Raw genomic sequence first — 72089 nt, forward strand, 5'->3', positions numbered from 1 at the left:
GAGTGTATTTCAGAACTGGCCTCTTTCAGGCACAAACAATACATCCAGACTTCCGTCAGTAGCTGAAGCCATCCAATGCCTGTTGCTTGTTACTGGCATTTATTTCTCTTGTTTCTTTAACTGGAGCGGACCCCAGGGCACCCCTTGGAATTGGAGCCTGCCATTTGGCTTGACAGAAATGGCAGCTTCTCAAGAGGGGATAAACAACACCTTAAGAGGGTGAGAGACGCTAGAAAGTTAGGTACAAATAATCAGTGCATCTTATTGGTAGCTGGCCTCTGTATGGTCAAGGATCTGATTTTCTCTGATCTTCTGCAGCCTCTTTGGGATCAGGGGACACAGGTGGTGCTGTGGTCTAAACCACTGAGCCTAGGGCTTGCCAATCAGAAGGTCGGTGGTTTGAATCCCTGCGATGGGGTGAGCTCCCGTTGCTCAGTCCCTGCTCCTGCCAACCTAGCAGTTCGAAAGCATGCCAAAGTGCAAGTAGATAAATAGGTACCACTCCGGTGGGAAGGTAAACAGCGTTTCCATGCGCTGCTCTAGTTTCGCCAGAAGCAACTTAGTCATGCAGGCCACATGACCCGGAAAAACTGTCTGCGGACAAACATCAGCTCCCTCAGCCAGTAAAGCGAGATGAGCACCCAGCCCCAGAGTCGTTTGGGACTGGACTTAACTGTCCTTTACCTTACTTTTAAAGTGGGAGCAGGAAAGAACCTCAGGCTCAGGGCCAAATGCTGTCAGCTTCCAGCATCAGTCAAAACACTCACACAACACCCAGGCTATTGTTCTCCTACCTTACAAGAAGATATCACTTCCAACTGGGAGGGGAGGTTACTCCAATTTGTTTCTATGACAACAGGGCAACCTCTTTCTAATGTAAACGACAGTACTTAACTAGCTAGCTTAGTTCCCTATCTTAACAAAGGAAGTGATTTGGTTCCTTTCCCAGTTATTGATTCTACCTCAGCTGCACAGGTTTGGAAGGTATCATCCAGACTGACACACACACCCCAACCTACAACACTATATTAGTAAACGTAATATAGCAAAAAGCAGCTTATGAAGGGAAATTGCTGCTCAAAAATGTAGTGAGAATACAGGCAGATATCTCACTGGACCAACAAACTTATGCAGGTAAAAACATACACATACTCTTGCTGGCTGGGGAGAGCAGACTAGGCAGGGGTCAGGATTGTGCCAACCAGCTCCTCCCTGCTTATTTCTCTGTAGGTCTGCTCCCCAGTTTTTACTTCCTTAGACCTATGGGTACTGGTTACCCACAGGCTATTTTAATTCTGTCTTTGTTGCTATCTCTCCTGATAAGCCTGCTAGGCAGCTGGGCAAGGGAGGGGAGAAACCACTGGGTACCATTTATCTCTGGAGAAAGATGAGGACCTGAGTTCTCTCTATATTGCATACCAGGGGGAAGTCTGCGTGTACTTATATACAGAAATATATATACCCTTCTTGCACCAGCGATTAATAGGAAGGGAAAAGAAAACTGACTGTGATTTGTAAGGCCTGGCTTTCGAACCGTGAGCATTCCCTGCCTTTTCCTTCCCTTCGTTGTTTTTGTTTTGTTTTGTTTTGAAGGCCTCTTCTCATATTTTATTGTGTTAGCAGAGCAAAGCCAAACAGCACACAGTAAGACCCACAACTTACAAAGTGAGCCTATGCCAAATCCATCAATCACCCTGAGAAATCAAAAGGGTAATAACAAATCATCTCTTAAAAGTAAATTGCTTTTGAGGGGTAGCACATCCTTTCCTTTGCTTGCTAGCTTTTTTTTTTTTTTTTGGCTAATCAATTTATGTTGAGATTTCCCCATTCATTGGCTGCCTGACCTTTATAGAGCACGGCTCCAAGGGGTAGTAAGATGAACAACCTCTTGAAATGTGGGACTTGCCAATATATTCAGGTAACGCTTCTTCTAATCTCTGTTCAATGGGGCTCCCCTCCCCCTCCTTACAATGCCACAGAATAAAGTGATGCAAAGAGCAAGGACATGGAATACTTGGGCCTGGTGTGTTTTTTCAGCCGGAGCGCAGTTCTGGCACCTCTCAGGTGGGTGCCGTTGTGGGCCTTTGCTCTCCCCACCTGCTTCCTGCCTTTACGTACTTCTGAGCTGCCCAAAATGAACTTTTCAAGTCAAAACGGCAGCTAGCCAGCGTGCTCCTGTCTACACTTTCTTTTAGAGCTATGACTCCACTTAGCTTATAGCTGCTCCTAGTTGTGATTGGTCAATCTATGGGGCAAGGGCAATTTGTATTTCCTTTTCTTCATTCCATCTCCCCCGTAGTGGTGGCAGGTTTTAAGCTTTCAAGTCAGGCCTCTCCCATTGCATGTGAATGTGTTTGAGCAAAAGCAGTCCTAGCCATCCATTGAATCTAAGAGAATGAGGGAGGTGGGGGCCCAATTTTTTGACCTGCACCAGAACCAGGAATGACCCCCAAACCAGCTAGGGAGACAGCTTGCTTTAGTTTTCAGTGAGAGGTGAACATGGCTGTTGTCAAACCAGAATCTGTTCGGGGCTGCCCTGAGTCTCCCAACAGTTTACTGTAGCAACTTCATGATGATTTCCGGCACGTATTTTTCTGGAAAAGCAGCACTGCTTGGGTCTCAAATCTGGGTGGGCACAAGGGAGGAGGAGCTTCCATTGAAGGAGGGATGCAGGATGAGGCCCCATGGCACTCTAGAAGCTGCTGGACCCCAACTCCCAGCACCCCCACCTTCTGGCTTCAAACTTGTGCTGTGAATCTTGACTGCCCCCCTAAATCTAAATGAGTCCCCCCCCACTACTCTGAAATGGGACAGAGGAAGATAGAAGGAAGGAATTTAGAAGGAATAGTGTGATTTAAAAGTTTAAGGAACCTGCATTTTGTGGAAGTTCCTTCCCTCCCCACTTTGAATGTAATTAGAACAAATCAGCAAGCAATTCCTTTGTGTAGTCTAGTCTAGACCTTTAGCTGCTTGTGCATGATGTTTGCCTGCAGATCTCCCCTGTCACTGCAAGGTCACTTCGCCTTGGTCCACGTGAGACTATCTTCCGGCAGCAGACTTGTTCTTTGCCATCTGCGGCACTTGGTCCCAGTTTATTCATGTGGGGCGCAGCCAGTTCTCATCATTGAAATGCACATAAAGAAGTTGACTCCGAGCCTCTTTGCGCGACATTCTGCCTCTCTAAACAAAAGGCACTGTGATAAGGGACAAAACTGAGTTTCCATTTGTGAACGACTTTCTTTTTTGGCTGCTGTCATTTCTGAAGCAGCTATCAAGAGTCTGCTAGCCAGCCCTGGCCAATCGCGAATCACTTCAGATAGCCAGCCCCCAAACCTTCAAATTACGTCTCTCCAAAGTAGCCCTAATCTCCACAAATTGCTTTCAAGGATGGCAAGTGCAAAGCCAGGCTTCTCTTCTTGATGCTTGCTATAACAGCTGTGACAAAGGAGTGTGGGTTGACGCAGAAATATTGGGAAAGAGCATTCAACTTTTAGGGGACACTTTTGAGGACTAGTTCAATGTCATAGAATCATAGAGTTGTAGAGTTGGAAGGGACCCTGAGGGTCTTCTAGTTCAACCCCCTGCAATGCAGGAATCTCAGCTAAAGCATCCATGACAGGTGGCCATTCAAGCTCTGCTTAGAAACCTCAAATGAAAGAAGTCCCATCACCTTCCAAGGGAGACTGTTCCATTGTCAAACAGCTCTTACTGTCAGAAGGATTGTCTACATGTTTCCAGAGAAGGTGCCATCTTAGTCTTGGGCAGCAAAAGGAACTAAGAACCAACCATTTGATCATGTATTATAGACAAGGTTTGGTGGGCTTGAGCCCCAGTCCTCAGGTGCATGAAGTGTTATAGCAATCCATGTGGTCGGGTGATGGGGGCTGTCAAAAGTAAAATGCAGAAAATTGCAGGCACCGAGGACTACATGCATAACACAAAACAGTTTTTGAGGAAAGCTTACATGTCAGCATTGGTAAGCCTATTGACACAGATAAGGTGCTAAAAATCCTTTGTTAGGTTCACTCCAGAAGTGATAGCTTCAAAACTCTTGATGTATTGTAATTCGGCACTTTCATGGTGCAGTCTCCCTTTGAAGTATCTTGGCTCCAGGGTGTCCTGGAAGGCTGAACTGTTCTGCCACTGTCTAAGAATGTGAATTGTGAGCCAAGAAGTTCAAACCCAGGCTTTACTTATTCATTTTGTATACCCTGCCTTTCAACTGAAACGGTTTTCAGTGTGGCTTACAATACAGCAGGTTGTAATAATGGGATGAGGGGAAGGAATTCTCTCTCTCTCTCTCTCTCTCTCTCTCTCTCACACACACACACACACACACACACACACACACACAGAGAGAGAGAGAGAGAGAGAGAGAGAGAGAGAGCTTGCAGCCTTTAGTCCTTTGATGGATGGGGTCAAAACATAAGAGGAGTCAGCAGTCTCTTCTGATGTTCATAACATGCTTCCCTTTAGTTCCGCAGTCCCAGGGCAACTAGCTGTCGGATCAGCGAAACACAGGAAGCTGCTTTATACCAAGGCAGGTTATTGGCCTGTTTAGCTCAGTATTGTCTACACTGACTGGCAGCATCTCTCAAAGTTCTCAGACAGAGTTGTCTCCCAGCCCCACCTGGAGATGTTGGGGATTGATCCTGGGATTTTCTGCATGCAAAGCAGGTGTTCCACCACTGAGCTGTGGCAACTCTCAGCTCTCAACATCCTTAACTTCAGGATTCTTTGGGGAAAGAAGCCACGGGTGTCTAAAATGGTATGGCATGGCTTTAAATCTGTACAGTGCAGACAGGGCCTCTTCAAGTCACTTTCTGATGTTCCAAGGAAGCTGTATCATCCCTGTTACAAGGGACATAGGTGGCACATTAGTCTAAACCACTGAGCCTCTTGGGCTTGCTAGTCAGAAGGTCGGCGGTTCAAATCCCCACAACAGGGTGTGCTGCTGTTGCTCTGGTCCAGCTCTTGCTAACCTAGCAGTTCAAAAGCACGCCAGTGCAAGTAGATAAATAGGTACTGCTGTGGCAGAAAGGTAAACAGCATTTCCATGCGCTCTGGCTTCCATCACGGTGTTCCGTTGCACCAGAAGCAGTTTAGTCATGCTGGCCACATGACCCAGGAAGCTGTCTGTGGACAAACGCTGGCTCCCTTGGCCTGAAGCGAAATTAGCACTGCAACCCCATAGTCACATTTGACTGGACTTCACCGTCCAGGGGTCCTTTACCTTTTTTTACCTATCATCCCTGTTGCAGCTCTGGTCTCTGCAGTTAAAAACAAAAAAAGCAGTGCAACCTGCTTCCCATTTACTTGTACAAAGTTGCAAGCAAAATTCACCAGACCATGTCCTGCAAAAGGAAACAAAACAATCTCCTCTTCTGCCTTCAGGGTGAGCACAGAGAACTCAAGAACCTTTTAGTATTCAGTATCAGCAGGATACTTCCTTTGTCTGGAAGAGCAATATTTCCAGCAGGGATACTCCTGTTGATGGATTACCCAATCTTGTTGTCCAAACCATATATATATATATATATATATATATATATATATATATATATATCGTTCCTCCTCCTCTCCTATGTAATTTAGAGGTGTCCCTGACACCCCCAGATACAGGGCAAAAGTGGCTGATGAAGCAATCAAGTTGCTGCAGAGAGGGGTGAGCAGGTGGAATTTTAAGCTACAGGATAAGGCAGCAGCAAGCTTGTGCTGTTGTTGTCGTCGTCCCCCGTCGTAGGGATGGTGATGTCAGACCAGTGCAGCATAGCCAAAATTACCACTCAGGAGAGGGGATCACTTCTTTGCTGAAAAGGAAGTTGGGGTTGGAATTGGGGCTGGGGGAGCACTGTTCGCCTGCTCTGATCATCTGCAAATCCTCCTGTTAGGGAAGAGAGAGGTCAGGCAATGACAGGTTTCTGCTGGTCATTAGATTGCAGAGCATGCAAAATGAGCCAAGCATGAAACAGCCTGTTGTAGGAAGCCAGGACGGATTGGGAAATGACCTCTCTTCTTGGAGCAATGATTCGTACAACCCTACTGGGTCTACTTTCTATGGATTTCCTCTCTGCTTAGGCGTGCATCTCTGTCACCTGCAGAGAAGCAACAAGAAAGTTGTATGCGCATAACATGGACCGTGATGAAACCTGTCCCTCAGCATCTTGAAAGTGTTCCTCTGCCCGTGAAAGAGGCTTGTTTTTTCCACCTCATTCTCAGGATGCTTTAAACAAGAACGAGGAAACTGTTTCGACCTTCCCTCTTCTGGGAGCCACATTCCGGTGGTGGGCGGGGCCAGGGAGGAAGTGTGTGGAGCAATGAAAGTGATTTACAGGGTGGTGCTGTGGTCTAAACCACAGAGCCTAGGGCTAGCCAATCTGAAGGTTGGCGGTTCGAATCCGCACGAGGGGGGGGGGAGCTCCTGTTGCTTGGTTCCTGCTCCTGCCTACCTAGCAGTTCGAAAGCATGTCAAAGTGCAAGTAGATAAATAGGTACCGCTCCGGCGGGAAGGTAAACGGCGTTTCTGTGTGCTGCTCTGGTTCGCCAGAAGCGACTTAGTCATGCTGGCCACATGACCCGGAAGCTGTATGCCAGCTCCCTCGGCCAATAAAGCGAGGTGAACAAGGAACCCCAGAGTCGACTGCGACTGGACCCAACGGTCAGGGGTCCCTTTACCTTTACCTTTCAAATACACAAAATATGGGAAAGTATTCTATACAGATACATACCTCTCTCTGTCCAGGCAAGCCAGAGGTACTATCAAAGTTTCCTGCCAGCCAGGGCAACACACTGGAAGAGTATGTATAACAGGGGCAGTTAGGGAGATGGCTGTGGCCTGTGGATGTCCTTGTTTGCCAGGATTGGACTCTCGCCCTCCCTTCCAATCTGAACAAAGGAGAGACACAAAGAGCTTTCCTTAGTGAGTGATTGAGCTGGTGGCTAATTTAGGCTCCTTCCCCACCATCACCAATGACTGGGGTGGCTCTTAGGGAGAGGCATGCTGACACCATTTCTTGGTCCTCTGTTTCTGCTCTTGATCATTGTATTTATAGCCCACCTGAAATATACTCGGAGTCAAGTGTGAATTTCATGCTCTTTATTCAGCTCGCAGTAGCAATGAATGAAACTTTCCCCAAAACATCTAGCTATATATACATTATTTACACAATGGGCCCCACGTGATTGGCTAATTCCGGGCTGCTCCTGTAGGCCAATCAGGTTGTGGATTCACTTCCTCCAGAAGCCTGATTGGCTGCTCTTGCAGGCCAATCAGGTCGCTGATTCACTTCCAGGAACTGGATTGGGTGGCTTCTGCGGACCAATCAGACTACTGCATTCTGGATCCTATTGTTCTAGGATTCAGCTCAGTACATAACACCACCGATTCTCCAAGGAGTTCAAGGTGGGGCACATGGTTCTCCATCTCTCTGTTCGATCCTGCAAGAGCCCTGTGAGGCTGTAACTGGCCCATGGTCTCCCAGTGAGCTTTATGGGGATTTGAGTGAGGATTTGAACCCTGGTCTCTCTGGTCCTAGTCTGGCGCTCTAACCACTACACCACAATGTGCAGCCTAAATCTTGAAGCTAGAAAAGAAGAAGTGCTTGCCAAGTTTCTTACCAAATTATTGGGCTGCTGTGCGAAAAAGCAAGGCTGTGCAGGTGGAGATTGGCTGGGAGGGTGGGACAAGAAGCAGGCCCGAGGTGGAACGAATGGTATGTGGGCCAGTGTTGCTTGTTTCCTGCTGAGAACACCAAGTCCCACTTCCAACACAGGGGAATAGACCGAGGCAGAAAGTCAGATGAAAGAATGCCAAGGGAGTTGGACCTTCATCTATTTCCTTCTCCAACATTCATCCCCTTCCGTCTCATTAAACAACCTCTCTCATTAAGCCTTAATTTTATTTACAAACTGTGATCTCCAAAGCAGCATCCCATTAGCATTCATTTTATCATTAAGCAGCTATTTACTCACACATGCATTGATTCCTGGCATGAGGTATCTGCTTTCCCTGTTGTTTGTGAACTACTCTGGTGTCAGGGAGCGGGGGGAGTAAAATTTTCCAGCTAGCAAAACATTCCTGGAAGAGCTACAGCTAAAGCTATGGAAAAATCAGAAGTGGAGCATTGGAAACCAAGGTTCTGTGCACAACAAGAACAACCTTTTATTGCATTTATTTAGTTACACTACAGCTTGGATACTGTTAGTTACACTACAGCTTGGATCCTAACAAACTCTCTGTGAATCGGAGGGCCACCTTCCATTCATGAGGAGAAGTGGGATCTAGGGGGTGGTCTTGCTGGAGTGCAAGAGTGGGGTGGGTTCCCCCCGCCTGCAGCCCCCTATGCTGCTCTGGAGGGTCCTCCAACTCTCCAGAGAAGATTTTTTTTTAATTAAAGATTTTCTTGATTTACAAAAGTGTGTGTAATGTCTCTCTCTCATATTATTATTATTATTATTATTTCCATGTAACATTTTTACAAATCAGTTTCATTTGTTGAGAGGGAAAGAGGTGGAGGGGGGAAAGATGGGTGGGGTCAGGTGGTGATGTTTCTATTTTACTTAATATATGTAGGGTTTGGTGCCAGCGCCGCTTGTGCAGGGTCTCTGTTGTTCACTTGTGTTCCTTTGGTGGTGAGAGAGGTTGGAGTTGGCTTAGGGTGTGGTTGTTCATTTGTGGTTGGCTGTGGTGGTCTTTGTTTTTGTGTGTGAGTGGGGTGGGTGGGTGTTATGGATCAGGTTAGCCATATTGATTTGTATGCTGTTGGTGGATTTTTGTTGTTGTCTTGTTTGGCGGTGTGTGTGATAAAGGGGAGCCATACCAGGGTGAAGGTGTCTTCTTCTATTTGTCCCCATGTCAGTTTCAGTTTATTGGTTAATTTTTCTCGTAAGTCTGTTTCCCATACTATTTGGTACCATTGGTCCATGCTTACTCCTGACAGGTCTCTACAGTGTCTGGCTGTGATGCTTCTAGCTGCTGAAAGTAGGTGGGTTATGAGTTCTTTGTGGTGTAAATGGGCCTTATTGTCTTGGAAGACAGAGAAGATTTTTTTTGAGGAGGGAAAAGGTAGCAAGGGAAGGGGAAACTAGTAAAAAACAAACCCAAACCCAAATGCTTTGTTACCCCATCCACTTATGGACGTATCCCATGAGTGGAACTCCTCTGACACGAATCTTCCACTAGTGGAACCACAGGATGATAGGTAACTTTAAGACTAGACATTGACATGTCTCTGCAGACAATGATTTAGGTTGCAATCCTAACCCTACTAACCTGGGAACAAGCTCCTTGGTATTGTATAAAACACTTCATGTATCTACCTGCTTAGTGAGACTTTCCTTTTCTATCCTCTCTCTGCCCTCCAATCTGCTCCATAGGAGATGTGTAAGGTGTGTAATTGGCTCAGTGGACGACCATCCCATCTCACCACCTGAGGCCTAAGAGGAAGATGCCACCCCCTGCCTGCTGACTGGTCCCAGGGCTGTCTTTAGCATATGTGGCATTGGGGTGCAAAGATCCGCACAGTGCCCCCACATTTTTTTTTTTGGGGGGGGGAGTCAAAGCTTTTGAGCTTTTTTTTAGAGGGGCAGCTCAAAGTTGTTGGGCTTTTAAGGAGGAGAGCAGCAAACATGAAAAAATAAAAAGCAGCAATCATGTGAAAATGAAAGACACCACTGGGGATGTCGCCGCTCGATACGTTGATTCTGCAGCTCTTCCGCAAAAGAGAACGGAAACTATCCACCCACCGCAATCACCTGGGAATCGCGGTTAAGAGCTTTGGCGGCTTCAGCGGCAGGTGCTCCCCAGTATTTGGCACCTGGGTGCACCACATCCCTTGTACCCCATGGGTAAAGACGGCCCTGGCTGGTCCACCACTTCTGCCACCGCAGTGCCCCCTCTCACTGAAATTCAGTGAGAGAGGAGTGCTTCACAAGGCCTTGTCTCTTGTCTTTTCCAACCCAGGGGAGGGCGCTATCACCAGGAGACATCTGAAAAACACCACCCGATTCTGTCAATTTCAGTTTCCCTTAGTTTCTCATTTTTCGAAACTTTTGGTTGTTTGTGACACTTCCACAACAGCTTGCAACTTTTAAAAAGTCTTCACAAAAATTCACCAGCATTTTCGTGTGCCTTCCTCCTACCATACGTATCTTTTGCAAGCAATTTCTACCAACGTACACAGTTTTGCAAGCATTTTTTTTTGGCGTTTTTAAAGCGTTTTTGCATGTTTTTGTAATAATATATGTGTTTATGCATGTGTCTCCTGATATACTCATTTTTGCACACATGTTTTGTTTGGAAAACTGTGTCACAAAATTTGGAAAGGTGTAGATTTTAAAGGATAGCTCTGTCTCAGTTCGCGTCTGGTTTCAGAAAATGCAAATTAGGCAGGTTCGCCTGAAAATGGGAACTGAACTAAATTTATGCCCCATTCTTTTTTTAAAAAAACCGAGATGAACTTGAAAGACCAAACCGTTCTGTCTGTCTGTCATCACTCTGTGTCTGCTAAATGCTGCTGCTGCTACCACACTTTCAGCAGTGTTCCAAGATGACATTTCCTGCAGCAAGATGATGTGTTGAAAGATGCCACTAAAATCTCGTGCGATGTGAGGCAGGCATTAAAAAATGAACAGACGAAAACAGGCAGCTCAAAGCTGCAGCCAAAGCTTTCCAAAGCCACACATTCCAGAACTTGATTTTAAAATAAAAATAAAAATAAAAATGTTTACATTAGTATTTAACTGGTACATTTCAAAACCTCAAGTGTGAGAGAAATTAATGTGTTAAAGCCGAATGAAAAATATTGTTCACTTAAATGATAATATGAAACTGTGGGGTTTTTCTTTCTTTTTTAATTAAAGTTCTCGAGCATAAGCTCATTTGTCTGTCCGTCTCTCTCGAGTAGCAGCACAAACAGCCTCTCAAGTGCAGTTGTCACATTATAGTAAACTAGTTAAAGTCCTTTGGTGCAGAACCTGCCTGGCAGTGTAAACCGAAGTTCATTAGCAAGGGCACTGTAGTGGAGAGGGCTAGGGCTCCTCAGTTTTCCATTTCCATACATACTTTTTCTGTTGATTGCTATATATGAATAGAAGAGTTAAATAGATAACTTTTCAGTGTGACAGAACCTGCAAATCTTCCTTCCTTCCTTCCTTTCTTCCTTTCCTTTTTATAGCAGCTTAATTGTTATCAATTCAATATCACTAGAGCTTTATGATTTCCCCCTCTCCAGCCTGCCCCCTCCTGTAAACACACAAAATATTAGCACTGTATGGATGCATCATTTGGCCATACAGCAATCATTTTGCTATAATGAACTTCAGCGCTTATATTAAAGGCTGATCTGGGTCTGTGAGCTGAGACGGAGCAGAAGATGGCAAAACCCTTTGGTGGAAAGGCTTATTGCAATCAGAATTTAAAGCTGATCTTGGGAGGGGAGGGAGCTAGTGGGTACTACAGTACTATAGGAATATAGGAACATACTGAGTCGGGCAAGTGGTCCACCTAATTCAATATTGTCTACATCAGAGATGGAGAACCTGTGGCCCCCAGAGATTGTTGTGCTCTAATGTGCTGACTGTGATCCATCCATTGGTAACCTCTAGACTTGACCACTGCAATGTGCTTCATGTGGGACTGCCCTTGAACTTGATCTGGAAGATGAAGTGGTACCGGTGGGAGATTCCGGCGGCATGGTTGATCTCCTGGGGCCATCTATCAGCAACAGGAGACTGCTCTGTTTGAAAGTGGCTGCCAGTGGCTGCTACCAAGCTGGATACAGTGGTACCTCAGGTTAAGTACTTAATTCGTTCCGGAGGTCCGTTCTTAACCTGAAACTGTTCTTAACCTGAAGCACCACTTTAGCTAATGGGGCCTCCCGCTGCCGCCGCACCGCCAGAACACGATTTCTGTTCTCATCCTGAAGCAAAGTTCTTAACCTGAAGCACTATTTCTGGGTTAGCAGAGTCTGTAACCTGAAGCGTATGTAACCTGAAGCGTATGTAACCTGAGGTACCACTGTATAAGGTTTTTACTACTGGTATCATAAAGCCCTGTATGGTTCTGGGCCAGGGTTTCTGCGAAGTCACCTCTCCTTCTATATCCCACCACTGTGGATGAAGATTTGTCGACCTGTGCTAAAGCATGCTGTGAACTGAGCCTGTGTTTTCAGCATTGTGGCACCAGTTCTCCGGAATTGTGTCTGCATAGAAGTGAAGTGAGTCTCAGCTTAGTTACGTTTTTGACATACTTTTCCTCCCTCCCAAGCCTTTCCAAATCAGTCTGTTTTATTTCAATTCTTGTTGGTTTCTATACTATTTCAACATCTGCATTGTGTCATATATTCTGTTTCCATACCCTACCTTTTAGGCTGATTCATTGTTTAGCTGTTCCACATTCTGTCATTTTATATGCATGTTTTCACCAATGATTATCAGCTGCTTTGTGGAGGAATGCGAGAACGATAGAGCCCTGCTGGATCTAGCCAATGGTACTTCTTCCTGCAGCGCATAATCAAACTATGGAACTCAGGAGGTGGCCGCCAACTTGGATGGCTTTAAAAGAGAATTAGACAAATTCATGGAGGAGAGAGCTTTCCATGGCTCCTAGCCACGGGGGCTAGGCTCTGCCTGCAAGGCAGCAAAGCTTCTGAATACCAGCTGGTTGGAAACACAGGATAAGAGAGTGCTCAAATGCTCCTTGTGGATTTTCCCCAGGCCACTGGTTGGCCACTGTGAGAAGAAGGATGCTAAATTAGATGGGCCATTGGCCTGATGCAGCAGAACCTTCCTATTTTGGCTGAATGCTGCATTAACTCAGGGGCAACCTGAAGAAGAAGAGTTTGGATTTGATATCCCGCTTTATCACTACCCGAAGGAGTCTCAAAGTGGCTAACATTCTCCTTTCCCTTCCTCCCCCACAACAAACACTCTGTGAGGTGAGTGGGACTGAGAGACTTCAGAGAAGTGTGACTAGCCCAAGGTCACCCAGCAGCTGCATGTGGAGGAGCGGGGAAGCGAACCCAGTTCACCAGATTATGAGTCTACCGCTCTTAACCACTACACCACACTGGCTCTTTGTGGTAGGTGGGACCAGAGCCCAAAGAAGGCACTGCTACTCTATTTTCTCTGTTTCTGATATCCCTTTCTCTCTTTTCCTCCCCACCCAATTGGCTGCAAGGGGAGGGACAGTTGGCTCAAACTGATCGACTTCTCTCCTGCAGGGCCTGTAAGACAGAGCTATTCCACCCGGCCTTCAGTCTGAATTAGCCTGAACCTCTATTCTCTTTCCCCTTTCCTCTTCTATGAAGAAACCCTTTCTGGGACCCCACATTTAAATTCTTCCCTGGTCTCCTTGCTGGCCCTAGTAGGACCAACTTGGCCAGTTTAGCCCTGGTGATCATTTGATGTCTAATGACTGGGTCCCCCCCCCCCGAAATGATCCCTGAATTTTTGAATTTTGTTGATATTGATGCTGCATTTTATGTTGCATTTTATGCTGTTTTTAAGTCGCATTTTAATCAGTGTTTTATATTTGCTGTTAGCCGCCCTGAGCCCGGTTTTTAAACCGGGAAGGGTGGGGTATAAATAATTTTTTAAATTATTATTATTAATTGTTCCATCTGGTTTTTTGCTCCCCCTTTCTCCCCTCTGGGCTACCCCCACTTGCATAAAATTAGTTCAAGGGCCATGGGTTGCCTACCCCTGAGGTAAGTTGCATTAACTTTTTTCACATTTCCATAACACATTTCACAGTTAAATGACATCCCTGTGACTGTAATCTTACATGCTTGCTTGAGAGCATTGAACTCAGTGGGGTTTACTTTTGAGTAAACCCAGAGGACCGGACTGAGCACAGATCTGCCACTGGAAATTACATTAAGAACAGCTCTGTCAGTGCTCCCCCCACCCCTGCCGGACGACTTGAAAATCGCTGAGCGTCTTGGCAGACTGCTTAATTATTTTTCCGCCTGTTGTAGCCATTGTAATGCACTGTGCTAGATGCTGCATCATTTTAAATTTTTAATCTATTGCTTTCTTTTATTTCATATTTTACTGTACTGCAGTTTGAATTCATACTGTAATGCAACAGAAATGCAATATACGAAACAAAAGGGGGCAAACAAATTAAAATCAAAAATCAATTTGACCTATGCGATGAAGATGCTATCTCCTATCTTCAACCACAAATCCACAGGCCCAGCATGGGCCACATGTAGACCACTGGTGATGTGCAGACCACATTTTGGGAACCCTGGAGCATTGTGCTTGTACCCGAAAGGAAAGAAAAAAGTTGAGTTGCTCAGATTTGTATCATTAAATTGACTGGATTAAATTCACATCCAGCAGCTGTGATGGTTAACCACACACACACACGTATAAAGATGAAGTCAGAGAGGAAAAACAGACTAGCCATGCAGAGAAAGAGCTGTCAAGCTTTGTGACACATTGTGCATAACCTTTCGGTGCTCGGGAGAATTTCCTCGGAAGAAGATCTAACATTGTTTTCCTCTGCACTCTCTATTTCAAGCTTTGCTGAATTCTTTCTAGATGGTATTTGCTCATCCTTTAAGCCACAACTCTCTGAAGCTAAGAACCACCAAGTTGTGTGTGGTTGTTGGTTTTTTTTAGGTGGTGGTTTTCTGCCTAAATGACCATGAAATTATTAATTGGTTCTCACCGCTGCTCCTGGGAAAAATGCCATCTGGAAATTTACATTCTGTCACATAGCTGTCCTCTGCAGAAGAGACACTCAGCCCACAGCAGCCACCTCAGAATTTATAGGGACCTCCCAATTTCTGCGTCAAAACTGGTTCTTCGGAAAGTTTTCAAGAAATGAATTCCATGACTGGTGCTCATGCATTCAGGGATGTGCATGAACTAAAGTACAGTCGTACCTTGGATTCCGAATACCCTGGAACTTGGACATTTTGGCTCCCAAATGCTGCAAACTCAGAAGTGATTGTTCCGGTTTGCGAATGTTCTTTTGGAACCCAAATGCCCAACAGGGCTTCTGCAGCTTCTGATTGGCTGCAGGAGCTTCCTGCAGCCAATCAGAAGCCACAATTTGGTTTTCAAATGCTTTGGAAGTCAAACGGACTTCCAGAATGGATTCCGTTCAACTTCCAGGGTACGACTGTACTCCATAGTTTGAAAAGCAATGAGGATTGCTTATGTTATAAGAATTTCAAGGTCAAAGTGGGAAACCTCCCCATTGTCTCTTTCCTCACAAATCCTGTCCTCACAAATCCTGTCTTAAGGGCACAGTCAAGATATGGACAGCGTGTGGGCTTGTGACCCACTGTGACCTAGATTCAGGAATTAAGTAGTTATAATAACAAAAGAGTGGCCAAAACCCAGATAATGCAATCAGATAACTTGCCAGACAGGAGATAAAACAACGCACTCAGATTTATGTTGTAGATCGCCTTTTCTGTGATGTAGGTATGATGCATCTGGGGGGTGATCTTGGGCTACACCCCTTCTGTGATGTATGTATGATGTTTCTGGGGGTGGTCTTGGACTCCAGGGCGGGCAATTTAAAATGGCTATATAAGGGCTTGCACGCATGGCTCAGGGTCCTCCTCCTGCGTGTGGTTGCGTGTGGCTGCGTGTGGCTGTGAGCACCCTGTTGCAACAGTTAATAAAAATCAGGCTTACGAGCTGCTTTGCTTCTCAATATTCTCTGGTTGGTTTCTGTTATTTTCTCCTACTGGTAGAGAACCTACAAAAGGACTCTATATGGGTTCTTGGGTACCCCATATAGGAAAAGGAGCAGTTCTTTTTACTTACCGGTATATAACTTAGCATCTAAACATCAAAGACTCACTTAAGAATAAAGGTAAAGGTAAAGGGACCCCTGACTATTAGGTCCAGTCGTGGCCAACTCTGGGGTTGCGGCGCTCATCTCGCTTTATTGGCCGAGGGAACCGGCGTACAGCTTCTGGGTCATGTGGCCAGCATGACTAAGCTGCTTCTGGCGAACCATAGCAGCACACAGAAACGCCGTTTACCTTCCCGCCGGAGCAGTACCTACTTATCTACTTGCACTTTGACGTGCTTTTGAACTGCTAGGTTGGCAGTGTTGAATTTGCAGTGTCCCAAGCACAGCGGAATGATGAGGAGTACGTGCCACATACTCTATATTACTTTATTTACACTTCAAAGCTGGTAGATTACAGAAAAACATCTTGCCTCTGCCGGAGCAGAGAAAGCATCCTCTCTCCTCTGATGCACGGAGAGAACTGTGTGAAAAACAGGAAACCAGTGTACGTCACATCCAGTCTCCTTTCCCGTGGGAAAACCCAACAGCACAGACTGTGGAATGTAAACACCTGTCTCGTGACAAGCACTTCGCTGCACAGTGAAGAGAGCAGAAACCAACAGGCAGGAGCATGGACTGAGCAACGGGAGCTCACCCCGTCACGGGGTTTCAAACCACCGACCTTCTGATCGGCAAGTCCTAGGCTCTGTGGTTTAACCCACAGCGCCACCCTCGTCCCCACTTAAGAATATAACAAGAGGCTATTGAATCAGGCCAATGGGCCATCTAATGCAGCACCCTTTTCTCACAGTGACCACTCAGATGCCTCTGGGAAAGCAGCAAGCAAGACCCAAGCACAAGACCACTCTCCCTTCCGGTCATTTCCAGCAACTGGGAATTTAGAAACATTGGTATTCCACACAATGTCAGGCACTTCACATTCATTCATATCCATATTGCAGACCCTCCAAGTGTCCCTATTTTCCAAGAACAGTCCCAGATTTACAGAAGCCTTTCTGGTTTCTGATTTGATCCCAGAATGTCCCAGTTTTCCTTAGGAAGTCCTTATATTCTTTGGAGAAATGTTGGAGGGTATGGAGTTTTGCGACCCCCAAGCCAAGGAGATAAGTAACTATACAACCTTTAGAAGACATCTGAAGGCAGCCCTCTATAGGGAGGTTTTTTAATGTTTAATGTTTTATTATGTTTTTATATACATTGGAAGTCACCCAGAGTGGCTGGGGCAACCCAGTCAGATGGGAGGGGTATAATAAAATAATAATAATAATAATAATAATAATAATAATAATAATAATAATAAATGAACAGGACATTCCTATTTTCATTGCAGAAATGTTGCAGGGTATGTTATTGGGTCGTATCCAACTAAGCGATACTCAGAGTATCAAATGACCTTGTGAGCAATTTATCTGAGGCTGTCTATAAATGTAATATGAAATATAAAAACGCCGCAATTAAAGGTCCAGTCATTATGCGGGGGAAAGGATTGGATTTTTTCCCCTTCCTCCAAAGGTTTTCCTTTGCACTTCTCTGCAAAGTTTCCTTATTGACAGCTGCCCCTGGAGACATCAGCGTGGAAGTGCAAACTTTGTTTTACACCTGCACTACGATCCAGTGCAAGATGTCAATTAAAAAGCAAAAAAAAGGGGGGGGGGGAGGGGAGCAGGACAGGCTTTCCAGCAGACTCAATCTGTTTTAATGTGACATTAAAGTTGATTGTGAAAAGAAGCTGACAAGTGATGACTCCATCGCTGCTAGAGGAATGACATCCTCTTTTGTTCAGGGAAAGAGTGGAAAGAAGATCTCGGGGCCTTTGTTCCACCTGAGCAGCAGGTGCTTTGCAGCAGCTGCGAAACTGGTATCTCCTGTACATGGTTTCCAAGTATGCAGAGTTTGTTGTGTACTGAAAAGTAAACTTGCATTACAAAAAGCCCTCTCTTTTATATTGAGCCAGTCCAGGGGAGGCAGGTCCATCAGGGCAAATGGTGGGCAGACCCACAAACCTCAGCCTGCCCCCATCCAGCCTGCCTTCGTACTCACAACAACTCCAGGGGGTGGGGGCCTGGCTGTCAGCTTCCTTTAAGTCTCACTTTTGCCCTTGTATTTAGATTCAGGTAGGTAACCGTGTTGGTCTGACGCAGTAGAAAGATATATATAAAATAAAAAAAATGTCAAGTAGCATCTAAGAGACCAAGTTTGCTCTTGCACATGAAAGCTCATACCAAGAATAAACTTAAAGGTAAAGGGTAAAGGGACCCCTGACCATTTGGTCCAGTAGCGGACGACTCTGGGGTTGCGGCACTCATCTTGCTTTACTGGATGAGGGAGCCGGCGTACAGCTTCCAGGTCATGTGGCCAGCATGACTAAGCTTCTTCTGGCAAACCAGAGCAGCGCACGGAAGCGCCGTTTACCTTCCTGCTGGAGTGGTACCTATTTATCTACTTGCACTTTGTGCTTTTGAACTGCTAGGTTGGCAGGAGCAGGGACCGAGCAATGGGAGCTCACCCCATCGCGGGGATTTGAACCGCCGACCTTCTGATCGGCGAGCCCTAGGCTCTGTGGTTTAACCCACAGTGCCCCCCGCATCCCACAGAACAAACTTAGTTGGTCTCTAAGGTGCTACTGGACAATTATTATTTTTTTGCTCTTGTAGGCAGCAGTATAGTGTCAGTTGTTGGGCAGGTTGTTGCATATGCATGCCAAGCAGAGGGGGCACACACATTGGGGGGCAGGACTCTAGCCCAGCCCCTGCTGAGGCCGGAGGGACCTCACCCCAACTGGAGCAAAGTGGGCCTGCACTGAATTGTCTGCCTGCCCAACACAGGGAGGGAGGAGCCTGGCAGGCCGACATGGCCCTTGGTTGGCAGAGAGGAACACTAGGTCAGGCTGCACTGGGGGCACCTCTGTGAGGGTGCTTGGTTCGCTGCCACTCAAAAATTGTGTGCCTGGGGTCACAGCCCCCCTGGCAATCCACATGCTTCACCCCTGCTTGTAGAAAACAGAAGGAAGGAAGATGGGGACAGAACTAAGAACCTAACAACAAAAGAAAAGCCTACTGGATCAGGCCAGTGTGGTGTAGTGGTTAAGAGTGGTAGACTTGTAATCTGGGGAACCGGGTTTGTGTCTCTGCTCCTCCACCTGCAGCTGCTGGGTGACCTTGGGCTAGTCACGCTTCTCTGAAGTCTCTCAGCCTCACTCACCTCACAGAGTGTTTGTTGTGGGGGGAGGAAGGGAAAGGAGAATGTTAGCCGCTTTGAGACTCCTTCGAGTAGTGATAAAGCGGGATATCAAATCCAAACTCCTCCTCCTCTTCTTCTTCTTCTTCTTCTTCTTCTTCTTCTTCATCATCATCTTCATCTTCATCTTCTTCTTCAGGTCAGTACTCCATTTGGACCAGCATCCTGTTCTCACAGTCACCAAACAGATGCCTGATATCCATGCTGTATACCTGAAGGAGCGTCTCCACCCGCATCATTCAACCAGGACACTGAGGTCCAGCTCCGCGGGCCTTCTGGCGGTTCCCTGCCTGCGAGGAGCGAAGTTACAGGGAACCAGGCAGAGGGCCTTCTTAGTAGTGGCTCCTGCCCTGTGGAACGCCCTCCCATCAGATGTCAAGGAAATAAGCAACTATCTGACTTTTAGAAGACATCAGTGGCAGCCCTGTTTAGGGAAGCTTTTAATGTTTGATGTTTTATCGTGTTTTTAATATTCTGTTGGGAGCAACCCAAAATGGCCAGATGGGCAGGCCATAAGTAATAATAATTATTATTACATGAGTGAAAATCACTGCACCTCTGGCCTTCTTGCGCGAGGGGTAAGACTGGATGTTAGTGGCCGTGTATTGTACTTTACAGAGGAGAGTCTTCTATTTGAAAGTTTCTATTTTAAGGGCTGTCTGGTCCAAAGCTAAAGAACTTCAAGGAGGGAGAGCAAAAGAGCCATTGAAATGATCAATCTATAGTTAGGGCCTGGACAATAGGTTGAGCATGTGACACAGACCACCTGATCACAGTCTTCCCCACGATGGTGAGATGTATTCTGTTTAAAAGTACACTGACACCTGTCTAACTCTCCATCTAAGTATACACATCAGCATATTTAAATATTATGCAAATCTGCACCCTCTTTTGCCCTCCTTTTGGGCAGTGTATTTCCTCATTTTCGGTGCTGCATAAGTGGTCTTCCTTCCAGGAGAAAAAGAATGGCAATATCCCTCTAGCTAGATTGAGTATTTGTCACCCTCTGGAACCATTGCAGTACAGTACCTCAGAGGACAAACAAATTCTAAAAAAAATCAAGTCCCATAGACATTAGGGACAGAGACCGTGGCTCTGGAGAGCAACATTAATCAAAAGCATTAGAAGAATTGCATTTCAAGAAAAATCTCCATAAGCAGCCTTTGGCTACCACCAAAGATCATAAACATTTCCCTCATTCTCCAGATTCTTTGATTTTATGATTGTCACTTCAGGCTTGTGGTTGGTTTTTTAAAAAACAAAAACAAAAAACAAGCCGGGCTTCAATCTGTCACTGTGTCAAAAGATAACGGAACTGCATTCTGTGTATCTAATGCAATTCCTTTTGTTCTCAGAAACCTCTTTTCTCCTCCATTTAAGTCAAAGAATCTCCCGACCCGCTTCCAGGTGAGACGCAGATTGTAGCGGGATAGTTGTTCACAGCAGGTACAATGCAGTAGCTTTGCATACTAACAATAACTTCCAAAGGCAGCTGTTTTTCAACCTCTCTAGAAAGGGAAGGAAAAACCCCAGATGGGATAAAGTAAAGTTTTGAATGCTGCAGAAATGAAAAAAGAGAGAGGAGGCGGCAGCAAGTGAGGAACAGTGTGAACGCTACAGGTCAACCCAGGAACGCAGAGAAAGGATGCAGTTGACAGAATCTCATCTCTGGGAAGCGCACAGGGAAATCTTTGACATTAATTTGCAGCGCATTGTGCTACCTGCCCCTCTTTTGGCGAGGCACCTCTGACAGAAAAACCTTTTGAGCTCTGCAAAGCGGGAATGAGAGAGCTCCCTGCTCCCCAAGCAACTGTCTGTTACGTGAGCGCTGAATTTCCTTAATAGACAAGAGAGAAGAACCAATTTGTGAGCCAACTGTTTGGCAAATCCTCATTATTTATACAGGCCAAGCAGCTGGAGAGTTCTCCGCAGGCTTGCTGCTGATCTCAAGACTGTGATGTAATAGAGATATAAATATGAAGCCTCTAGCCACATTCCAGCAGTCAGCTAAATTGGAGACCACTTCTGAGATTTTCCAGAGCAAGGGTAAGTGGAATCTGTGGCCCCTTCAGATGTAGCTGGACTATCCCATGCTGACTGGGGCTGATGGGAGTTGCGATCCAAGAACGTATGGAAGATAACCCATCCCTGATCTTGAAGCAGGGCTGGGTAGGTAATCTTAGACTCTGGACTTAATGGAGCAATGAATGTACACATCCTCATCCATTCCTCTCCACCCTCCACCCAGGGAAGCAAGAGGCATTATCAAAATTCCACACCATATTCCAGCTAGACAAAAATATTAATGACTGGTTAGGCGTGCAGTCTTGAGTTTTGAAGGCCAGACAGAGGAGGCTAGAAGGGTACCATGGCCCTGAGGTTCCCCAACTCTGCTGCAAGAGATCTGTTCTCTTATCCTATGATGGCTGTTTCCTCACAAACCTTTGTTCAGAGATTTTCAAATGCCCAAGTATATCATGCCTGTTGGAATATCCTTACCAAATGCTTGTTGACACTTGAAGATCTTGAAAAGGTTAGCGAGGCGGGACTTACCTTTCCAGAGGCCATGTCGGCAATTTATCTGCAGCTAGGACTTCTCATTCAATAGGCAAGTTCAAAAATACCCAGCTGTCTTCTGCAGAGTCCTAAGGGGAGAGTCAACCCAAAGGAGAGCCCTAAGGGGAGAGTCAACCCAGAAAGTCTGGCCAGGCTTTCTGAAATGGAGAACCAGGTCAGTCACTGACAATGGCAACTGGGATGGAGAGCTCCATCAAGCACCCTCCAGTGAGGATTCTAAGTGCCCTCAAGACACCTGCCTGATGGAAGAACTGTGTGGCAGGAGCTGCTCTGTCTTCCTGGTTTGGACTTGGTCATCAGCTCTGCTCCTGGATCTGATCGGCGGGAGCAGGGGTAAATGCCTCTGGAAAAAGATGGTTGTTCCAAAAGCCCAATCCACCACAGACATTGGTGATGAGTTGCTGCTCTTTTAGAAGGCCAGAATCTGCACAGACAGAACTCTATAACTGCGTTATAAGAACTATACCATGGGTCGGCAAACTAAGGCCCGCAGGCTGGATCAGGCCCAATTGCCTTTTAGAACCAGCCTGCAGACAGTCCGGGAATCCAGGCAGCCGGCATAGCGCACGCATGCAATGGTTTTTGTGACTCAGCCAGGCTTGAGGGTCAAAAGTGAGGCCCAAGACAAGCCCCTTCTCCATCTGTCACGCGCGTGCACAGCAATCTTTTCTTCCAGGGTGGGGGGTGGGGAAGAGGGAAAAGGAGCCACAGTTTGGATTTCCACCATGGAGCTGTCGGTGACTGACCTCAGGAAGGACAGTTGTGGTGGCAGGGGCATGGAGGTGCCTCGGGAGCGATGACCGACTGTGTCTGTGGCAGCGCTGCTCCCCACCAGAGGAAGCGGAGAGTGCCTGGGCGGCTGCACTCGGAAGCAGTTCTGCGCTCTGCTGGGGAGGCCGCTCATTAGTTACACGGTGTGAGTCATGGAAAGGTAAATAGCTGCCACCTCGTCTTCTCTCACGCGGGGAAAAGAACGTTTTTGCTTCAGCAGTGCTGGCCTGACTTAGCGTGGCCAACGGCTTTTCCCTTCACCCACGCATGTGCACATGCTCTCCAGGGCTGACAGGAATGGCACGCTTACCTCAGCCCCCCACCCCTCACCCCACCTTACGAGAAAAATAATAACTGTCAACACGTAAAACGTGAAGGAAGCAGCACGGGTGTATGAGGGAAACTCCCCCCCCCAAAAAAAAAAATCACATTTGAGCAATGTTGGGGTTGGTCCCAAGAAGGGTTTTTGTCAAAAATGCGGGTCATAATCATGGCAACATATAGTCCGGCCCCCCACAAGGTCTGAGGGACAGTGGACTGGCCCCCTGCTGAAAAAGTTTGCTGACCCCTGAACTATACCTTCAAGAACTTGTTCCTAAGGTTGCTTTCATTCTCCCATGCCTCCCATTCTCTTTTTCCTTGTGTGTCATGTGCGCCTAAGGGCAGGGACTGCCTCTTTACTGCTTTTCATAAGCTGCTCCGAGAGGCTTTTCTTTACTAAAGGGCAAGGTATAAATGCCTTTAAAGTGAACTTCAAAGCAACACTCAAGGGTGCTACCACCCAAGGTGAAATTTGGGGTGCTATCTGGGGTCGTGCCAAGGGCAACGTTATTCCCCAAAACTTGTGAGCTGGTATCTGTACTGTTTTCCTCCGACCTTTGCCAACTTCCCTGTACATCACCATCTTTCCTACATTATAAAAGCCCTAGATGTGTTCACTCCGAACTCTCATTTCAACTGGAAATACCAATTGTGAAATCATTATTCCAAGACTTTTGTATCCTCTTCCATTGTTTTTTGGGGACAATATGGCCAACAAAAGATTAAAAACAAGCTTCCCTGCAGCGAAGTGCTAAGGGTCATAACAAGAGAAATCAGTGCCATTGTTCCTGCATGTGCTTGAGGGCAAGTTGGGTTAATTACAAGGGAACTCATCAGCCTATTACAAAAGGACATAATGATATACCTTCTACTCTCCATAACAAGGTAAAGGTACAAAACCCGCAATGTGCCATAGCTTTGTCATATCTCTGCACTGTGAATTAAGAGTGAGCTGTCTTTTCTCACAGAAGGGCAGGGGTATTAAATGTAAGCTGGGTGAATGATAAGAAACTTGGTTTGGAAAAATCCCCGCCCCCCGGTCCAAATTTAATTAAAAGTCAAGAGTTCTGTCGGGACAAGTCTAAATGCAATATTGGCAACCATGTGCTAATGTTGGTGCTTGTTATGAATCATTCCAATTAAATTTCTCCACGAACATCACACAAGTGTTTTTTCCAAGTCCTGATTTGAATGGCTCCACAAAGCCATTTGCTAACAACAGAAGAGATGTGTGCCTATCTCCCCAATTTCAGCTAATCTCCCTATACCTGTCATCTGAAGAGGGCCCTCAGCTCCCAGGAACTGCTTTTGTGGGAGTGTAAAGATGTTGCAGTGGGAAGGATTCAGGAAAGTCCCCTTTACACAAGTGTAACTTTGCTTGTGGTCCTCAGAACCTCAGATCTCTTCCGGTCTCAACTCTACCCTTCCTAAAGTGTTTACAGACCACTCCCATTACTTTATTCAAAAGGCAGGGCTGCATGTGTGCCACACGTTTTTCTTCTTCATAAAAAAAAAAGAGAACTGCACACAAGAAACCAGAATTCTTTAATTTTTGTATAAATTATGCACATTTGCACAATTGAATTTGCAATTTGCTGCTTTGCACAATTCGTTTGGGCTACACAAATCATGAGAAGAGGCAAGTTCAGGTTGCTGAAACCCAGCACACCAACCACTGGAGACATTTCACAGCGTCTCTTACCAGAGAAAGTATTGCCCACACACTCTTCAGCGTGACTTTGCAGCCATGATGACTAGAACCTCTTTTTTTGAAAAATAAGTGGCGATATCCTGGGGGAGCTGCATTACAGCCAACTTCACATTCTGTATCCCCACCGAACCACACTTCCAGGGGCAACCATTTGATACAACTTCTCAAACCCACATTGGTTTTTGAATTGTGCTGCATACTAATCAATAAAACATGCAATTCTCTGGAAGCTGCACTTTCCCACAGACTCAGTCACCAAGTTAGAGCCACATCTTGTACTCTTCAGTGAGCTATACTGTACCATTTTTAGAGGCACAACCCTTCGTAAGAGCTACTTATGGTGAGCTTCATGGGTTGTTGATGGGAGTTTCCTGTAAAGGGATAGCTGGAACAGAGTGTAAAATCTATGCTTTTCAAATGATGTGTGTAAATAATATGGGAAATTGAAAGAATCTCAGTTCTGTCAGTGAAATAATTTAGAAGGAAAACTGGACACAGTGCATCATGTCTTTTTAAAGGCCCTGCTGTGAATCATTATACACTGCAGAGATGGAGGCTATGGTAGCTTAACTGGAAAAACTATGAAGAAGCTATTATAATTCACAGACCAAAAGGAGCCCTGTGTGTTTCCCAGAGAGGGAGCTCTGGGCCCTGGAATTTCTTTTAGAGTAGGGGCTGGTTTATGTTTACAACAAAAACACTGCCTAACTTCACCACTTGCTAAAACCACCATTTCTTCTTTTTTGCGTGGGGTGTGTGTGACAAGAGAATCATGGGAGTCAGGTTAATTGCAGATACATTCATATATGCAAATAACTACACTCAACTCAACACCAGATGCATTAATCCTCAGTGCTCAGGCATACTCTTCAAAAACATAAATTTATTGCTGGGTTGAATGCCTGAACCTGCCCAGGCATTGGGTAATCAAGTAATTGCAATTTAAGTGAGGCATATGCATGCATGTATTCACACATCCCTCTAATATGGGAATGTTTCTTTCAGAAAATTAAGAGTTGTAATGTAGAGTTCTGAGCATCCCCCAAAATTGTAGGTTTGCTGATCTAGGTAATGTGTATTAAGGGACATGTTATGCATCCTCATCTAACTATGAGAGAAGAATCGAACATAAAATCAGAGGCAGCAGGATTATAATTTTGAGCTGGGAGCTTCAAAGTACTTAATCAAGATAGGCCTTTTCCAAAATATGAGGTTTGCCATTTTAACTACCTTAATATCAGAGTAAGAGTGGGGTACACAAAACGGGTTTTACAAAGGATTTTAATGAAGTTGCAAAGTGCTAGATGCAGAGGATTATAGTAGAGCTATAATTCTATAAGGTTGGCAGTCGAGGGAGAACAGCGTGGGAAGTATACAGAGGCAGATAAAGCTTCAGATTTTTCTATAGCACAATTCAAGTTTATTCCATTCATTCTTGCAACAAAAACTTAACACAGTATCATTTAGCAATCCAATGTCTATGAACCATGATAATGATAAACCAAACTGTGTCAAAATAGTTACATTGTGGAAAAAGGTCAAATATCAAAATGCACAAAGCACTATTTTTCTTCCATCAATTGGGTAGAAAGATGTGATTGTTTCCCCCATTTATAAAATATAAGACTGTTCAGTTTGAGATTTAGCATGCAACACTGCAACTGCTCAACTAGGACATTCCACTCTTACCAGCTTCTTCTATCCATCAATTAACCCATTTAGTACTGCATTAAAGAACTAAGTTAAGAAAGCAATGCCTATACAAAGAGGAGCAGAAAGCTTTAAGACCTCAAGTCATTATTTTAAATTGAAATCTGAAATCTGAAAGGAAAGGAAGGATATTGGTGCTAGAATTTGACTTCTAGAGTGCTAGCTTTGACTTCTCTTAAGTTTCCTACCTGGAAAAAGAATTTACTCCAAGAGTTTTCACTATCTAAGAGCTAGCATGAGACATTGGTAGCCATCATTTTTCTTCTGAAAAGCAGGATATGATGTGAATAGCACATGATCTGTTCACACAAAGATCTAAAGTTGGGTTTGATTTCTTAATTTCTAAGACAGAAAACAGTGGGTGGACCTTTTACGCCATAGCAAATTCAGAAACATTAGTTTGGCTTAGAGCAAACACTTACGTATTCTGACCCAAGTGGCTAGAATATACTTTATTATAGCCACACATCAGAATCCATCTCTAGTTGCAAATAAAGATGTGCCAGAAAAAAAGAACTGTGCAAAACGCCAACATGATAGTTTTTAAAGAAAAGGCAAGCAGGCAGAGCCTCAAATGTTTGGGCAACAAACTGCACGAAAGAGGCTCAAAGTGATCTAATACTATCTAAGGAGGATTGAAGGCGAATGGACACAGGGTTATGAAATAGCCAGTCATGAAGCACAATTTCAATTTCTCCTTCACTTGATCCATCAGATCTTTCATTTGACTTCAGGAGATATTAAGTGGATCATGCTTACTATGACTAAGAACGTTTGATTTAAAATTAATCTGAACATGTTAATTTACTGAATTAGCATCTTCATAAGCAACGCCTTTCGTGTCGCATAGGAAGGTGAACATGTGACTACAGAGACTCTGCATGCAAAGCTTGCTATTTCTATATCACATTCCTGCACCAATACAAAAAAACAAAAAACAAAACCAGATTAGCATGGTTCTACTCTTAAGAAAGCCTTTAAAGAATCTAGTTTCTTTCCCCCTTTGCTGCTGAATATTTGAATGTTGGGGGTGGTATCAGTGCTCATAAGGGACAAATAAATGGCAATTTAAGATGTAATGCTAGCCTGCAATTTTGCATTGTCTATAGAGGCCGTATTCCTAATTCTGTTTTACTAGGGTATACAGAGGGTTTTCCCATTTAAATGAAATGCTTTCAAAATTGAAAAGGTACATTTAATACTATGAAATGTGTATACAAAAGCACACGCGTTACCTGGATGACAATGAAGACATTGTATTGCACATCTTGATGCAAAGTCAGTAGAAGCCTCAGTGGGAAATTTTTAACATGATACAAAATTTATCCATAGTTTCTGAGGAAGAATATCCAAGTGCTATTTGCCCCAGCATCTACTAATCAACACATTAGCATATTACAAAACCTTATGCCTGAATGTTCTTTTAAAATGTCATCTTGAAGAGTATTTATGAAATGTCACATAGAAAGAAGCATCCTTTATTGGGCAGCAATAAAGGCAGGGTTTCCTTTGGAAACATGACTATTTAATCTGTCAAATTACATTTTTCATAGACAATGCCATAGCAGTGACTCAAATCTTATTTCAGAGACATATGCATTTTACAAGATCAATGTGTTGAGGATGAAACTAGGGCAAAGGAAGCTCCTGCCTTCTTTAAAAGAATGAAATTAACTTAAACTGAGAGCCATTCCTTCTTTAGTAATTAAGATACTTTGAGTCTAAATCTTGAAGGGCAAAGTCATCATCCTCTAGCACCAATAGGTCTGGAGCTGTCACTTTCTTCCAGTTAATATTATGATGTGCTGGGGTGAGGAAGTTCCAACTGGAAGTCTTTGAAGAGCAACTCTTACCCAGAACTAAGCACTGTCTATCATCTGGCTGGTTCTTCACAAAATGTTTGGATGGTGGAAAAAACCCCACACGATTTTGATCATCCCTTGGCACCCCATTTTGAGATGCATTCCTGCTATCACTGTATATTCCATGTTAAAATAGGCAGCCAAAATTAGTGTGGCATCCAACTGTTAAATACCGGGGAATGATAAACCAAAGCCTTCAGCATTGCACAACCTACGTAAGGCACAGGGATACAGTTATCCCAGTGCCTTGACTGGGAGATGACAGCATAGCAGCACAGGGCTGCTACTGCCTTTACAAGTTAGAAAGTACAGGGATGGAGCTTCTGTCTGACAAACTTCCAGCAAGTCTTAGAAGAACAAGGAAAGTTTGCAGACTAAATTTCAGACTCCATTCTTCGCCCCTTCTCCAGCAGAGGTTCAATTTTGCTAGAAATGGGGAAAAAATTGTACCCTGAACAAAGTCCTAAGGAGAAACCAATTATATGGATTTCTACTTTCTCCAAGCAGGTTGTCTTTTTGATAGAGGTACCTAACTAGTCTGATTTACTGTGATTTTTTTTCCTCCCTCCCCAATATTTAGCTGAAGAAGCTGGAAGATACAAAGAGTGACAGACAGGCAGCAGTGTGAGGCCACAGGAGAGACATTAGATCTCAGTCCATCCGTCACTGGAGAAGAGCTTTGATTGCCTGATTGTCAGTGGCTTCAAAGGCAGTTAGACCATCTGGCCCTCTCACAGTCTTATCAGCACCCTGTAAAGAGATGAGAAGAGCTGTCACTTTTAGAGAAAAGGTGGAATTACATGTACCAGAAGCAGTTTCTCGTGAGAGGGTCCTGGTACGTTTGTTTTCTTACTTTACAGTCTATATAATTTCTTCAACTAGAGTCACATTGGCTTGACTAGGGTGTGTACGTTAAACAAGAGAGATCATTTTCAATTCATTCACCATTAAGAAGACAGGCTTTAAGTAATCTCACAATCCAAATAGCACATTTAAGTTATAGAAAGCTTCATGCTCCCATGAAGACACCTCAGCTTCTTGGGCCCACTTGAAAAATAGCATTTTCAAAGTATTAATATATATTAAAGTTTTCAATCAAAAGACTCAGTTCTAGTTATCTTAAGACAAAATGCCAATTAAATCCAGGTGAAACCATGGTTCCCAAACCTTGCCTACTTGACTCCTCTTCTGATACAGAGCCACAGCCACAGCCTCAATCCTGTTCCAAAGCCTTTACTGGCTTTGCATATACACTGGAGTTTTACAATACACCTTTAGTGGCCTGGGATCCATTCTGCTAAAGACCTCTCACAGCTCCAGGGTGGAATTCAAAGTGATTGTTCTGTCAGTGCAAACATTTCTGCTTGCCTGACGGACTGCTCTTCTCTCTCTTCCCCACACGTGGTGGTCTGGGGTTTTTCCCCCTGACACCTCCCCCCCCCCGTAGTTTTGGGTGAGAGGAGGAGGATGGGCAGCCCTGTTGTATTAGCAGGACTCGTGGTGGTTCCTGCTAGTGCAACAATTTAGTTGAATCTGGTCCCAAGTGTTGCAACTTTTGAAGGAAAAGGAAATTAAAGAACTCTAGATGACATTGACCTGTACACCTACAAGTAACCTTCTGGAGCGTTATATATAGGCATACAGGTATATATATACATGTAGGAGTACATATATGTAGGCGTACAGTGGAATATAAATATCAGACTTGCAGAGCATTTCCTCCACACCCACATGCACCTCTACAAAATGATGGAAAAGGTTACGCTCTACAACAGTTACTATTCCTATATGCAGTCATTACAGAGATAAAAGGATTGAAACTCTGTCTAGTTAAAAACCTACCATATTTCCTCGAGTCTAATACACCAATGAATCTCACGCACACCTCAATTTTCAGAACCTTGAAACCAAATGAAGTATTTGCTGCTGAATGTAAAAGTGCCATCGAATCTAATGCACACCTTAATTTTCGCAACGTAATTTGGCCAAAAAAGGTGAGCATTACATTCGAGTAAATGTGGTAGTTAAAAGCACTTTAATTATTGCAGACATTGGCCTAGAAGAAAGGTTGATGTACTCCTTCAAGTTAGACTGTCAACTTTCCATGGGTTTGTCTGTCTTTTCAAGAAGATGTCAGGTGGGTCTGAAGTACCACAAGCACAGAAGTATGGCCCAAAGATACTTAATGACTCCACTCTGTCAAAGTCAAGGCTGTAATAGACTATAGCCAATCACTATGATTAGTATGTCAGCTATGTCTGGGAACACTCATTCACTTGAAATCGCCACACTTGAAAATTTTCCAAGTACACCTTAGTTTGAGGTAAAATAATAAATCAATTTGAGCATGTCAGTCTCCACATTATTTGGAGTACATTTGAGGAAAATGGCATGAGAAAAGAACACAAAAGGGGAAGAAGGCAAGAAATGACGTTTGGCTTGAGTGCTCCTGTACTACTTGCAGAAGGGGGAAAATTAAGGAACAAATGTTTTCTTTACTGAAGACCCTACAGGGGTCTTAATGTTCCACAAGATTAGTAAACATCTATGTTGCATTATGAAGCTGGCATAGATTTAATTTCTTTTTAACCAGCCTGCAGATTGAAATAATGTGTCTTGCTTTTTGGGTAAAGGGTTGAGGAATGTTTCCTACTCAAACTAGAAACTCAAGAGGTTTTGTCAAGATACAAGGAAAAGTATAGAAAGAAAACCAATTTATTTAAAAATAAATAAATCTCAAATACAAACAATGTTTCAACTATAGGACTAAAAAGACTGTTAAAATGGGGGAGAAATATAATCATGCATATGCACCGATGCCATCAATTCAGTGTAGGGTAATCAAGGCAGGTCGATCTAAAGCAACAAAACATTTGGCATCAAACTTATGGAAATGATCAGCAGGTGAGGGGAGTTTTAACACAGCAAGCCACCGCCACATTTCAGTGATCCAGGATCCACTGAGATCTAAACATTGTAATTGCTTTGCTTTTTCTTCTTCTTTTTTTAAAGTAATCCACACTATCAACTCATTTGTGATAGAGCAAACTCATACTGATGTGATCATATATACTTTCTGAATCAAAGGCAGAAACTACTGGCATTGACAAAAAAATAACCTTGAAGGTCTTCTCCAAATTTTCCCTTTGTTCTTTTTATACCCTTCCCATATACTCAGTACCAGAGTTGAAAAAGCACAAAGTGACACTAACTAGCTTCCAAGCCTTTATTTTAAAGTCAAAAGATGAATCTACAGACTTTTGACTCCACAAGTACGTTAAGGACAAAGAATACAATTCATAACCTACTTCTGCTGGCTTGAAGTTTTAGTATGAGTGAATCCTAGCAAGATCTCTCTATATTTTTCAGATGAACAGCAAGTAAACACACACAATATTAACTCAAGAGAACCACAGTATTTTGTTATCATGAGATGGTATGTGTCCTATCAACACATATACAACCTCCAAAGGGGAAAAACTCTCAGAATAATTTGGCTTTATTTTCCTTAGTTTGAGAATGTTAAAGTCAACCAAATACTAGGGGTGTGTGCATTTGATTCAGACAAATCCCAAATCCAGAACCAAAGTGGGACATTTCATATATTTGGGAGTCAGCCAAAGCAAAGCAATTTCCTTCTGAACTGTTCCAAGGCAACTCTGTCTGTTTCCAACATTTCAGAACCTGTTCAAATGCAAACACTGAAAATTCGTACTCTCGTACCCCTAGATGCTCTCCCTATAAAGAAAATACCAGGGAAGTGGGAGAGTACTTTTGTGACTGACAGCTGTAGCTCTCAACCAGAGGATTTTACAGGACTCTTTTTTTTTAACTTCCCGTCAGTACCCAAGGTGGAACTTATCAGAAAGTCTTCCAGTGTTTTTCCACTGCTTTTTGTGACTGTGTGTCAAGTACCAGCAGTACTGAAGGCTTCAAATAATGGACTGAGAAGCACCAATAATTCATGGTTCACACCCAGTCTCCAAGGCAGGCAGGAATATGAAGTCCCACTGAGTCCCCATAACCCGAGTCAAGCTCTCCCTGTGCTTTCTCACTGGCTGCTGATACAAGGAGGGCAAGGCACCATTTTCTGGAACTATCATAAGCCTGCCAGAAGCTTATGATGGGTAACAAGATATAGGTACCAGAGTTTGTGGAGGTGCTGGGAGATAGCTACCCTTGCCACCTCTGCTGCCTCCTTTGTCACTGCTTATAATGAAAATGCAATGTGATGAGCAGGGCTCCCATCCCCTCCAAAAGGAGGATACTCCCCTCCCCTCCTGAAATAATATGGGGAGGGATGTGTGCAGAAGAGCTTTAGATGCACAGATGCTCTTACTATAGAGCCAGTCATGAGATCTGGGCTTCCAACTTCTGAAACAGAGAAAAGAGGACACACACATGCACCCTCTTTGCCTGAAAGAAAAGGGTGTTGGTGGATCTCTGGGGGCTTTACAAGCAGGTAGGGTTATATAGTTTGCTCCACACTTTTTTTGTGTGTGTGTTGTGCCTCACCGTGGCTCTCCTCTCCTCCACCTCCCTTCCCAGAACACGGTAAATTGCATACAAAACCACTGAAGGGAGAGAATTCTTTCAAAAAACAAAACACACCCCACATTGGTCTGTATTGTATAGTATGCATAACAATATAGAAGGCACTTTGACATAGATATTCAGAAAGTACCATCTATTCATCCCATCAAAGATAAAGCTTTTGAAAAACTTTGGTGCTAACTGAACCCCCAAAAGTATCCTCCCCTCCATTTATCCTTATTCCTAGTCCCTGTACTTATTCTTCTTGAATCTTACAGGTTACTTAACTAGAGGCGTCTCTGTCATATCATGTAGCCGTTTTCATACCAATTGCCCACAAAACCACACGGAGGAAGCAGATCTCTTTTTAAGTTCCCCTTAAACTGTCAGTCTGCCCAACACAACTCCTCATTACACCTGTCAGTGTGAAATATGGAAAAATTGGTCCTATAGAAGAGACTATTATGTCTACAAGTTTTATCTCATTATGTCAGAGAGCAGAACAACTATAGCTATTTGTTGATTTCCCCATTATAGTCACTGGGGGCACCAAGTTTCAGATTTTCCAAAGCAGTGTTCTGATTCTGACCAGAGATGAAGTGTGTGGTCTGTGAAATTGTTTCAGCCAAATTTGGCCACATTCCAGATTGTCTATCCAGTGTGCTAGAAAACATATAGCCCAAACTTTGTAACAGAGCACATCCTTTGTATGTAGGAGGCTGAAAGCTGACTCACCAGCATCTTCATCTATGTAATTTTAGGTAAAGAAACCATGAAGAGCCAGTCACCAAGCAGATTCATCTGTTCTGTGCAGTACAATGGTGTGACAAGCTCTCACTTAGAACAAGCTTTTATCTACTAAATATGTGGCTCTTCTAAAACTTCCTGTAGGAAGTTTCTCTCCTTGCTGGACTAGCCTCTACTTTGTAGTCACATTGAATCTTACTATCCTTCTCACTGCAGTTGCATTTAGCATTCTATAACATCAGAACAGCTCAGAAGATAGCTACCTAAGGGGACTTTCAAGACTAAATCATAGCAAAAAGGAAGACGCTGTTGACTGTATGCTTAGTTTCCCCCAAGTTATGTTAAAAGCCTTGTCCTTAGATTCTCTTCTTCTGTCTCTTGTCTATTTTAATATTGTAAGCCTATGGGCGCGGATTTCCATTTTTCCATTTTTGTATAGTGCCCACTGGGTAATATTATTTCCTAAATAATAGGAAAGAGCCACTGAGATCAATAAGCAACTTAACAGAGAGGAGAAAATTGCAGGGAAGAAATAGCAGACACAAGAAAGGTTAAGCATCCTTACCTCTCACCTGCTAAGTCATAACCAATGTAAGTCCATTTATTTCAGTGTGTCTACTCCCAGCATGACTTAGCTGGATTCCACCCAATGAATATTAGGCTTTTTAAAAAATAAATAAATGATGGAATGCTTGAAGGCAGTGTGGAATTTGTTAAGTTGCTGAATGATTAACATACCACCAGGCAGGTCTCCGCTTCTTACCTTTGACAGGAGTAACTTCACACAAGACACATGGCCTTCATAAACTGCTGAAAGGAGTGGAGTGATATTGTGTTTGTCTGGAGCCTGTAAGAAAGAGAAATGAAGTTACACAATAAATTCCATCTACAATATACTATATCTAATAATGCTCAGATATCACATTCTTGGCAGGTGGGTATCTGCCAAGAAGGGTACTGTTGCACACAGCACAAATTTAGCCAGCTGCAATGTTGCTAAATGAAAGCAAGTCCAGACCTACACTTTACTTCTGCAAAAGCATGTTCCTAGTTTTCCTGAAATGGTTTATAAATGCTGTTAATTATTGGAATTGGTTACCAAATGGAATTACATCAGGCTACAGCAGGGGTAAGGATGGGAGGCAAGGCCATTCCAAAAGAGTAGCTCCTTTAGTCTCCTATTCTCCCTGAAGTGTTTCATCTCAGCTAGTCATCATAGGAACTTCATACATTTAAGAATTTGGGCATGGATTTTCTTGATTTCCTCTTTCCTAAAGACTCTTTTCCCCTTTTGTTTCATGGCTTTTAGACTGCAAGCCTAAGGGTAGATGTTGCCCTGTTTGTTACTGATTCATCTAGGATATTTTTTAGTTGAAGAATGGGGTGAAAATATTTACATAAAAACTTTGTATACAAAACACATTGGAAAACTGGCAGACTTTAACCTGAATAGAAGACAGTTACTGCAGACAGAAGTTTCTAAGATAATACCAACTACTATTATCTTACAAGAATACTAATAATGAAGCAGATTTATCCTCTCATAGGTCTAATATGAACCAGACAGAAATTGCATTGTATCAAATAAAATGGAAGTGTAAAAACTCACTTCATACAAATTGTGTAGTGAACTGTTGAATCATTCAAAAGTCTGAGCCATTCAGATTAACCAGATTAGTTATTTTTAATTATCGGCGAGTTACTGAAGACTGGAGACATATTAGTTTTCACAGAGCTGAATGTAGCATAAGAGGCATTTTACTTATGGACGCATCTCATGATCCCTTCTAATGAATAGTCTGTTTTTGTCTTGTTTAAAATACATGCAAAACCTGTTTGAACAAGAGGCAACGGTGGAGCAAACATTGCTGCTGCTGCTACTACTACTAACAATAATATGCACATACATCCAAGGACAACTATGCCTCTACATCATTGTTTTGAAATGCACAGAAAACTATCATTTGTCTTCAGTCAAAGACAGAACTAAACCAGAACTAGACAAAGTTTTAATCAACATACATACATTCATATCGGCTCCTTTTAGTAGAAGGAACTCCAGGATCTCAAGCTGTCCACAGTCTGCAGCATAGTGAAGAGGTTTCCTCCCACCTTCCAGTGTCCGATTAACATCTTCACCCTTCGGAATTAAAAAAGTTAATAATTTTATATAATTCTACACCAAATTTAGCTCTGAGATCTAACTATAGTCATTACTCAAACATAGCAGACAACACTTGCTTAAAACTCTTGTTCAAGACATTACAGCAATATGGGGAAGGTAGTCTGCAAAGCAATGCCTCATTTCAAGAACCAGGAGTGTCAAAATTTATATCCATAGTGTTTGTTGCAAAGAAATTTGTTTTTACTGTTCCATTCATCCCTCTACACCTCCTTTAACTTTCCCAAACTTTGATCTGTTCATAGCTTGAAGGTTCACCATTATTAGGACTAATAAATGTACAACAGGTGGTATTAACGTAGCAGTGAAATCTTACTAATACCATTAGAAGTTATTTAAGAAGTAGATGTTTTGGAAGCATGACATCTCAGTGGCATGCGAAGACATGGAGAATCGCGACCTGCACATGCATGTGCTGCGTTCACTTCAGGATGTGAACAGGGCTCCAGAACAGATCCCGTTCGCATCCAGAGGTACCACTGTATAGTCCGGCCCCCCACAAGGCCTGAGGCCTTGCCCCCTGCTGAAATAGTTTGCTGACCCCTGTTCTACATCATGTTTCTTCCATAGGCCACAAGATGCTTTGTGAAGCAACCAAGAAGTCCATAAAGGCAACTGGTATTCCCTGGTACAGTACAGTGATTTTGAACCTAGAGGTTCTACACAACTATTAACAGACATAATATCCACAAAATTTATTGTTTTTCTTGATTAGAGTAAAAGCTACTACCAAATTCTGTATACAGCAGTACCTCGGGCTACATACGCTTCAGGTTACAGACTCCGCTAACCCAGAAAAAGTACCTCGGGTTAAGAACTTTGCTTCAGGATTAGAACAGAAATCGTGCTCTGGCGGTGCAGCAGCAGCAGGAGGCCCCATTAGCTAAAGTGGTGCTTCAGGTTAAGGACAGTTTCAGGTTAAGAACAGATCTCCGGAACGAATTAAGTTCTTAACCCGAGGTACCACTGTACTGTCCATGTCTTTTGTTTGTTATACTTTCAAGTGTTATATAGAGTACTTATAGCAAGCACTGTATAAAAATTCTGAAGGATCCACACACCACAAACATCTTAAAAGACTGTATCATGGCCCAAGTTCAATGACCCAATAAATTCCTTAATTCAAATAATTAGAAGTTTCCAAGAATGTAGCAATTTACTCTGTCACAATATACTTTTTGGAATACTTCTGGCACTACAACAGTATTTTTAAAGTACTAGTAGCGACTTTTCTTTTTTGGTTCAGAATTTTAGAACTGCTGAATGTCCCTTTCATTTATTAGAACTCAAAGGCTTCCAGACCATATAGATACTGTGCTTCCAGCTCTGAATAAGACTCTTGATAAAGTCTAATCATTTAAATTCCTCCATTCATTTGCATCTCAAATTATAAGACTGAATTAAATTTTTATTGTCTTTACTCATTTGATGCACCATGACATCAGAACATTTAAAAAGCACAATGAATAAATTTAGTGATAAATCTTTTAATTGTGCAACTCTAAGTTTATAATTTAAAATGTTCATTGCTTTTCCTTCTGATTATTAAGCCAAGCCAACTATCTTTGCTTTTGCCTGTCTTTTGCATTTCCCTTTTGTTACACTAAAAGATTATTTCTTTGAATACTGAATTCAGTCAAACTGTTACAGAATGCTCATCAGCACTAATGCCCTAATCACTTGAGACCACTGAATGCACCTCTTGTTCTGATAATACCAACTCCTATCCTGAACAGCAATATAAAAATCCACTTCATATACCTTCTTCTCAGCTTCTAACTAATAAGCACTTAAAGGCTCTTTTCAAGTCAATATTACCTCCTCTATTCATACATGTAATGCATAACCTAAGGGAAATATGTGTCAGTATAAGAAAACCTATTTATTCATTCTAAGAAAAGGATTCTTATAGTATATCCCTTCAAGAAGAAGTAAAAATGAAAGTCTAGATTCCAATTAAAGTTTTTGAAGTGTCTCAAGACTGAAAACGTATCCCAGAAGTCTTATATTTCTTCACAGTGAATGTAAACCATCAGATAGTGGAATAATTCTCTCACACACTAAAAGGTTCTGGGTTGGCTGCAGTAACTTAGGAAAAAGATCTTGAAGATGAAAGCAGCAAGCTCTCAGAAGTCAGCAACATGGCTTTCTTAAGACCAACATTATTTGGAAAGGAACTGAGAAGACACAAAGTAACAAACCCCTATAAAATATAAATCTAAAGTCCTCATATCACACAAAGAACTCAAGACAAATTTCAAAAGTCCTATGCAAGTGATCTTCTCGTGCTGAGTAGAAAGCAGGAGGGAAGGAGAAAGAGAGAGAGAGAGAGAGAGAGAGAGAGAGAGAAAGGGGGGGGGTCTTCTTTTGGCTCTGTCCCAGTCCAATCCTTCAAGTCAGCCCTTCTCACAATTGGCATGTGCCCAAGACATTACTCCTGAAAGAATGCAGGCCTCAACAGAAAAAGAAAGAAGGAAAAAGATTGCCCACTCTGATCTACAGCAGGCTGATTTTTAGAACACCTATTTGCTCCTGTTTCTTTATGTCAAAGAAAAGGAACCACAGAAAGTAGAGAAAAGAGCAACTAAATTATCAGGTGAGAAGCATAAATTTGCCCAGAGAAATACAAGACATAGATTTGAGTTTTTTCAAAGCTTCGAAGACTCGAGGAATGTTACGATGTTTAAAATTAAATGCGCTGGTGGAAGTTAATAGAACTCAACCCAAGAACTGTGGTTACCTTGATGAAACTGACAAATTATCTGATTTAAGGCAAATTTAAGATCTAGGACATCAAATTTGCTACATTCCTGCGGTGAGTGGTAAACAAGGGAGAACTGATTAAGTGTTGTATATACTGCCCCGTCTAGCTTTTTAAACAAGAGAGGCAGCCAATGAGGAAATGTGAACTCTGGACCAGGCCTCCTTAGTTCTGGAAGCAAGGACATCTCATTCAGGAATAGCTGGCGACATGGTTGAGCCTTTCTGTATGTCAGTGCGCTCCTTTCTGTATGTTAGATTACAAGAATCTTAGAACCACAATATAATCATTTTGATACTGAAATGTTCACAGCAAACAGGTACATTAATCCAACACAAGTACAGGCCCAATAGAAGGGAGAAGAGTTGTCTGAATTGGGTCTTGGTTTTAATTAGTTTTTCAGTTCTTTGCTTCAGACTCTCCAACCCTTAATCTCTTTGTCAAATCTGCCAGAAAAACAGGAAGCTGATGTGCTATATGAGCAGGCAAAAACAAAAGTCTCCCTGTCTATTGAATTGGCATCAGGCTCTTTTATTGTACCGTGGTAACTCAAGTTACAAACGCCTCAGGTTACAAACACTTCAGGTTACAAACTCTGCTAACCTAGAAGAGTTACCTTGAATTAAGAACTTTGCCCCAGGATGAAAACGGAAATTGTGTGCTGGCAGCGCACCAGCAGCAAGAGGCCTCTAGTTAAGAATGGACCTCCAGAACAAATTAAGTTCATAACTGGAGGTACCACTGTATTCTTTTTGGCACCTGTTTAAAATATTTTTGTTTAGGGAAGCTATTCAGACAAGTAGATGTTAATGCGTTTACTGCTGATTGTAATTGCTTTTTAAACAAATGTTTGAATTACCTATTTTTAACTGTTTTATTTATAATGGTAATATTTCTTATAAACTGCTTAGGCTTTGCTACAATCAAGCAGCATATAAATCTTGTTAACAAAAACGTAATATAAAATGTGGCCTTCTACATATTGTTGAACATCTAGTCCCATCTGTCCCAGCCAGCATACCCAATGGTCAAGGATGAATGGAGTTGTAGTCCAACACCTGAAGGACCACAGGTTTCCTATCCCTGGTCTAACCAAAGTCTCTAAACAGGAAGTCTGGAAATAATGTTTGGGGTGGAGGAGAAAGGGACAGTTGAAAGAAAAATGTTTAAAGTGAGCACTAGAAAAAATTGAACATGAAACCAGCAGAGGCTGCTATCAGGAGCTGACACAGATCAAGCAGAAACAGAAAGGATCTACTGTAGTGCAGTCCAACACATCTTTGAGTACAGCAGATAGCACCAGAAATGCATGGGCTACAAGACACAGAGGGATAGTACTATTTATCGGGCTAGTTGAATAAACTCATGACTCAATTAGAGCTGATGAGACTTTCACACTGAGAAAATTGAGTTCAGGCAATAGGTTTTCATAGAATCCTACTTGACCTGAGTTGTGCTCTAGACCTACCCATTTGTTGCAGTGAATCCAGAGCTAGAGCATCCCTAACAGATGGCTATCCATCCTATGCTTGAATAATTCCAGGGAGGAGCTCATCAAAACCCTAGGTAGCTGGCTCCATTGTCATACTATTACACTCATTACTGCCTCCAGGTAACAGAGAACAAGGCTTTGTCCCTTTCTACACAACAGTGTTCCAAATATTTGAAAAGTGCCCCTTCTTAAACTTCTTCTCCTCTTCAAGCTCAACAAACCTGGTTCCTTGAAACTTTCTTCACAGGACTTGTTTTTCATACCAGTGACCATCTTTGTTGCTCTCCTCTGAACCTTGTTTGAACTTGTTTACATTCTTCTGATAGTGCAGCACCCAGGAATTCGAAACAGTACTCAAGATGAAGTCTGACTATTGATTAATTTATTATGAATCAAGACCTGTCAAATCAAACCCCATTATAAGCCCATTCACATTTTTAAAGTATTTGTGCCTAACTGCAGTCAATTGTACATGCATGGCAAGCTGATTAGCTTCTCTTGTCACATAGATTTATCATAGAATCACAGAGTTGGAAGGGACCCCAAAGGAATTTCAACTAAAGCATCCAAGACAGATGGCCATCCAACCTCTGTTTAGAAACCTGTTTAAAAACCTCCCGAGGCAGTCTGTTCCACTGTCAAACAGCTCTTAAGTCAGAAAGTTATCCCTGATGTTAAGTAATGTGCTAAGTAGACATCTGTGCAATTCAAATACAAAAAATGGAACCTAGAACCAGCAGTTTCATACCTTCAGAACTCAATAGAAGAGGCTGAACATATGTTTATGACTACTTCACACAAATACGATCACCACTATAATGTCCTGTTGTACCATATACACCATAGGATCAGACAAAGACGCATTCCATATTACTAATTGCACCCTAGGGAAGGCAGCTTTCTTTCTTTTATTAGCCTAGAGGAGGAGGATGGAAAAGTAGATGACTGCATCTCTCTTAACTCTCTGTTTGTATGCTATTTCAAGCTGGAAAGAACCCCACTGTTGTAGCTATTGCTATTGTTATTAGTACAGTATTTAATACCTGCTTTTCTACATAGAGTACCCAGGGCACCTTAAAAAAATAGAAGTGTTGTTAATATATAAATTGATTAACATGACCACCACCAAACCCTAACACAATAAGGATATTGTATACAAATCAAATTTTTAAAGTGATATATGTCTATCCTGGAATTTGTACATCATTTACAAATGTCCTACATAGGCTGCCTAAATTCTTCACCAAGTATTCTTCAATACAGGTATCAGTCTACAGCAGGCACCTTGTTCAAAATTGTTTGCCAGAGCCTACACAAATCTATAGTTACAAGCTGGGCGAAGTGATTTTGTTGTAGATACACTTACTTTCCCTCTTCCCCGACATTCAGGTTTTATGAAACCTACATCCTTTCATCCTATAAGACTTTTGTGAAGTAGAATAGCTTACTTCGATAGTATATAAACCAACAACACTAATCATACCAAAGGTCTACCCAGCTAAACAGCATACTTTGAAAGCAACCATACTTGGGTACTTTCCAAAGTTGTTACACAGGAAGGCAGTAGTTTCATGGATTTAAATACTGAAGTGTCCCAACTATTTAGTGAATGAGTTGGGCAAGTCTATGTAATTTAAAAGCAAAAGGGGAACACTGATGAGGAGGGCAGAACTTTCCTGCCTGCAGCTTCTATCCTCAAGTGGTTTCCTCCTGGCGCTGTGGGTTAAACCACAGAGCCTAGAACTTGCCGATCAGAAGGTCGGCGGTTTGAATCCTTGCGACGGGGTGAGCTCCCGTTGCTTGGTCCCTGCTCCTGCCAACCTAGCAGTTTGAAAGCACGTCAAAGTGCAAGTTGATAAATAGGTACCACTCCAGTGGGAAGGTAAATGGCATTTCCGTGCACTGCTCTGGTTCACCAGAAGCGGCTTAGTCATGCTGGCCACATGACCCAGAAGCTGTACACCGACTAATAAAGTGAGATGAGCGTCGCAACCCCAGAGTCAGACACGACTGGACCTAATGGTCAGGGGTCCCTTTACCTTTAAGTAGCCTTAGCTGCCAAAAATGCCTTAACACAAGAGCCCCAGGGGGCTTCAGTGTCCTCACTTCTTTCTACATGATTAAATGTGAAATTGCCCCTAACACTTAGAACTATTAACCTAGCATCATTATTGCACCCAACTTCTACCAAAACTTCACTGCCTTCCATTTCCAGGAAACTGCACCTTGTCCAAGGACACCCAATTTTACAGCGAGGCTTTGGTAGTTGAAAGCGACCATTTCTATCCCATCTTTACTCCAAGAAGCTCAATTTGGTGTATATGGTTGTCTTTACCTCCATTTTATCCTAGTGGGTACTAAGGTAAAAACCTAGTGGGTACTAAGGTCTTCCATTCAATGTTTCCATTGCTATTTTAGTTCATCACCATTTGCTCAATTAAAAACCCAGCAGGATGTTGAGACACCTATCTCATTTCCTTCACACACTTATCATGCAGCAATTATATTTTGTTCCCTGCTAAATAAAATAAAATAAAATAAAATAAAAGTACAGATACAGCAGGTAAGGACCACACATTGAAGAAAGGGTGTGGCTTTACGTTTGCAGCATACAATTCACCCAATATAATTTTGGAGTGGGGCAATTCTGCCCTCTAACCCTTTAGGGGGGGGGGAGGTTCAGAAAGAGCGAACTGGGGAAAGAGGGAGGATGCTTGAACCTCTATAAAACCGACGAGGGACGATAGCACGCTCTCCACAAGCAAGCTCAAGCATAAGGGTGGGCGGGGACTAGGCCTCTAACAGGAGGAAGAGGCAAAGCCTTCCCTTCAGCTTCCATCACGGCGTCAGGAAAGATGCAGCTCCACGACGAAGGGGGGCGAGCGGGGAGGGGGTCACCCACCATCCAAATCATTTCCGGTGCCCTGGAGTGAGGCAAGAGCACCCCTGAGCATGTGTCGATTGCGACGACACACACACACACACGCGGTCTCCAGAAAGTAGCAGAGGAAGAGCTCGGGCCTGAGCCCCGGCACCTTTAGTTTGCGAAGCAGATGACGGCGGGTCCTGTGAGGAAGAAGGGGGAGCCCCGCCTCAAGGCCAGGAAGCGGCGCCCAGGCTCTCCCGCCCTCCCTCCCTGCCTGCCTCCCCGCCCCCGGCGGCCTTACCTTGGCCACGTAGTCCTTCACCTCGTCCAGGTCTCCGTTCTTGAGGGCCCACATGAACTCCTTGTCGGACATAGCGGCTGCCGCCCTGACAGGGGACACGGCGAGAGGGCCTGGCAGCGTTCGCGCGACGAGGGGCGGGGGAAGAGGAAGAGGAGGAGATGGGCGGGGCTGGACCGGAAGCGGGCGCGGCGTTGGTGGCGGTGGTTGGGCTGCTGCCTCTCGCGGCGGTGACGGCCGTTGCCACGCCAACAGCGCTCGCTGCGCGCTCCTTACTCACGGAGAGGCCGGCAGAGGGGGAAACTTCGCGTCCGCCATTAACGTTTCGAGTAGTTTATACTTTAAACGAAGTGTGCTTTTAAAATAACAATAACCAAAAAAAAAACCCTTTCGCATCTCTCCTCACACCGCTTTCTCTCGCTCGCCCCGCCCCCACAGAAAAAAGTGAGACAAGCCCGCGGAAGCGCGCATGCGCCATGGGGGCGGTATCCAGTCCTCAGCCGCTTTAGCCGCCTTTTTCCCTTCTGCCTTCTGCGCCGTAAGGAAGGGACGGGTTGCGGAGCATGCGCAAGGAGGAGCGTCCAAGTCGCTCATGGAAACGAGAATGGACCGGCGGATTAAAAAAAAAAAAGCAGCGCGCATGCGTCTTAATCCCTCCAGGTTAGCTCGTTCATACTTAAATCGGCTAAATCGTTGGGTAACTTTCGTGTTGGCGCATGCGTAGATGGTGTTGGCTGTGATGGGTGGTGAGGCTTTCCGATTCACCAATAATTTAAGGTCTCGAAAGCAGCTCGATGCTCTCAGGGTTTACTCTGAAGTAACACCCCCCAGATTTCAACGGGGCTTGCTCCCCTAAGTGTAGGGGAGGTCCTACTTAGAACTAGGTCCCATTGCGTTCAGCAAGGCTTACTCTCAGGTAAGTGCAGCTTTAGGCTGCAACCCTGTGCACGCCAGTAGCTCAGTCCTAACGATGCCTGCTCAGAAGTAGGGCCTGTTGAGTTCAATGGGGTTTACTCTCGGGAGTGGGGTTGGGATTACAGCCGTACTCCTCTGACACTCAGTGGGACAGGCTTTTGAGTTGAGTAGACATGCTGTGACAGGACAATCCCGTACAAGGCTGCTGAAGTGTAATCAAGCTGTTGAATTTATAGCTCTTCAGATCGTAGAACAAATGCCAAACTTCAAGGAAAAAAGGAGGTGGGAATATTTTCTTAACATTTCTGCTCCTGTTACCCTCTTTAGTAGAGGTGCATTTAGTTTCTTCTTTTGCCTGAGCCTGGAATTTCCTCCTAAGGAGACACAGTTGGCACCAGGTAGAGATCCCTCTGTTCTCCCAGGCATTTTAACATTTTCCATTTTGTGAAGATTGCTGTTGGTTCTAGTTTACTCTTTAGTTGTTTGGGCTTTGATTTGTTTTTATTTTTCCTTTTTTGGCTGATTTTAAATTGTACCTGTGTTTTGCATGAATTAGTTCTTATTCAAGCTTTGTCTGATTCCACCGCATGCTCCCCCACCCCATGAAGGGCAGTCAGCAAATATTTTTAAAGTCCAGGGTTCAAATATCCACTCAGGCATGAAGCTCACTGGGTGACCTTGGACCAGTCAGCATCTTTCAGTTTAGCCTACCTCACTGGATTATTGTGAGGATAAATTAGGGAGCAGGATGTATGCCATTGCCAGCTTGTTGGAGGAAAGGTAAGATAAATGTAATAAAATAATTCGTGTGTTCACTTACTTGGGTTTAAGTCTCATTGAAATCAATAGGACCTCCCCTTTTCATCCAAACAGGCTCCCTGTATCTTAATAGGTCAGTACCAAACAAAAAAAGTTTACAGTCTTAACAGGCATGACACAAAAGGAATAAGGGTTGGAGAGGGAGGAGGCACATGAGTCGGTTGATAATGTTGCTATAATTTATTGTGTGCTTGTAGTAAATTTGTAACCATTGGACAGGACAGCCTCTGCTCACAGAAGCCTTCAAGTACACTGCTGATTTATAAATTTATATATTGCATAATAAAAACCCAACCCTTTTATTGCATAAAAGCAATAAAAATGCAACAATTTTCAATAATGTTTCCTTTAAACTGAGATGGAAACAAAACTAGCACAAAGAAAGCTGAACAGCACTGAAAATTATGTGCCAGTCTAGGAAATATTTGGTAGACATAAATGTTTCTAAGTGGCAATTAAAGGTGATTACTGTCTCCGCCTTACAAATTGCTTAAGGGCATTCCATAGGTTGGTGCTGTCACCAAGAAGGTCTGCTTCCCTGTTGTCATCAAGTGACAATCAATCGGCAGAGTCTCCTTGAAACATCTACCAGGGATCTGCTAGCTGGTTTGCTACATTCAGTATTGGTGTTGTATAGAAGGTGGGTTATCTCTAGGATGTATAACCTCTTTACAGTGTCTTCTAAGTAACAGTGGTAGGAAACAAAATGTTTTGTGAGTAGGTGAACGAAGGAAAGTTTCTGGGGGAGTGCCAGCAAAGCTAGGGCAGCAGGAATTGGAGCCAAGTTTAGTCATCAGAGTATATATAATAAGAGCCTTGCTGGATCAGGCCACTGGTCCATCTATTCTATTCCTCCATTCTAATCTTACAGTGGCCAACCAAATGCTTATGGGAAGTCGGAGTTGTATAGTGCTGAACATTTTTTTCCACTTTTCAGTCTTTTGTGGCATCATTTTTAACAGTTTGTAGCAGCAAACAGTGGGGCTGTTCCATGACAGTCACTTTCATTCAAGTGGTGCTGTTCCATGACAACCAAAAAAAGTATACTTTCCACCTTCCAAGGAAAGTAAAATGAAAATATTAGATTTTAAATACTATTGAAGCTGTGCGACCTATTATGAATCTCAAAAATTAATACAGTTCGGTACAGCTGCATGATTATGAAAAGGCACCATTAATATAGAGAGACCTGCCAGTGATGCCTCATTAATGGAAGGTAAGCATGTTAGAGGATCCTTGGGTTTTATTTCAGTGACTTTCTCCTTTCGCCTTTGTACTGCTGAACCTTGAAAATGTAAAGAGCTTCAAGAATTTTTGAAACAAAAACTCCTGTGCTCATTAAAATTAATAGGACTAGCAAAGGAGGTTGCTTCCAAGAAAACAAAAATCTGGGAACATTTTGGCCTGAATAATGACTGATTTCACTAGTAAATGGAGAGGTGAGCAATACAATATTTTTCTGCAGTCTTACCCCTTTTTCACTTAAGAAAAAAGCGAAAAGAAAAGAAAAAACTTTTTTTAAAAAATATGAGGCATAACCTCTCAAATATGGTTAATGTTTGAGCCTGGCACCCTGATCCTATATATTTGTATATGCTTATCAACGTACAAATATCCCAGAGGCATTGGAATAATACTGATTTTAATAAATAAATAAATGACACGCTACTTTCCCCCTTGATGTAGGTTCACCCAAAGCGGCTTACAAATATAGAAGCAAACAGAGAGCCAAAATGCAAAAGATCAAAGAGCCATGCAAACACAGCGAAGCATCATTAATACATAAAAGTGGCAATAGAATCAAAACCGTGCTTAAAAGGGGGGTATTTTCAGTTTCCACCACATCTCCCATTGCTAGGAGGTCAGAACACTCAGGAAATAGGAGGTAGTGCTCCTTTCCTGAGCTCTAATGTTTCCTTTCAATGGTGCTTTGCAAGCAGAGGTGACTTGTGCAAGGAGGAGGCACAACCAATTTTGCCGTGGGCCTAAGCAACTTCAAGCATCTTGATAGGCTTGGTTTGGGCTGCGGGATCACCAGCCCTGTTTTAGGGAGGACACTAGGATTGCATTTAACCCCTAGAGCCCCCTGGCCTTATATAACTTCCTGTTGTCCTAATCCATCACATAAATCAGGACAAAACCTCCTGATGACAGATCCTGTTATCTACGCAAGAACTATGGCTTCTCTCTAAATGCCTTACATTCAAGAGTTCTAACTGCGGAGGGCCTTCTCGGTGGCTGCACCTCTGTTATGAAACACCCTTCCAAAAGGGATCCTTTTAGCATCTACAGCACTGCCTTTAGCAGTAGGTAAACTTTTTGATTATTCTGTTCTGCATTACTTAGAGGGCATATCTGTTAGCGTAGTTTGCTTATGCTGGAACAGCTTTTCGTATTGCTTTTATTGCTCTTTTTGAGACATTGTTCCTAATCTGGTGATGGTCATTTTTGTTTTTGTTTGAAAATGGTTTTTCTTTGCATGAGCTGCCTTGAATACTACTGTGTATCAGAAAGACAGCACAAACATATTGTCCGGTGGATAGGAAATATTTGTTTTATTTAGCAAAATGTTATACTGCATAATTAAAAAGAGTCCGCTCAGCGATTTGCATAAAATAATCTAGAACTTTCATAAGAATTTACCAATAAAATCAACAGTTCTAAAAACAATGAAATAGAATAAAATTACTGGTTTGGGTATAGGGTTGTCTAACAAAACTTTTTAGCAGGCATCAAACATGATGCAGCTAAGGTGCCTGTCTAATGTATTAATATTGCTATGTTTGCAGTGCAATTGATAAGCGCCAGGGCAATCTCATCTTCGATGCTGCTGCTGCTGCTGAATAGCTCTGACTCAAATCCAGTGTGCACTTTCATACCATTACTGACTTTGACTGTGCTGACAGCGGCAAAATCTTTTGCCAGTGAGCAAACGGGGCTTGTCCACTTGCAGAATTGAGACAGGAAGTAGCAGATGTTTTTCTTCTGAGTAGAATCTGTCAAAAACTGTACAAGATATCTGAATATGTTTCACTTCTGATTTTTGTAAGCTGCTCTGGAATGTTTTTGAGCTAAAAGGCAAGGTAAAAAAATCTTCCAAATAAAGAAGGGCGCAATCATGACTCCCATCCACCCAGCCCAGTGGGGCTTTATGGAGTACAGGGGTGACTTCCACATCTGCAGCTTGGCCAGAGATGGTAGCCAGGGCAGAAGGAGGGTAGGAAGTTTCATTGGGCCCAGTGCCATTATGGAATGGAAGTGAGCTCAGTTTTGGATCCAACCCCTAAAAATCATGTAAATTCACAGCTAAATAACTTGGATGCATTGTTATTTGCATCTTTTATTGGGCTGTACTTACATGCTTTCATTAAAAAAAAAAATACATAGAAGGGTTGTCTTTAAAATATTCCCATATAGCAACTTTCCCCAACCTGATGCCTGCCAGATGTTGCTGGACTGCATCCCTCATCAGCCCTTGTCACTATGACCCATGTTCAGGGATGATGAAACTTGTAGTCCAAATTGTTGGGAAGGCTGTTAGTGGCAGGCCTTTGGAGCAGGGAAATGCAGCAGGGTTGACTTACCACATTTTGAAGTAATACACATTTGAGAGAGCTCTCCCCCCATTATATTTAGAGGGTTGTATGCAATATTAGTCAAGAGTAGACATATTGAAGTTAATGCACATGGCTAACGTAGATCCATTCACTTCAATGGGTCTACCTCTGAGTAGTAGGTAGCTGGATACAAGCAGGAGTCTACAGTTGTCTAACTGCACATCTATGTCATCCCTACATCTTGTAATACGTCCTATAAGGTTATTATACATTTCGTGAAGAATTTTCTTTTCTGTCCAGAAACTACTGCTGATTACTTTCACTGACTTCTATTGTGTGTGTGTGTGTGTGAGAGAGAGAGAGAGAGAAGCAGTTTCTCTCTCCACACAGTTCATAAATTTATAAACCCTCTTTCTTGCCCCTCCTTCGTCATCTTTGTTTTGTTTCATTAATCCATTTGTCACACTTAACTGTCATGACTAATAGCCCTTGATAGACCTATCCACCATGACTTTTTCTAATCCTTTTTTGTACTAGTGAAGACAGATGCAATATTTAAGGAGCGGTCACAGCGGATTCTTCACCCTTGCATGAGACCCTCTGCAAAATTTGCATAAGAAGCATATGTGCCAGTACAATGGTTCAGCCACTGGGTTTAACCCGCACCCCTTGCTTCAGTCAGGCACGTGAAGATTTATTCATTTATACTTTCATCCTTCATCTTAGTAAAGAACAAACCCACAAACGTGTTTAAAAGATGCTCTTGGGGATTGTAGATGATGTAATGGAATAGCCAACCAGTGCCCTTCATAGCCAGCTCTTCTTTGGTTAAGAATGAATCATGCTGCCAATTTGTGGAACACATTTTCTAGAGCTCATGCTGGGAGAAAAAGAAGATATTACCTTTGTATTGAATACTGTAATCATGGAGTAAATTTTGAAGTACGAGAACTCATCATTGTTGTCCCTAAAGTCCTTAAGCATGCCTCCAAGGAAAGTCCAAAAATTCAGGCAGATGTGCTGATCCATTAAAACACACATAAACAGAGCAGCAATATACAGCATTATACCCAGTTTAATTAGATTCATTGTCTGTGCTTTTGTTCATCAAGTATTGCAGAGTAAGCTCCATTGAACTCAGTGCTTCTTCTGACTGTACAAGTTTGAGATGTACAACAGGTGGAAGGTTTGAGATGTACAACAGATGGAAGGTTAACAAAAGCTCTTCAGCCTGCTGAATTGCAACCTTTAGTTTTCCGTTAGAAATGCAGATAGGTTTGCAAAAAAAAACTAGGCTTGCAAAAACAACAACATTTAAAAAGCTAGTTTGAAGTAGGAACACTAGGAAAGAAAAGGAGAGAAGAATCTAGCCCATGCTTGATTGCTTTTCCTCTCGTTCTCTGACTTTCTTGATGCTGAAAGTGTAAATCTCACCATATCTTCCTCAAGTGCTTGTGTGTTTTTGTGTGTGTTTTCCTCTCTCAAATATGACTTGGCTGGAATGTAGTGTTGTACAAAGGTACAAAAGTTGCTCTGCCACTTTTGCTTCTGGCCCTGTCCACTACTGGTGCGTGGCCCCTGGAAGGTCATCCAGGAAAAAAATGTGGCCCTCAGGCTGAAATAGTTTCCCCACTTCTAGTGTAGGCAATATGGGGCCAAACACACAAATTGCTTGACCTGGCATAAGGCAGCTTCCTGTGTTGCTGCTGCCCCTGAGGAAAGCCCAGCTCCTATACTCTCCACATGTGCAGAGTGGCTGTCTACATTTCTGCATTGATAACATATTTCATTTCAGCATTGGACTCTTGTTAGATTGCCGTGTTTTGTTTAATCTAGCACAGTTTTTTTTTTTTATTTCAGGGTGATGTTTTCACCCAAACCTCCATATTCTCTCATATATATATTCAGAAGTTGCTTCTGTTCACATGTGCCACAAGTCTTACATAACCCAGACAGGCGGTGGGAGCAAGCGCGTTGCTGTGACATTTATTACACAGAGCACGAGGCTTCTATTCTGGTCCCCCTCAATACCAGGTGCCACTCTAGGTGGCAGGTGGTAGGTTTTAATCAGCGGCTTTCCATTGCTTCATATGTTAGCCTTGTTATTTTTATCTCTTTTGGGGGTATGTTTTTGCTCTATTCCTTATTTGAACAGCTTCTAAATTACTTGATAATTAATGCGGCAACTCGTTGCTTCCCCTGAATGCAGAGCCCGAGCTGGTGCAATCCTTTCAGTGACAGCTATTTATACATATATGTGTGGCATGGGTTGTGTTTTCCTCCCCCATGTTTCAAAGCAGGGTACATCTCACTCCACCCCCAGTGTGTGCATCTTGGTTTCCCTAATATGCTTTGTGCAGCTTCCTGCATTGTGTCTGATGAGAAGCTCGATGCGGATCCAGATGGGGGGAGTGTTGCATTGCTCTGCTCTTGCTCCTTTCCCTGTGAAAGCCTTGCCATGCTGCAGCCAGATATCACAGCCTTAATTACACCTGCTGTGCCTCCCAAATAATGTGAATTCATGTGGGGTGGCAATGTGAAGAGGTGCCTTACTGTGATTGCTAATGACTTCGGCTGCTGGTCAGTTGCATAGCTGCCCTCCTTTCACTTATGAGATTTGCTGCTGCAGCAGTTTAGCTCGCCAGTCTCCCCGGGACAGCAATTTATCCTGATGAGGAGCTTGCCTTTTCTGTATGGAAACAACAGTTAAGGCTCATCTTCACTGAAATCATAAGGGTAGGTCTCTGTATAATCTTATAGACCCTGCAGCTTCTTGAGAAGGATTGAAGAGCTCAATGGACTAACTACACAGTAAATATTTTTCAAATAATAAAAAGCATTGCCACTGGAGTTCAGATGACCATTGTCTTTGCAGTGATCTTTCTATTTCCGGAATGTAAAGGTTGTGCAGAAACAAGCACACAGGTAAGTTCCACACTTGTGACATCAGTCCGGCATTCTGAAATCCAAACTAGTACAGTATATTATCTGACAAGACCATTTGGTTCTGGCCCAAGAGCAATTGGTTTCAGCCAGCATGTCTGGCAATGAGGGCTGATGGGACATGGAGTTCAGCAGTATCTTATAACCTGTCTTATACCGAATCCTTAGTCAATAGAACCCACCACTGTTAGATCCCAAGACTACATAGAGATGGATGCTGGGAGTTCTTTACATCTTCCATGCAAAGTTCCTGGTTGAGACCAACTAATGATCCTGGATGACTTTTTCACACTATATCGTTTCTGTAGAACAAAGTGCCTGGGTGTCCAGAGTGAATGAAAGAAAAAAAAATACACATGTTCATTGTGTGTGATTTTAGCAGACTACATGGTGAAGCAGTTATTGAATAGTTGTGCTGGGGAGATAAGTCACTTTGCAACAGAATAAGATAAGCAATTCCCAACCCCCCAACCCCCACCCCCACTACTACCTTAAGTGCCGAAAGGTAGTCAGAGAATCTGGGCTGCTTGCAGGAGCCTGGAGGGAATGTGAAGAGGAACCACCACAACATTGTCCTAGAAGTGACAAGCAGCAGCAGCAATAACAACAACTCCAGGGACTCCTGAAGATAACTTGAAAATACAAAGTGCACAAGCTTGTGTTTGCAAACCTGTGGTTCGTTCGTTCATTAGGAAGCAAGGGTTGTCTGTGGCTCCTTGTCGGGTGTTGGTTTGTCAGCAAAGCTGGCTTTGCTAGTGCATGATGTGATGGGTAAAAAGGATTTAAAAGAGGTAGACTGGCAAGAAAAGGAAGCACAGCTATAACATCTGCCATGTCAAACAAAATGGCTTTAGCCTTGAGTTGGCTGCCATATGCTGGCCCCATTTGCACATCACTTTAGACCATCATTAAAGCTTAACTGTGGTTTAAAGAGCACTCATGTTGGTGCATGAGACTCAAACTGTGGACACTTGTCCCTTTCCTGCTCCTGCCATGCACTGCCAGGAGTTAAGCAATGGTTTGCCTTACTGCAGGTTAGAGTTCAGCTAACATCTTAAGTCAGATTTGCAAGCTACAGTGGTACCTTGGTTCTCAAACTTAAACCGTTTGGGAGTCCCGAAACTATGAAAACCAAGGTGTGGCTTCCGATTGGCTGCAGGAACTTCCTGCACTCAAGTGGAACCTGCACTGAACGTTCGGCTTTTGAAAAACTTCCGCAAACCAAAACACTTATTTCTGGGTTGTGGTGTTCGGGAGCTGATTTGTTTGGCAACTAAGCCGTTTGAGAACCGAGGTACGACTGTACTGCAGAAAGGTAGAATTCACATTTCTCCCTCTCCCTCTGGATCAGGCCAATGGCCCATCTAGTCCACCATCCTGTTCTCACAGTGGCCAACCAGATGCCGGTAGGAAACCCACAAGCTAGACCCAAGCACGAGAGCACTCCCCACTCCATGGGTTTCAGAGCATAGCCATCATGGCTAGCAGCCATTGATAGCCTTATCCTCCGTGTGCCTCCCGGAAGGCACGGAAAGGAACCTAATCAGTGTTTCTCATCCCTGCACGGTTGGGGCAAGGACAAAGTTTTGCCTTGCTGCAGTGCTTGAAAGAATACAGGGCCTCTTTTTGCGTCCTGTCAGCTTATAAAGCTAAAAGGGAGTCCCTGATCAGGTCATTTATCTTTCTTAACTTTTTTTCTAAGCCTTGAAAATTGTCAAATAGGGGAATGTCTCTTTTGATCAGGGTGCATGATACCTTCTTACTGTTAATCATTGCTATCTCCTTCCTCCTCCTGCCAAGCAATTGGTATCCAATGCTACTTTCCCATGCCTGTAATGATTTATTCATGCCATGTTTTAATTTCTCAGCAGAGCCAGGGATATTGATTGCTCAGCATGGTGACAAGGGGGAGGAATCCATATTCATTCTGGGGGGGGGGGAGTATTTAAAGAATTTGTTGCTGCAAGAAAATAGTTAATGCTACTTCATGCATTGCTTCAGTGTTTACATCCTTTGAAGTGAATGTCACCATTCTGATAAGTTTCTTTTATTGCTGTTTTTTAATGGCTTTCAGCTGTCCCTTGATAACCCCACACACTTCTAGGACTTTATGCTGTGCTTACATTGAAAAATAATTCTGATGTCCCAGGTGGATACATTTCTTAGCTGGTCCAGGGCTAGGTACATCTACAATCCATTCTAGATCATATTTTTGATAGCGTGAGGCAGTGTGTAAGGAGCTACTGGCTCTGCAAGCAACCCCACCATGTGGTGGACAGTTGCATTGCAGGTGGCAACTTCTGAATAAAGTACAGTGGTGCCCCGCAAGACGAACGCCTCACAAGACGGAAAACCCGCTAGACGAAAGGGTTTTCCGTTTTGGAGGCGCTTCGCAAAACGAATTTCCCTATGGGCTTGCTTCGCAAGACGAAAATGTCTTGCGAGTTCCTGCGGGTTTCCCCCCCTTTTTTCCCCTTTTCCTAAGCCGCTAAGCCGCTTAACAGCTTATCCCTAAAAGCCACTAAACCGCTAATAGCGCTAATCCGCTAAGCTGTCAATGGGCTTGCTTCGCAAGACGAAAAAACCGCTATACGAAGAGCCTCACGGAACGGATTAATTTCGTCTTGCGAGGCACCACTGTACTGTACAGTTATGTCCTGGACAAGAAAGAGTATAAAAGGCTTCCTGTTCCAGCTGAGCTCTGCTTGAGGTCTACCTGAGTTCCAGGAAATTTCCTGAAAGCTTAGTTAATGTTGTTTTCTGGTCCTGATTCGTTCCTCACTCCTGTCTCACTGTTTATGTCAGAGGTAAGGAAACTTTCAGCAGGGAGCCAGTCCACTGTCCTTCAGACCTTGGGGGGGGGGCGGACTATATATTTTTTGGGGGGGTGATGAACGAATTCCTATGCCCCATAAATAACCCAGAGATGCATTTTAAATAAAAGGACACATTCTACTTGTGTGAAAACACGCTGATTCCTGGACCGTCCATGGGCCGGATTTAGAAGGCGATTGGGCCGGATCCGGCCCCCGGGCCTTAGTTTGCCTACCCATGGTTTATATTCTCTCTCTATCTTGCTCTTTGTTCCTGGTTGGACCTACAAGTTTTGGTACCTGTTCCAGCTCAGATCACTGTTCATGGCTCAGTCCTGACATACAAGATGAACATAGGACAGGGGTCTAGATTCAGGTAGGTATCCGTGTTGGTCTGACGCAGACGAAATAAAAAAATAAAAACATTGTCCAGTAGCACCTTAGAGACAAACTAAGTTTGTTCTGGGTATAAGCTTTCATGTGTGCACACACTTCTTCAGATACACTGAAACAGAAGTCACCAGACCCCTATATATAGTGGGAGGGTGGGGTGGGTTTTTTCTCAGAAGGCTAGTAGGATATGGGTGATTGACTCAATGGGTATGGTAAACCTGTTGACGACTGTTAACAACTGCAATTAGTCCTACAGGAAACAGCAAGGGATAGTATGCAGATGGCCAAAAATACCTTTAGCATAGGACAGGGGTGACTCACCTGCACTCTGTGGTCAATATCCAGCCCCTTGGAGGTTTTTTGTAGCACATATTTTAAAGTCATTTTAACTGTTCTCATAGGGCCCCCAGTGCAATGATACTTTGATTCCAAAAGGTTTTTGGGTGTCGCTGAATGTGTCTAGGTTTTAAAAACTCTCTCTCTCTCTCTCTCTCTCTCTCTCTCTGGAATATAATATGACCACTCGCAGGGAAACCACGCTGAGATTCTGTAATGCCAAAAAGTTTTTGTACTTAAAAAACCCCACAGTAATAAAAAATACATATTTTACTTGACCATTCCCATGGATACACCTGTCATTGACAAGGTCAGGCAGGAATGTGCTGCCAACAAGCACACCTCTGGACATGCCTATCACCAGATGTGCAATGTTCACCTGAAAGAGTTTCAGGAGAATGGTTAGCTTGAAAGGGAGCTGTTAACCCAGCAGAACTTCAGCGGAGACTGAGACTTTCATAGCTAGTTCCTCACCAGGTTTTCTGCTGGGTTATTTTGAGGGACAAAAGTAGGGCTTTGCAAGGGGAAAGGCCCACTGCATTATCCCTACAAGTCCCCATCTTCTAGTGCTGCAGCAGAGATGTTTTAAGACTGGTGCTGTTGAAAATGTAGATCAGCCCTGAAGGCTACAGAAGTCATCCAGACGTCCTCTTGTGTTAACCTCCCATTGAATGTTCTGTGTTCATATACATATCTTACTGCATATCCTTTAACCAATATGTCTCACTTCATGTCTTCTGCCTTTCTCGAACATGCTGGTGCTCATCCCAGTTAATTTTTAAAGAGTTGCTCTCAGAATATTGGAGGCAGATGCTGCTCTGAGTCGAGAATGATTTGCTCTTGATTTTAATAAGTTCTTAAGAGCACACCAATTGTCAGATGCCCAGTTTCTGAGCATGTACTTAGCGCTGTGCTTGCCACAAGTACCTTTCCCACTGGAAACTGCAGTGCTGTGTCAAACTCAATACAGTTTCTCAGCAGAGACAAAGGTAAATGTCAAATTTCACTTGTCGCCATGGTTTGACACCTGCCTCAATCTCTGCAAGGAATGTGCCAATCATCTTTACCCCTTTCTGGTTTGTTTCATCGGAAGGTGTTAACTCTGGTCAACCATTTGTCTGTGTGCATGAGCTGATTCTCTGGCCTTGTTTAGCTAACAGCTAAAGATGTTTTCTTTCAAAGGGTACAGATGACTAGGAGATGCTTGCTCAATAAGCATTGCTGGCTGGTGGCCCATAGATAGTTTTACGTCTTACCTCCTGGGTTGGGGGAAATGTGAAGGCGAGAGAAGTTTTTGCAGCTGACTGAGGGCATCTAAGGGAACACTTTGCTCTGGGGAAAACCTAATGTTCCTCTTAAGATGAGCAGTGCCTACATATTGGCCTGCTTTCCCATTCTCTCTCTCTCTCTCTCTCTCTCTCTCTCTCTCTCTCTCTCTCTCTGCACACACACACACTCACACACACTCACATGCAAGGAGATGGGGGAGAAATACAATTTTGTTTGCATTTTGTTTGCATCCACACTGCTCAAACCAATATGTGAAAGAAACACAACTATCCTTGCAATTTGTACTTCCCCCATATTTAGTAGTGCAGTTCCACAACCCAAGCAGTGTGTATAAGGATGCATATATTAGGGACATGAGTGCACAAAAATGCATATGTTGGTGCAAATAGCAAATATGCATTGAAACAAGGGGAAACTGCTTGCAGAAATATGTAACTCAATCAAGCCTGCGTACAACAATGCCTTTTGAAGAAATGCCTTTTGAAGAAATTCACAGTACAATACTGTACTGATGAACTTTAAACAGCAACACCCGAAACCCCTACAACTTTCTGCAAAAGTGTGGAGAAACTGAAACTGACATATTTGTCCTTCCTTAGCGATACAGCTGTGGTTCTCCAGCCTCACAAAGGAAACTGAAGAGAGGCTGTTCCTAAATTTTCCTACTGCTCAAGAAAGTGAGCAGCTCCTAACTAGAGAAGAAGTAGGACACTCACCTTGCCGCTCATTAAAGTGGGAGAGGGAATAAAAGTGAAGAGGATGGTTCTTTGACTGATAGAAAACTGAAATTTCATACACATCTCATAAAACATACCTGGATTACTTTTTTATTTATTTAAATGAAGCTTTGAAAGATCGATATTTATATCTCTCTTGCTTGAAATATGCAAAACCCTTTCACATATAATGTATCCACATGTCTAAGGTAGAGTAGAGCGGCACCACTGTCCCCACCCCTTTAAGCACTCCCATGTGAGTGGGATCCCTGCGTGATCAAGGTATCATCACATGTAGCCTTTTCTGGACTTCCATGGTGAACCTGCAGGTACGAAGGTGCTGTACTAGTATTAGCAAACAAGGCCCTAAATGGTCTGGGACTGAAGTTCCACAAAGAGCACCTTCCCCAATACCAACTATCTCAGGCCTTCGACCAGCAGGGGAGGCTCCGTTGGTGGCACTGTCACTAGGGGTTGCCCAGTTGACAGAAACCTGTGACGGGGCTTTCTCAGTATTGGTCCCCCATCTGTGAAATGCCCAACCTCGTGAAGTGTCTCAGTCCCCTCACTATTGTCGTTTAGGGGGAATTTGAAAACATTCCTTTTTACCCAGGCATTTGCTGGTGGAAACATCTGCCCCTGGCGACCCTGAAATTATAAGTTTCAGGATTGTTTTTAGGATTTTTACTGTTTCTACTGTTTTTTGAAGGTCATTTCTTACTGTTTTTAGAAGCTTGAGTGTAGTGTTGACATCACTGATTTTGGATTTGGAGAAGGAGCATCTTTATCCAAAAATAAAAAGCCCTTCACCCTAGGGTGCCAGGTGGAGAACACACTGAATTATTTGAGATCCCTCTGCAAAAATAAGATGAAGAAGCTTTTCAGTTTTACTGTCTCTTTCTCTTTCTTTTAGATGAGCAAAAGAAAAAAGACCTGTTAAAACTTTTTCAAACTTTTTGTTTCAATTTCTAGCATTCAGTTTGAGTTATATACTTTTTCTACTTTCCTTGCATGCTCACATTGCTCTAAACTGCTCTTAGAGTCACTGTTTGCAGATTTCTTGGGTTTTTTCATGTATGAATTTTTATGGTGTGAACCACTTTGAGTTTATTTTTCAAGGAAAAACAGGATATACCTTTCTAACAATGGCCCCACTGTTTTCTGAGGTTTGCTTAATGGTAACATGGAAGAGAGTGTCCTTTTGAGTGTCCCAGCTCTGGAACATCATCCCCTCTGAATTTAGAGTGGTGTTGATCATGTTGAGCTTTCTGCATCAGCTGAAGACCTGGCTTTTTGCCCAGGTCTTTGGGGGAGTTTAATGTCAGATTAAGTGCTGCCACCTCTCTACTACTGGCATTGTTGTTTTATGTGGGCCTATTTATCTTTGAACTTGTAACCCACTCTGAAATTGCTTGCAATAAAAAGCAGAATGCTGGCAAGCCTTAGTCAGGCCACACCTGGAATACAGTGTCCAGTTTTGGGTACTACTGTTTAAGAAGGATGTTGAAAAGCTGGAACGTGTGCCGTGGAGGGCAACCAACATGATCAATGGTCTGGAAACCAAGCCTTATGAGGGCGTTGGCTATGTTTAGCCTGGAGAAGTCGGAGAGGTGGTATGATAGCCATCTTCAAATATCTAAAGGGCTGTCACAAGCAAGCTTGTTTTCTTCTGCTCCAGAAGGTAGGGCCCAAACCACTGCATTGCAAGGGGTTGGGCCAGATGGCCCTTGGGGTTCCTTCCAATTCTGTTATGATTTTCCCCCTTAATGCTTGTCATGCTATTATAGCTACTAAGTCAACTTCAAGTTTTGTTGTTAAGATTTAAGACATCTAAACAACTTGGGACTAGGAAAGCTAGCTGACCACCTCAGACAAAGCTGATCTTTAAGATCTTCAGAGGAGACCCTGCATGGTCATCCCATGGCCAGCAAATCTTTACCTAGTTGAAAATACAGAAGTAGGACTTCTCAGTGATAGCACCCGCCCTCTGGATCTCCCCCCCCCTTGTGTAATTGACCTGTTGATAATGCAGGACTTTGGTAATACACTGCCCTGAGTGAGGACAAAATTTGGCCCACATACCCCTCCCCCCAATATTATTTATTTTCACAATAATTCCTTTTGGTACAGTTTCAATTTTTATGGATTTTTTCAGCAGATACCTGTATAAAAATAGGCATTATTATTATTATTATTATTATTATTATTATTATTTTCTGTTTGCAATGCTTGACCCCCTGTGTGAAAAAACACCACCCAAAATCCAGAACTGGATAATGTATCTGTTTACCCAAGGTTCCCTGGACTCTGACTCTTAATTTTTCACATGACTCAGTTTTATTTGTGCTGTGCAGATGCATCTTAGTTTTTATGAAGTTTTGTTACATGTAACATTTTTATTATGTAAACCCCTTAGATTTTTATTATACTAAGCAGCATAGTAAATAAATGAAAACCTGGTCAACAACAGTATGTTCAAGAGCTATCTTTCCTTTTTCTTTCTAATTCCCTCATTTAGATTAATGCCTAAATTTCCCCTGAAAGGTATTTACCAATGTGTGCTATTTTGGAAAGAAAGAAAAATGCAGAGCCAGAATCTCTATTATTTTACATAGACAAATCTCTTTGCAACCACAATTTTGCTCAGCAGTCATTTTTCACTACCTGATAAAGTGTGATTTGTCATTAAATGCTATAGCAGGCCTTAATAACATGCTTTTGCGTTAGTAAAAAAGAAAAGAAAAGGTGTTTTTATGCAAGATGCCGTAGTTCACAACTGAGCAATGTGTAAGACTTTTCTTCTAATTATTCCCTTCCTTTGCAAGATGGGTTCACCATGTAATGCTTCTCGCTGAAGCCATCTCATCTGACCTCTGCTGGCAGTTTGAAGTAAACCATGGAATGGCCTTAAAATTATCATTCTGCAAAACTGTTACCCATTTGTGTAAATTTGATCTGGAAAAATTAAATGTAATGCAGGGGCAATGTAGCAACATTAATTGGGAACAACCCTCAAATCCAAAGTCTGATCTCTATGGCTTCTCAAACTATAACCTTTCAAAGCCTCCATCCAGTACCCCCTTTTTAAAAAGGAGGGAAATGTACGGTAAGCCTTCCTCCTTCAATAGGCATTTGGCTAGATTTTTATTTCCTTTGCTGGCATGTGAGTTTATAAATGGACATAACCTTTCATTGCTTGTATTATTTATTATTAGCTGATTTTAAACAAACCAACAAACTGGCATTTTCATGTTCATTTGCATTTTAAGATGTCTTGAGCAGTTTTAGGGAAAAGGTGGGAACAATGTTCTGATCCTGTGTGCAAGGGCACCATGCTTGTTTTGTTTTTCTGTTTATGTGCCGCCATCATTTTTAGTGGCGTAAATGTACATTGAAAGCATAGCTTCTGCATTAGGTATTTCTGTGAGAATATTCAGCTTTAGCTGGATTGGGTCCTGCAGAGTAGCAGTGGGGAACCTCTGGCCTCTGAACCTAATTAGCCCACCTGGTCTTTCATTTTGGCCAAGCCACACCCACCTGCGCTATACCTGATGACATCTTGGAACCCTCCTATTCTCCATCTGGCATCACAGCAATCACAACAAAGAAAGCCTTTGCAAGCCCTGACAGCTGATCACTGGGGCTTCTGTGAACAGCACTAGGCAGTGTTAGGATTGTCCTACTCTTGTGTAGGATCCTGGCAGAGACACATGCCCAACTGGCATGTTCTCTCCCTCCTGGTCGATAGTTTGGGAGCATCAAAAGCTTTCTTCTGCCCTGAACATCATAGTGACTGATGCCAACAGACATCAGCACACTCAGGGATCCACAGAGTATTCCAGTATGCGTAACAGACCTCAGCATTTTGGCTAATCTACATTTATTTACATATAAAACACTTGGAGCATTCTGACTTAGCTCCTTCCTCTTTTTCATCAGACAGCTAAGAGAGAGAACAAAGGACAATAATCCCATTTCATGGAACACAGTAACACAGTAACACAAACATCCTGTCTCCATCACTTCCCACACTGTGGAATGAAAACATACACCATCATGTGATAGACAACAATCCCAAGACTGCAGGCACGAGGAATGAATCTCCAGTATCCTCCCCCGATTCATGCACTGTGTTGCAGTCATCAGTGTAACTGCAACAACCATACAGATGTCATACACACAGTATACCCCTGTATCACCCGTTCCACCCTTGGAACTACCTGCAACTGGCCTGGCCTTGGGTCTTACCATATTGCACTTCTGACTAGTCTTGGCGTCATAACCCTTCTGACTATCAGGAAGTCTCACACTTGGCAGTCACCTGATGTCATTGTGGCATTGGGGGAATTAACAGTTGGGTGGCCCAGCCATCTATCACACGACCTGCGGAGAAGGTAAAAATCCAACCCATTGGCCAAATGGGTTCCCCTGTTTGAAAGAATTCCAGCTTTGGTCACAATAACTCCATACATTTAAAGTACTGTGATACCACTTTCAATGTTATTTGGAGTTATTTGGAGACCCCTGTTCTCCTCACAGGGCTACAGTTCCCAGAGTTCACCATGAAGAAGGATTGATTGTTAAGCCTCTCTGTGACAACTGTAAGTGGCATACAAACTGTTGAGACAAATAAATGAAGCTTTTATTTAGATTTAAATGAAACTAGAGTTGCCATTCAAAAGTAAAAATGAACGTGAGGTCCCTTCTTCTGGCAAAACACCTGATATATTTGAATGCACCCCCCATTTTTTATGATTATGAAATGAACATTTCATAAATATTAAAATGTTTTAATAGATTTCATGCATTCCTAGGTTTGCCAACAGGTTTCACCTAAACTGAAATGGGAAAGAAACTGAGATAATTTTCAAAGGAAGCCAAGAGATTTGATAAGATCAATAAATTGTTCTGGTTGGGGGGAGACTACTTCTATTTTGTGTGTCATCCATATGATCAGGGATGGGGAACTAGTGCCTCTCCCAATGTTGTTGGACTTCCATCCCTTTAAGCTCTGATTTATTGTCTGATGTCAGATCTTACAGAGCAAGGCAGCCCAGAAGTTGCAAAGCCTCAAGGGAGCAACTGCCTCTGACAGAACTTGAAAGCAGATTGGACCTTTTAAAGCCTCAACTGCCCACACATCCTCTCCCAGGTTCTACCCTCTTATGGAACAATTAGATCTTTAAAGGGCTGACTTCCTGGGATGAAACCCTACATGTCTCCTACACTCTGTGGCCTCCTGCCCTGCACCATTGAACTGGTGAGATGATGTGGGAAGCCCTAGGTTCTTCAGAGTCAGAGGGAAACTTCTGTGAGGGTTTTGATGACTCCTATAGTTTGGTTCTATAGGAGGTTGTCCTGTGGCTTATCTGTCAACTGGCAGGCCCAGGGGTCTCCTGAACTTCAGCAGCAGGCTGAGAGGTCTGAACCTGGTCCAACTCCCAAAGCTGGTGCCTCTTCAGCTTCTGACTCCATGCTGGACTCAAGGGTCACGACACCCAAATAGCTTGGTCAGTCATAGGAGACAGTGTAACTTTTGGAGAGCCACAGGCTCTCCATCCTTGCCCACAGACTAAGCATGGGTACATTTCAATTTTCCTGCTCGTCAAGTGTGAGCTGTCTGCCAAAAATAGGTTGCTCGGGAGCATAGCCTTGGAGAAAAGGAACTATGCTTTCAGACTTGCCAATAGAAATAAGTGTTAAAATACAGTCTTCTCATTAGAAACCACAATGTGCTACGAAACGAACAAAACTGTGAATTAGATCTTGGTAGATCAGGCGATGTCTTGCCAAATTAATGGCCTAGCTCTTGAGGAAGCTGTGCCACAGGCCCTTAAATGAGGATTGCTATTATTATTACTGTCTTGGTTTCCCAGGTAACTCTTCATAGTCAGTTAATAAGTAGCTGCTGCAAGGTCCATTGCCTGAGTGCAAATCTGAACACTCTTGCTTTCCCCAAATTCTGCTGCTTATATTTATGAGCTTCCACAAGTTGAGTACCAAATTGCTAGGCGTCCATAGTTTCTGGATACTAATCCCTTTATCAGTATTCCTTCTAGGAAAAACATTGACTAATTTGTAAGCACATCTCCTTTTGTCGGCTGGGATACATTTAAAATACTTTCAGCTTACTGGAGAATGTACCTGCTTTTGGGAGGCAGGTATGGAATGAATTTGAGCTACGAGTAGGAATAATATGTTGTTTCTCAATGAATGATTGCCGGAAGCTAGACAATGATGTTCAATATCCTTCACTCTTCCAGAGAGGGAGAAGTAAAAGTACAAAAATATACTTGGAACTCACAGTTCAGCTCATGGTGAGGTGAAATGAGAAATTAGGGTGAATAAATATTTTCCCAAATGCTGTTAACCCGCATAAATAAAGGTTAGATCTCAAGAATTTTTATTTCTTGCTTCTCTCATGATTCTGTAATGGGATAATCAATGCAGTGTACTCTGCAGGTTGCTGAACTCCAATTCCCATCTGTCCAAGCCAGCATGGCTAATGGTCAGAGATGATTGGCACTGTAGTCCAATGACATCTGGAAGGTACCACATTAACTACTCCAACACAAAACTTCCTTGCTGAATTTTATATTTCAGAGTGCTTTCCCATGATTTCCTGAATTGTGGCTGGAAGGCATGCTTTCACAACAGAAGAATGGCCAAGCATTTCAGATGAGAGTGGGAAATGTCAAGGCTTTTAAGGAAGAGCTATTTGCATAAAGCCCTTTGGATTTGACAGGTTCTACAATTCCTGTGCAGTATTTTGTATATGGTTTTGATCTTTGATATTTTCAATTGCTAGCTTAGATTCCACACCGTGCATCACAAATGCTCTGTAGCCAAGACATCAATAACACCAGTGCAGGCAAAGCATTCTAAGTGCGAGTCTCTTATTTACGGTAAAGGTAAAGGACCCCTGACAGTTAAGTCCAGTCGCGACGACTCGGGGGTTGTAGCGCTCATCTCGCTTTATTGGCCGAGGGAGCCAGCGTACAGCTTCCGGGTCATGTGGCCAGCATGACTTAAGCTGCTTCTTAGTAGTGGAGCACCCTCCCTTCAGATGTCAAGGAGATAAAGAACTACATAATTTTTAGAAGACATCTGAAGGCATCCCTGTATTGGGAAGTTTTTAATGTTTGATGTTTTTATTATGTTTTATATATGCTGTAAGCCACCCAGAGTGGTTGGGGAATGCAGTCAGATGGGTGGGGTATTATTATTATTATTATACGCCTTTTTTTCTTGCTCCACGATTACTAACTTTATGCAGGCACCAAGTTTAAATTGCTGTGTTTACCCACTCAGGTGAGGCACTTTGTTGGGAATTCTTAAGTATATATCATCTACCACAGGTATGGGAAACCTTTGGCCTTCCAGATGTTGCTGAGCTAGAACTCCTCTCATCCCTGGCTACTGGCCATGCTTGCTAGGATTGATGGGAGTTGCAGCTCTGAAGGGCCAAAGACTCCTTACTCCTCATCTATCAAAACATCCTTATCCACATATCTGTTGACACATCCAACGAAGCCCACAAGGTTGGTAAGCTTAGCCAGAATTTGTGGAAGCCATGCTGAGCATTCCTCAGCACAGCTTGTTCTTCTACATTTGATGAATTTAATAATAATAACGTCCACTGATTTAAACATAACTGATGTTAAGCTAAGTGACCCCTACATTCTTGACACCACACTTCCCTGAATACCCATATAAAGAAATCAGCATCGCGTTAAGAGATCAGCACCACATTGGCTACTTTCCAATCCTCCAGCACAGAAGCTGGTTTTAGTGACAAGCTGCATCTTTTCTGAGAAGAAGCAATTTCACATATGAGTCGTCTTGGGTGGATGCCATCCAGAGTTGGTGACTTGTTAATTTTTAATTTGTCAATAAACCCCGGAATGTCATCTCTTATCACTTCTACTTGACTCGCTTTGTCAGATTGTTCCTCCTGAGAAGATTGGTTCAGGCAGCGGTATCTGTCTAATGTCTTCTGCAGTGAAGACAGATGCAAAGAATTCATTCAGCCTTCCTGAAACCTTTTAATCCTTTAGAAATCCTTACACTTTTCTGTCTTCTAATTGTCCAAATGTCTCCCTAACTAGTTTCCTTCTTTTGTCCTAGTTGAAGGTGTGTTTAGTTTTGGTCCTTGTATTTTTGGGAATTCATATATTAAAAATTATTGCCTGCTTCAGTCAGTCAATCAATCAATCAATCAATCAATCAATGGCTTGGATACATTGATTGTAATCATCAGGAGCCATGCATTCCATATTGTAGGCCCAATGCTGGGGTACTCCCCCTCACCATGTGATCAGACAGACCTCTCCCCACCCCCTGATATAAATTGAATTTCCAGCACCTTGTGAAAACATCTTAAATTTCAGCAGTTAATTTAAATATCCCCCCATTGAATAGTGAGCTTTAACTGATTTTTTTTCTTTTTTTGTATCTTGCTAACCTTATAATACGCTGCTTGAACAATCCATTTATTTAAATAAATAAGATTTTAAAATTTAAGATTTTAAATCAATTCAGCTGAAAATGAAATAAAATACATTTGAAACAGAATCCAAATGGAAAGGGAGCAGAATTTGTTTGCTTCAAAAAAGGAGAGATTACATATGAATTACAGTCCAGAGAAAGTACAAAAGCAAAATAAAACAAATATTTTATATATTTCACAAAATTTACACACAATTTGATTGTAATAAAAACTCAGCGCTGGTTACAAAATAGCAGCCAACCAATAGAAAATGATAGCAGCAGTGGAAACAGCCACCACTACCCATAAGACAAAACTTGATTTGACAACAGAATGAGTTTAGGGATGGGGCCAGGTGGGCTTACTTGGCAAGGGAGTTCCACAGCATTGGCACCACCACTGGAAAGGCCCTGCCCCCTGCATTAATACCAAATTCTTTCTTCATGTGCCCGATTGCCAGCTTACATTTGTTGAACAGCTGTGTTTAATATATCTTAGTAACTCACCAGGAAGATGGCAAGGAAAGGGAGTGCACACACTAATCATGGAACTGGGAGCCCAGTGGCTTCCATTGATAGATGTAGCTTTACATCCCCCCTTTTCTTTCCTGTAATCATTTCTACTAATAGTGAACTCAGGTGGTGAGCATTAACTGAGAAACAAGAGGCAGGTATCCACAAGGAAAGGAGGCCTTCAAGGTTTGCAGTTCACAAAAATCTACCTCCAGACCTAATTGAATAATAAAAAATCAGCACAATGAAGACTGAGAATGCTTGTTAGTATTGGACCATTCACTGTGAGTTGGAAGATAAAAATAAAAAAAACTGGATGGAGGGCATTGCTGATTGTCTGGTAACCTATTTAGAGGTGAGTAGCCTATAACATTTTGTTGTAGATCTCATCCGTGTCCAATGGCTAAATATTACCCGCAATATTTCACGGTGTACTAGAGAACAAAGTTGAATTACAGTACCATTTGTAGTATTATCATGGTACTTTGACCGTGGACATAAAACTTTTTCATCTGTTTAATTTTTAATCTATGTTTTATAGCAATATTGGAGATACGGGATAAGCTTACACAGTTACCCCAGCGATTTCATGTTGACATCATCGGTTTGTAAAGGCAGAAGACAGCTCCACTGACTTATTACAAGGTTATGGGATTTGATGATGTAATGTAAGGCAGATGCTGCGGAAATAGGATATCAAATAAATGATAGCTTACCATGATTTCTTTCTCCCCCCAACTGAAAAATAAATTTTGAAAGCCTTAAATACTGGGACATTTCAAACAAATGAGTTTGTCTGTGCTCAGATCTGTGGGGTGTAACAGAAAAAGAAGGAAACATTAAATCAATTTCGCTGGAAACAAAAAAAATCACAAAAAACAAAAAAGGGGGAAATGCTGAAATTGTTAGCTACAGAAGTAACTTCACATGCTGTTTTTATGAACTGCCCTACCTTGTCTCCATGCAGAAAAAGAAAAAGAAATCACATTTAAATGTTATTTTGTTGCTATCTAACATCTAACCAACTCAAGAAAAATTAAAAGAATCGGTATAATGAATGATAAGCTGGAAGGATCTCCAGCAGAAAGCAAACTTTTTCATATGGGATGTGTGCTTGAATGCACATTCAAATGTCTTTCCAAAGATCTATTTCAGTGTGCATTCTGCCATGGCCAAAGCCGGGGCAGGGCTTCACAGAGAGGGCAATGTGATTGGTTTGCCTTCCCTGACATCATCATGTAGACAAACCCTCATAGTCACTGTGTAACCCAAATTGGTTGTGATCCCTTGGTGAAAGTGGAAAAAGAAACCTTGTTGAAGTTAACAAAATAGCCACAAACAAGTATCAACTGGGAAACAATGATCACCAAAGGGCAGCGGCGGAGCAAGCCAATTGGGTGCCTGGGGCAGCATGCGTGCCCTGCGCCCAGGGGCAGGGCCAGCCACCCACGGGGCGGGGAGAGCCAGGGCAAGACTCTCCATGGGGCCTCTGAGAAGTCTGCCTGCCTCCTCCCACTCAGCCGCCCTACAGCTGAGGGGGATTAGGCAGGCAGACCGTATGGGGCAGCACAGAGGCTGTGGGTGCCCAAGCCACCATGTCACTCCCAGGAGAGACATGTGGCTCGGGCTTACTGCAGGCCCTGTGGTGGGTGCCACCCGGCATTTTGTCACCCCCTCAGTGGTGACACCCGGGTCAGACTGCCCTCACTGCCCACTCTTCCTCTGCCCCTGCAAAAGGGTAGGAGAAACACTGCAAAATGGGAGTTTGCAGAACACCATTGGCAATGATGTATGGAAGTGAGAGCTGGACCATAAAGAAGGCTGATCGCCGAAGAATCGATGCTTTTGAATTATGGTGCTGGAGGAGACTCTTGAGAGTCCCATGGACTGCAAGAAGACCAAACCTATCCATTCTTAAGGATATCAGCCCTGAGTGCTCACTGGAAGGACAGATCCTGAAGCTGAGGCTCCAATACTCTGGCCACCTCATGAGAAGAGAAGATTCCCTGGAAAAGACCCTGATGCTGGGAAAGATGGAGGGCACAAGGAGAAGGGGACGACAGAGGACGAGATGGTTGGACAGTGTTCTCGAAGCTACCAGCATGATTTTGACCAAACTGTGGGAGGCAGTGGAAGACAGAAGTGCCTGGCGTGTTCTGGTCCATGGGGTCACAAAGAGTCGGACGCGACTAAACAACAACAATTGGCAATGGGACTTACTTGTGAGAAAGCATTTCAGAAGAATTTTGGCCAAGAAGAAGGGTATTGTTGGATCATATAGTGCTATGCTAAGTGATGTGTGGAGCTCCCATCTCTAACTGCGGGAAAGCCATGCCTCAGCAAAGCTAAAGCAAAACTGCCATCTGCTCCTTCTTATACACAGTCTGCTAAGCATTCCTTTCCAAAAGCAGCCCTGCAGGTGAATTGCTTATTCAGGGGACCATCTACAGCCATCGAGAGACATTAACATCATTTTGTCAAGTCCCAGGCTGGAGTCAGGCATTGCTTTAAGGCAAAAACCTTAGTGATAAGAACCATTCAAAGCAAACCCATTCCCAGTAATCAGACAGCAAACTTGCAAATTTGAAGGCTGGGACCTCACTTAACTTATAATTAGACTGTAAGACTGCGAAAAAGACCTGTTCTTAATGTTTAATCTAGCAGTTTTCGGTGCTTTATAAATATTATGATAAACTTTTCTCGGAATAAAAATGCATGGGATTGGACTGTAATGGCTGTATAATGTCCAATGCACAGTCAAACAAGTGCAGATTTCTACCCAAACTGTAGCTTCTAAATAATAATATTAATATACCCTGTCCATTTCCTATAAATGTATTCTGGTATTTTTGTGGTGTTTTTTCACTCTAAATGTAATATAATGTTATAGATACAGACTAACTTCCTTTGATCAATATTTATTATCTTGTCACTTGCCTTGATATAAAAAAAATGCAGCTGCTTTGATAAATGGATTTGAAAGGTTATCTGGTTTCACATAAGCTTCTGTAAGTTGCTTCTGTATATTATTCTGCTGTAATGTTATTTTGGAGCTTCTTAAAGCTATGCTTCAGGGAGGCAGGGGGAGAGAATTTGATCCTTTGAGGCAGAAGGGGAAAACGATCGCTGAATCATTATTCACTCTTTCCTCCCCCCTACCCTTGTTTAGAGATGATGTGCAAGAGTATAATCCCCTAAACAGAGGGGAGGGGGAGAGAGAGAGACTTCTGCACAAAACAGGGTGCTCTACATCAGTGTTCTTCAATCTTGGGACTACAGCTCCCATCATCCTCAAGGGTGCACACCAAGGTTGGGGAACTGGTGGCCCTCAAGATGTTGGTGGACCACAACTCCCATCATCCCTGACTGCTGGCTGGAGCTGATGGGACAGTTGGAGTCCAATGACACCTGGAAGGCTACAAAACCCCAATTGCTGATTTCACAACTGGGGCTATGCTGAATCCTTGAAACTGGTTAGCATTTGCACCCTCAGTGGGTTAAGCTCTTAGCTCATATCTAGGTGGATGTCTGTCCATACATGCAATCTCTGCTACCACTGGACAGCAAGAATGGGGATGTGCTTAAGATAGACATGAGGGTGTGGAACCAAGCCTTATGAGGAGTGGTTGAAGGCTGGGTATGTTTATCCTGGAAGAGAGGAGATATGATCTCCACCTTCAAATATCTGATGGGCTGTCACATGGAAGATGCAGCAAGATGGCTTTCTCCTGCACCAGAGGGTGGGACTGGAACCAATGGCTTCAAGTTACAAGAAAGGAGATTCTGACTCAACCTCAGGAATAACTTTCAGACAGTAAGAGCTGTCCGACAGTGGAAAATACTCCGTCAGGAAGTTGTGGACTCTCCTTCCTTGGAGGTTTTTAAACAGAGGTTGGACGGTCACCTGTCATGGATTTAATTGAGATTTAGTTGTATTGCAAGGGGTTGGACTAGATGATCCTCAGGCTCCTTTCCAATTCTGCAATTCTATGAATCAACAGAGGCTGGTCAGTCCCTTTGACCATCTAACTCAGTATTGCCGGGTTTCCTTCTGTGAAATGAGTACATTTTTGGTGCCATGAGAGTTTCAAACTCTGCTCCCCCCTGATGCCAATAGTTTTTTTGGGGGGGGGGCCCTGACCTACGTGCTTCAATATCCACCAGTCCCAGTTTCAGGTTTGGGGGGGAACTGTGACGTGCCCTCAGGAGGGCTCCTGTTCTGCCTCACCCGCATTCTAAGGTTGAGAGTGTCAGGACTGCGTACAGGAGCCAGGCCCTGTGACTGGTAAGGTTCTCAGGACTGGGGCTTTCCTAAGTTTGTTCTGAAGAGGCAAGGCCGATTGGTAACTCACAGCACCTGGTGGCAAGAGCCGGGAAGGGATATAAGGTCAGCATTTGCCTTTGGCTGTTTGCCACAGCAACATGCTTTCTGCCTTGCCGCGTTTGGCTTCTTGACTTCTTGCTTCCTGACCCTCGGACCCTTGACTCCTTGACTCCCAGCTCTATGACCCTCAGACCCTTCGCTTCCGGACTCCTGGCTTCCTGACTCCCGTTCCTGCTCCCACCCTGAGGTCTTGCCCCCAGTCCCGATGTCCTCCTCCAGGACTTTGACTGCCCATAAACCAGACCGTGACAGAGAGTGAGTGTTGGTGTCCAGAGGCAGCCAACACTTCTTTTCCCTTGCCTGTCCTCACCTTTTAGGTCTGACAGTGAGGATGAGGCCTGTGAAGCCCAATTCACATTGCGCAGAGGTATCTGAACGAGCGGAGATGGAACGGCAATTGCTGTCTGCCCGCTGATCGTGGACAGGAGAGGACTGCATGTGGAATGGATGGGAGTTGAGGCGGTGGAGACATAGCACAGGTACAGGACCCAACCTGTACCACTGCTGATTGGGGCAGTTGCTGTTTCTCAGTTGTAGCTTGGCAGGGATCAGTTCTGGCAGACCCTCCTAAGGCACTGGGACCTTAGGATAAAAAGAAAAGAAGAGCCCGATTGGATCAGGCCAGAAGACCACCTAGTCCAGTAGCCAACCAGAAGCCCACAAGCAGACCTGAGTGCAATAGCTCTCACCCCCTCCCCTGCAATAGCCTTATTCTCCATGAATAAAAGCCATCGAAGTTGATGCTCATCTCTTGTCGCCGCTGTCCAACAGTGCCAACTCCTGAAGCCAGTCCTGGTATTCATTTCCCATTTTGTCTCAAAGCTCATTTGACTTTCAAATGACTTTCAAGACAAAGATCGAGAGGGCAGCTGAGCATGTGGGAAGAGAAGGACGAGTAACTGTTAGCTCTCCCTTCATTTACAGGTATAATGATATGCTATCTTGCATCTGCAATTAACCTAAGCTTTAAACTCTTATCGGGCAGAGGGGGCAATAGAGGCTTCTCATCTATGGTGAACTGAGTCTGCCGTGAGCCAGGAAGTTGCCGCAAGGACAACTTTTGGACAGACACAGAAAATGGTAACGTTGCATCTCAAACCATGTCTATTCAAAAGCAGTTTGGTCGTTTTTAGTTTAGACAAAAGACAAGTAAGAAGTGACATGATAAAAGCTTGTAAAATTTGCAGAGCATGGAGAAAATGAATAGAAAAGCTTTTTTTAAAAGAAAAAACATTTTTTTTAAAAAATATTTTTATTAAAGATTTCTTTACAAAAATATGTGCATTGTCTCTTTTTTCAAGTTGTGTTTTCTACAGATCAGTTTCATTCGTTGTGAGACATTAGTGTTACATACAGGGTTAGGTTAGGAAGAAAAGGGGGGAAGAGGGGGAGGGGGCATGGTGAGTGGGGTGGGGTCGGGTGGTTATGCTTCAATTCTTCTACTTAGTGCATGTGTGGGGTTTTGTGTCAGCGTCACTTGTGTGGGTTCTCTTACTATTCACTTGTTGTATTTCCTTGGTGGTGAGAGAGATTGTGGGGGTGGCCTAGGGTGTGGTTGGTTGTCTTTGGTTGGCTGTAGTGAGATTTTATTTTGTGTGTGAGCAGTGTGTGTGTGTGTGTGTGTGTGTGTGTGTGTTTGAATCAGGTTAGCCAGATTGATTTGTATGCTGTCGGCGGATTCTTGTTGTTGTCTTCTTGATAGAAAAGCTTTTCTCCCTCTCATAATAGCTCAGTTGGTTAGAATGCAGCACTGGTAACACCAAGGTTGCAGGTTTGATCCCCGTATGGGACAGCTGCATATTTATGCATCACAGAAGGTTGAATGAGATGATCCTCAGGGTTCCTTCGAACACTACAATTCTATGAGAATTCGGGGACATCCAAGCTGAATGTTGGAAGGTCCAGGACAGATGAAAGAAAGCACTTCTTTACACAATGCTTAGCTAAACTATGGAACTTGCTCCCGCGGGAGGCAGCGATGGCCACCAACCAAGATAGTATAAAAGAGGATTAGACAAATTCATGGAGGAGAAGGCTGTCAATAGCTACTAACCACAATGGCTATGTTCTGCCT

General features: G+C 43.3%; 1 protein-coding gene and 1 long non-coding RNA gene across 4 annotated transcripts; one reads left to right on the forward strand and one right to left on the reverse strand.

The window, feature by feature from the left end:
- Positions 1-25662: 25662 nt before the first annotated feature.
- On the reverse strand, positions 25663-43028 carry MTPN (myotrophin). Its single transcript, XM_079993210.1, has 4 exons — positions 42853-43028; positions 35277-35390; positions 34014-34097; positions 25663-28720 (listed from the first exon to the last, which is right to left on the reverse strand). The coding sequence occupies exons 1-4, from the start codon at positions 42922-42924 to the stop codon at positions 28634-28636; spliced, it is 357 nt and encodes a 118-aa protein (XP_079849336.1). The 5' UTR covers positions 42925-43028; the 3' UTR covers positions 25663-28633.
- Positions 43029-43164: 136 nt separating this feature from the next.
- LOC307225323 lies at positions 43165-56772 on the forward strand. 3 transcript variants are annotated; one of them, XR_013842876.1, is made up of 3 exons: positions 43165-44544; positions 45724-45799; positions 56515-56772. It is a non-coding gene; the product is annotated as an uncharacterized lncRNA (long non-coding RNA). The 3 variants fall into 3 exon arrangements; XR_013842875.1 differs by having other exon boundaries at positions 43165-45799; XR_013842877.1 differs by lacking the exon at positions 45724-45799.
- The last annotated feature ends 15317 nt before the right edge of the window (positions 56773-72089 follow it).

The sequence above is a fragment of the Podarcis cretensis genome (genome assembly GCF_951804945.1).
Source record: "Podarcis cretensis genome assembly, chromosome: 10".
NCBI classification, from domain to species: Eukaryota; Metazoa; Chordata; class Lepidosauria; order Squamata; family Lacertidae; genus Podarcis; species Podarcis cretensis.

Bases quoted from the DNA above. Each gene is read 5' to 3' on its own strand.
- MTPN (XM_079993210.1), bottom strand. From the start codon at position 42,924: ATGTCCGACAAGGAGTTCATGTGGGCCCTCAAGAACGGAGACCTGGAC. The intron at 35,391-42,852 runs GTAAGGCCGCCG...TTAATTCCGAAG, and splicing joins TGAAGGACTACGTGGCCAAG to GGTGAAGATGTTAATCGGAC. The intron at 28,721-34,013 runs GTAAGAAGCGGA...ATCTCTTTACAG, and splicing joins TGAAGTTACTCCTGTCAAAG to GGTGCTGATAAGACTGTGAG.